The sequence below is a fragment of the Haliotis rubra genome, unplaced genomic scaffold (assembly GCF_003918875.1).
Source record: "Haliotis rubra isolate DU_JTF1 unplaced genomic scaffold, ASM391887v1 Scf294, whole genome shotgun sequence".
NCBI classification, from domain to species: Eukaryota; Metazoa; Mollusca; class Gastropoda; order Lepetellida; family Haliotidae; genus Haliotis; species Haliotis rubra.
In genome coordinates, this window is record NW_025766962.1 from 130069 (window position 1) to 191016 (window position 60948).

A 60948-nucleotide genomic window follows, 5' to 3' on the forward strand; every position below is an offset into this window, starting at 1 on the left:
CATGACAAGGTCATCCTCGTTCAAGACCGCATAGACACCATGCACTCTGTACTTCAACGCATCTTGGAGTTTGTCGAACCCATGGACGATTCCAGCAGCACCGCCTCCAGTGGGCCACCATCACCACCACCGACAATAAATGCCATGGTGTCTCCCCAGCGCATGCCAACGGCCCTTTTCAGGGCCACCCACCTCGCTCGAAAGAAAACCTGAGTGACAAAAGCTTTAACCACACACTTCTCTAGCCACGCCATCGTCCCCTCACCACCCTCCCTCCCCTCTCCCTCTCCCTCCCTCTCTGTCCCTCTCCGTCCCGTCCCGCCATCTTGAAAGGCGCCTACGCTCGCGAGATCCCGAGAGTCAACGAGATCCCGCGAGATCCCACCGGATGGGACGCCATCTTGAAACGCGTCCGCCATCTTGGCCCGGAGATGACGTCATCGTCATGCGCGCGCACACCGGACGTGACGTCATCGCGATGCATACGCATACCGGAACCGGAACCACCGGATACGGAACCCGAGTGACCTCCCCTGACCGGAAGTGACGCCATCTTGGGTCACGTGACCGGATGTGCCGCCATCTTGAAAAAGACCCCAGGGTGACATCGTACACTACTGACCCCTTCCCCCTCCCTGCTTCTCCCTAAACAGCATCTCCCGAGCAACCACACTACCACTGGGACTTTAGATTCACATGTATCGTTGATATGTTTTTTCGATATCAGTACAGTCACATTGAAAACTCTAGGAGTGGCCATTTCTCGGCTATATATATGTCACAGGGAATGTGTGAAACCAGGGATTTCACGTAATCCCTAAAGAAGTCAGGGATTTCATGTATTCCCTAAAATTGCCAGGGATTTCATGAAATTACTGAAATATTAGCTCAGGGATTTCATGAAATCCCTGTAAGCCTTTATTGAAATAGAGAACACCAAATACATGATGCGAGTACTGAGTATATGATGATAAAATTAATTTGTTTGGCCAAGATAGACTGTTATGATACAAGCTACTACACTTCAGTAGCCCTTTAAAACATTTACAACGCATCGATTTACATTGGTTAGGATCACAGTTACATTTCTGGAAACCCTGACTACCACAATTCGACTCGAAAATCACAGCTGTGTAGAGTGGAGTGAAGACGCTGAGGACAAACATGACATATGTGCTTTGAAAAATACCTTTTCCTTCCCAAACCCATATCCCAAAGCTCTTCTTCAACAGCGGGATGATGTATGTTCCAAGTTATTTCTATGAATGGCCTAGTCTGTTTAAACTTAAATGCTTATTTTCAATAAAGAAAACAAAATTGTTGAAAAACCTCGCTAATTTTTACATGCTATATCACAGGAAAATGTTCAGCCATTCTGTACGGAATTATGAGAGACACTTGTACCACAATATACAGAGTATAATATATGAATATTAAAAATGCAATAATAAGGGTACAAATTACATTATGAAGATATATACAAATTTGCAGTACGCTTTTTAAAAATATTAAGGCAGGCTTTGGCGGATAAAAACGATACACCTGGACAAGCTAGCCAGATTTTAAAAAGTTGCAATCGCTCATCAGCAATAAAACATGACGTCATACTCATCTTCAATAAAATCTTTACTTTAAAAGCAAATTCTGTCAGTTTCGATTCGAAGCGGCGCTACCACACATCTAAACCAAACTAGTGCTTTTCTCATAGAGCGAGACATATACTGAGTCAAAAAAGAACACTTCAAAAAATGTAAATCTTTCGACTGTAGAAAAACGTTAGCAAAACCCACTCAAACCCATCCATTCCTCGTGCAAATGATGTTAGTGCCAAATCAGGTTTTGCACGTGCAGTCGATCACGTGATCTTCGCATCGAAGTTTTCTTCATATGCACGTGTTTGCATTGGCCTCAAGAATTGAAAAAACACTTTTAAACCACAGTTCTAACGGTACTTGAAATGCCACGATTGTCAAATGTGCAACGTGAACGTGCCGTTGGCATGTTGCAAGCGGGAAGATCAGTTATTGACGTCGCAAGAGCAATGGGATGCAGCCGTCGTACTGTGTATGACTTGCGAGGTCGTCTACAACAAACTGGCACCACTTCTGATCGCCCAAGGTCGGGTCGTCCACGTGTGACGTCACGAGCAGAAGACCGTCAAATCGTCCTACGTCACCTACGTGACAGATTTCTGCCGGCTACACGAACCAGGGCTGAGATGTTTAGAGGTCGACTGTCCTCACAGACCATTCGAAATCGGTTGTGGGCTGCCAATCTCCATTCTCGACCTCCATATCGTGGGCCAATATTGACGCCGTTTCATCAACGTCAACGTCTGCTGTGGGCCCAACGTCACCTCCGATGGACCCAGAGAGACTGGAATCGAGTCGTCTTTAGCGATGAATCCAGGTTTACCCTCAGATTCGCGGACGGCAGGCATAGAGTCTGGAGACGACGTCGTGAACGGTATGCCCGGTTGTGTACAGGAAGTCGACAGATTCGGGAGCGGGAGTTGCATGGTGTGGGGTGCTTTCTTTGGGAACAACCGTTCCCGACTTCTGGTCATCCGTGGAAACCTCACAGCTGCCGCTTACCGCGACCAGGTGCTCACCCCTGAACTCGTTCCTTTCATGGCGGCTCATGGCCCAGGTCTACAGTTCCAGCATGATAATGCTCGGCCGCATACCGCGATGTTGACACGAAACTTCCTTCAAAACGCTGGAATCAACGTCATGGACTGGCCTTCGAGGTCCCCTGACCTTAATCCAATAGAGCACGTTTGGGATGCACTAGGGAGAAGGCTTCGTGGTCTTAGGAACCAACCTCAGAATTTGCAGGAACTTGGCGCTGCCTTGCAAGAGCACTGGCGCAGAATCCCCAACCACGTGTTCACAAGCATCAGGCAGTCGATGAGGAGACGGTGTTTGGCAGTGGTGAATGCGCGGGGCGGCCATACACGATATTGAACTGAGAAATTTTGCATTGTTATTCTTGTGACTTGACATTCTGTATACCCATGTTTTGGAACGGCGGTGTAGCCTAATGGAAGTGATTATGGCACTGTCAGTGTATCGAGTACATCACACAGATCTCAGCAATGAAATAATAACAATTTAACCATCTTACCATCTCTTGTTCTTTTATAGTGCCCTGAAGAAAGAATGTGAAGTTTCTTTTCTGACTCAATATATTACAATTAACATAAAAATCACTGCAAAAATCCAACTACAGTACGTGTGTAACGTACTACCTCCCCTACCAGTTAAACTACCAACTTGTAAAAGGTCCTGTTTCCATTTATAGACGAAATCGCTAAAAACAACCTCTGTAACTTTTAAAACTACCAAAGGAATATTGATACACAACGTTGATATCCTTATATCAACACCCAACGACAAAGTATTAATCTCAGTTTTAACCATGCTCTTAAATTCTCCGAGAGGCATATATATGCACTGGTAACTGTCTCGCCTACCCAAATCCCAGGACGAATGCACGAGGAACATTACATGCTTATTCCCTTCAGATGATAGTGTTAACGGAATTATCCAGACTGGGTGTACACATTTTGGCGTGTTCTTGCATAGTTATGAACAAATATATTTGAATACCAATGCTGACAGCAAGTTTTCTTGCATGTTTGTTTTGTTGACAAATATTCAGTTTAGGTAAATTTTCTGGTTACTATTTCTCAGAGTGTAAAGTTGTTTAGCCGTGTCTAAAAAGATAAAGGTAGGTGCCTCTACTCACAATATTGTACATGTTAACATTCTTTATATCAGACCGCCTCCGTGGTGTAGTGGTTAGAGCGTCCGCCCGGAGAGCGGAAGGTCGCTGGTTCGATCCCCGACCGCGTCATACCAAAAGACGTTAAAAGATGGTACTTGTTGGTCCCTGCCTGGCGCTCGGCATTAATGCGTACAACAAGGACTGGTTGGCTTGGAGTCAGTATAATGTGTTTGAGTGGGGTATTCATGCTTCACTGCGGCATGGTACCTCAGTGGGCTAGCACTATAAAACCAGCTTCAGTCTGGGCTAGTACAAGCAGCCGCACATACACATACACACGCATGCACGTCGTCATATGAGCGAAATATTATCAAGCACGACGTTAAACCCAATTTCACCTCACCTCACCGTTTTATCATTATTATTATATGGTATTTGTATAGCCTGTGTATTTGACAGTGCGATTCAATTCTCTTATATGCAGTATCGCTGCTTACTATGAAGGACCGAGTATGATTTAAGATAGAGTATGGTACCCCTGTCGTTTTTTGCCTAATGATTGGACAGATGCGCCCTTTTACATCGTGACATTTTCACATATTTTCACATTTTCTGCATTACATAATGATCACATCTAAAGGATGCGAAAAGTAGCATTACCGGTTGAGACGTGTGAATGCAATATTTAAAAAAGGTTACGTCATGAGCAGGATGGGAGAAGCAGCTTTACCAATTACTTGCAAAGTACACATACCCACATATGCATCACATTTTCATATCGTATTTCATCATGGCTGAAAAAGGTAAAATTTTAGATGGTAGGCGACCAGGTGCAGATTTGTGGCTGGATGGATATAGGTATCTTGGACTAACTGCCAACAAGAATCTTTCTGCCCGTATTGCTCAGTGATTGGTGACTTTGACGTGATTGACTTTCAAGAATAAACTGTCAAAATCGGGACTAAACCAAAATTACAAGAGTTAAGTTGAAACCTAGCTAAAACTTTGCTATGGAAAAACGCATCAATATGGACTACTGAGTGAATGCAAAAAACGTAAATATAAGGCAACCTATTGATTGACAGAGACCTTCAACACTACTTCTGAATACATTGATGAATTCTAATGTTGATTCCATAGGAAGTGTATTATGAGCACATGAAACTTGTATTAGGATATCCTATTTTTAACAAGCACCATAATACCAAGAAACACCATTATGCAACTTTTGTAAGTTCATTCAGCTGAATGAAAATCTGATGATTTAAAGATGTTAATGCTGTAGATGATAGTTACTGAAGTTATTACTACTATTATGTTTGATTCATTGTGTCACAAGTTACACTATAGAGGACACTATCTAAGGACTGTGATTGGAAATCCTGTTAACGATGCTTTCATGTCTTATGAAATATGGTAGGCATAATATTTCAAAGACTGGAATGTATATTTAATGTCGTTTAGGAGACTGCTTAGTGCACGTGCTTGAAAACCGCTTGATACAAACATTGATTACTAGATAGTTTCAAAAGCTATAGAAGTGTTGAAGAAATTAATAATTCAATAAATCATTTCCGCCGAGTAATTTGTCTTACTTGCAACCAATGGCCAACGTGCACGTGTCTGGTTTGCACATCATACAGCAGCTGGGATATCGGGGACTTCAACAAAGAGACTAGAATAAAGGAAACTCGAGCGAGCCAAACCTTTGTGAATTCCAGATTCATCAGTGTGCAAACTTTCAGTCCCACTGATCACAAGTCTGTGGAGGTGGAAACGCCTATATTTGTGTTCACGTTCCCCTGTGAATACATCTGGGCCGTTAGTATCAATTCATTATTAGCTCAATCCATAACATAAAGGATTTGACCTTGTTCACGTGTTGAAACGGGTTGTTCAATACGCTTATTTAAATGGCATTGTGTATTCATTCAATAAGCTTTTAGTTTCGGTTTTCCTCGGCACCTGTACACAGAAAATTACATTTCCGCCAAATATGAAACAAAGACGCCCGAGAATAATCTCGAAGATGAGACTGATTTCATCTGGCGTTTTATGAGTTTATTACTGGTACTCAGTGATGGCCCAAAGAGTTTGAGAATAGTTGAAGCATGTCCTGCTGCACTACCGGGAGCATCCACAGCCCACAATTAACTGCATAGAAAGTAGAAGGTGTGATGCCGCTCACCTTGACGGTACCAGCCACCGCGGCTTCCTCCGGACTCGGGCAGTAAGGGTTCGAATCCCGGATGGGAATGAACCAAACAAAAGTACTGGAATCTGTACTTTACTGAAAAAGTGGATAACATATATTACATAACGTTGCATGGATTATCAATGACTCAAAACCAAACACCTGCTCTATTTTAAGTTGATATTAATACATGTCGTCCTAATCAATAGCTGTTCTAAATCACATTTACGTATACAAAAAGTGCGAAAGGCGACTAGCAGCCCCAGACAAAGTCTAGCTGGGTAGGGTTAAATGGTCATTTCGTGACATTTGCAATCAAAGTGCAAGAATTTGATTGACGATAATGAACAATCGGACGATAATAAGTAATATCAAGCAGTTCGGTACGGAAATTGAAATTGAAATTGAAATTGAATTGAGTCTCAGTAGTATATATAATGATAGTCCGAGATCAAGTCCAACAAAAGCCTCTGCAAAGGCTTATTTCACAAATAAAGCTTTTGTCAGGCCCTTAGATCTCGCCACCATTGTATCTACTACTTTTGAACCCCCAGTTAACTTCCCGACCCCACGTGGCACTATTGTGCCGCTATGTCACGTTGACCTCGATGAAACAGTTTAATATGAATCGCCTATGATCTCTTTGGTGTTCGTAATAAAGCATTGCTGGGCTTTTCGTACCCCCTGTTCTATGTACTTTTTCTTCTCGTCTTCGCTGATAGCAGACTTACGAGACTTGGACCGGATTTCATTGTTTCATTTTACGGTACTTGTCGAGTTCAGAGAGGATTGAGCGAAACTCCTCCTCCGAGATCTTACTGTCAGTGAGTGCTGCTGAAGTACGCTCACTTACCGTGTTCAGCTTTGCTTCAGCCAGAACCCTGATCTCGTCGTGTTTCAATGCCTTACGATGCAGTCTGCGTGATGCAAACTTAAACACCAACCCTGCCACCCCTACCACCCCAGCTGTTATTTCGATGCCTAGCACTATAGGTGCAGCCACGATGGTAGCTAACAACCCAACACCTGCCGCCCCTAGTCCCATGCTGGTTGCCATAAGGGCAGTATCAGTCCCGTCCACGATATTGAAAGCTCTATGGTACTTCTTATATAGTGCTTTCCGCGTGTCCCGATCTTGTTCTAGTTGGCGTTTTACATCACATAACTGTCTCAAGCGGAACCTGTCTACGGTTTCCAAGGTCTTTGCTACTTCCTCTACGACTGGGTATAGCCCCATCCTGTGTGCATATTATATATCTTATGGGATATTTTCTAATTGTGTGATATTTAATCGTTCCTGAATGTATTTGAGACTTATAAGGTGCAGACTCTCAGGCAGGTAAATAGGTGAGAGGATAATAGGCCCCTCTACTCTCACACGAACCCCAGGGGGGTTACTAAGGGGACTATATAACCCAGTGAGGGGTTCGGTTGTCTGACGATACGGCAACGTTGGCCCCCGTGTATGGCGTCCCATTGTATTGTCACCCCCGATAAAAGTGGTAGTGCTGAACTATGAAAGGTTCCCCCGAAATGGACTTCTATGATGAGTGTGTAGGGCACGGTCATATATATAGGATTCAAATCGGGCATTGAGGGTGTAAAACTTTAATTCATTATTTTTGGGTGAAACTAACATGTTGCTCATTCCATCCGGGTTTAGCTGGACACTTACATCAGACTCCGGAGCGAAAACCACGAGAGAGGTACCGTTATTCCTAATTTCGGAGACATAGCCATCTTTTTTTAACGAGATATAAGGTGCGGTGAGGGTCATGTTGATAAACCATTTGGGCTCTCTAAAGTCTGGCAGAGGCTGCCGCACGTACACATCGCCTAGTAAGAGCAGGACGTACCAGGTGCCGGTCATGCCGGGCTGATCGAACCCCATTGTGCCTCCTAGACCCCCGAGTGTGATTTGGGTAGATGATCGACCATTGCTGCCCGCCTATACATGTTGTCTTTCAAGTGTAGGACGTATGAGGTGTCTTCCTCGCCAGGCTGATCGAATCCCTCCGTGTCCCCTAGATCGTTAAGTGTGGCGTTGGGACGATGATTGGACATTGATATATTACTATTACGAGATAGTTTCCAATTGTTTTTCTGATAATTTCTCAGGGGCGCACTTCACCCCCATGAAGTGTATGTTGTCTGGTAGGAAGATCTTGGTGAGTGATATCGTGTCTTCCACGGTCACGGTGACCCTCTGCAGACTGGTGTGGGAGTCGGCACCCACCCGCACGTAAACAGTGCAAACCTGATACTGGTGCCGTTTCACCCACCCGAGTTTGACCCCCTTCACGATTTCGACTTCATCCTGCGATGGTTCCCCTAGGTAGACTTTGATGACCAGAGTGGAGTTCGCCGGTAGACTCTCCAGGATGTTGACCACGCCTTCGAATTCAGACACCAACTGCAATGTCACGTTTTGCATCCCGGGCTTGCTAGATAGTATGTGGGCTGCCATACTGGCGGCTGGGCTGATGACAACGCTACGTCTCTGAGCCGGGACGTAAGCTACGAGCAGGGTTCCGTTGTTCACGACTTTGTTTAGGTAGTTGTCTTTGTTCTTCATGAACACATAGGGGGGAGCCGAGCCTAATGTTGAGAAACCAGTCGACTTTAGCGGGCAACAACACCCACTTGTCATCGTCGGTGAAGACGAGCATATACTCCTTGTTTCGGGCGACGGTGGTGCTCTCAACATCTTCTCTGTCGAACAGTTTGCCTCCGAACGATGGGTATACCATCCATTTATCATCACCGGTGCAGACTAGGGTGTACCGAGTGTTGACGGTCGCTCCTAAGGTATCTACTATATCACCTAGGGTTCCACTGGAGGGGACTTCAACGAGTTTGTAAATGTTGTTTTTCAGTTGCAAGGCGTACAATTTACCATCTACTCCGTGGTCGTCGAATCCGCGTGTGTCCCCGAGGTCGGAGATCCCCGCATTGATGCATTTTTTCAACCTCATCCCGGGGCCTTGTGCGCTAGTCATTTTATGTGCAGCGTTATGCTGAGGTATCCTATATTTACAGGGTTATGATCTATATCTAACACCGATATTATCAGCTCCGGGATGTTGCCCCGGGTTGACCTCTTATACTGCCGCGGTGAAAACGACTCGATTCTGCCGTCGTTGTATTTCTCCGTTTTCACCGGTACGGCTCTCAGTATCGTGGAAGGGTGGCCCCCTTGAATGTTGTCCGTTGTGCTCAGCTGGCCGAGATGAATGCACAGCTCTTGGTACGGTACTATGTTGGGTAACTTCGTGCCTGTGACGGTAGTTGTTGGTTTTATCTCGTCAGGTGACATACCGAGTGTCCTCACCAATGGTCGACCGAGCCTCAAGAAGTTTCTTCCGTTGTTGATTAACACCACTGTGCCATTTGAGTCATTCATCTTGAGTTCGGCTCCCAGGGGCTTGAAGACCTCATCGCTTATCGAGCACACGCTGTAGTAGCCGTAAGTTATCTGGTTGCGGGCGCCACTGACGAACAGCTTGTTGTTGTTGACGTTGATGTTAGTCCATCGCGGTAGGTAGGTGATATCGCAGAGTGCGACTTCGAGTTGACCCGACGTGTTATCGATCACATGCATCAGCTGAACGGCCTCGCCGCTCGTTATTCCTGGAAGTGTTATGTACATGTTAGAGTATATATACTCATTATATAATACTTTTAAAATGTACTCCCTGGGAGTGTTTTACCCTAAACTGGACATAGATTTCCCACACAAGATCGCGGTTGCTGCTGGGATGTATTTCGACGCCCAGTTATAGATGTGTTCGACCGGTATAAGCTTTCAGTGACAAACGTCAAGGCAGTCCACGCTTGGTTCAACAACCCGATGCAGTTCTGGCAGAATCAACTCAACTTTGCTGTGTGGTGCGCTACAACGGGGTGTGGTGTGACATTGACAGACACTCGGCGTGGACCGCTGAGTCAGTCTGTGTTCACGTTCCTGGTGTACTACCAGATCAGACGTTTCCTCAAAGAGATCAGAGCTCCACTCCAACAGGAGAAGGCGTGGGACGCAGTAAACAACCAGTACGATAGACGGGCCTACGAACGTATTTGCAACGAATTCGAACTAAACCCGAAGACGGATTGCCGTTTGCCGGGGCCGAACCATGGGTTGGGTATCCCCATCACTCACAATATGCCTATCGTGGATGCCAGCGAGAAGATGAAAGAATGGGGGTACAAGTCGTATCATCACCTCACAACAAACGAGTGGGATGACCGTTACATGGTTTTCGACAACAGCAAGGATTACCGAGTCTGGAGGTTCGAGCAGGGAGCAGCGGATGACTGGAAAAAGTTCATGTTGGACACGTCGAGAGGGTTCACTCGTGCTGATGTAATCAGATTGAACGACTCGATTCGAACGTACGTGTGGGCGCTGTTGGGTGCGCAGACGCAAACGCGTTCCAGTATTATCGGTAAGGGGACTGCTTACGACGCGCAGAAGCAGTTCGTTGTTAACGTTGAGGATGCTATCAATGCTCCAGCTGATCTACCGAGTGCCATCAAACGCTACCAAGACGTGTTGGAATACGCCAGGTCGAAAGTCGACTACGTCTTAGACGTGGGACTGTACATGGCTCCGAGCGATATGCAACTGAGAGTAAAAAAATTGGTGGACTACAACAACGAAATAGTCATAGCCACGGCAGACCAAAAGTTGGGCATCAACCCCGATGTTAACACCCCCCAAGTCCCGCCACCCACGACCGGTGAAACGGGTATAGTGGCGCCACCCCCAGAGCCTAGGGTTCAACCAACACCCCCACAGCCACAATCCAATCAGCAGCACATCGATCGTAAAACAGCCCTGGTGGTTGGTGGGGTCGCGGCCGGGTTGGGACTCATTTGGCTAAAAATTCCTTAGCCGCTACGTACACCAGACCTGCAACAGCGACGATGGCTGCCCACAGGTTTTGACCGAGCTACGTGGCAGTTTTAGCCAGAGCGCTCAGCAGCCACGAGACGATGCTACCCAGGATGCCGGGCAGGGCTTCAGCGGCCTTACCAGCCAGTTTAGCCAGGGCCTCCCCGAGGGATTTCAGGTGTTTTTTTATCCAGTCTTTGGCGCCACCACTTGGGGGTGTGGGTGTTGGTGTACCACTGCCGCCAGCATGCGTCAATGACACCACCACGGTTGATACGATGAAGCCAAATGCAGTCAGAATGCTGGCGATGGTGATCCCTTGCTCCCGGAAGAGGATTCGGATCCTGTCAGCTGGTGTCCTGGTAGAGGACTCGATCAATGGTTTCCCGCACACGACTGATCTGGGATCGAAGCTTGTCTCGGAAGGAGGACGCCGTTTCCAGCCGAGTCCTCCTTTCCTCTTCCAAATTACGTATTCGTTCCTCGATGGTGGCTTTCAGAGACTCGTCCGCCGTTTCACCGAGTTTGGTCTTTTCACGGGCGATGTGGTCATCTATCGCGTCCAGTTTGGCCGTGTTGTTCACGAGATGTCCGCGAATGGTTTGCAAGGCCTTGTCAAGCCCCCGAAGTTCCCGAACGGTAAATTCGAACCCGGGTCAGGGTTTGTTATGGTAGGTGGCCAACAGCTTTTCAATGCTATCAGCCATGTCTTGATCCGATGTGGCGCCCCTGGCGTCTTGCAGATCTTGAACGACCTCCGGGGGAAGCTTAGGCCGTGCGCCACCCTAATCTATGAAGCCTAGTTCATCGCGGATAAAGTCACCGCCATGGCGACTGCCGAGGGTTGATAAGGCAAGCGGTACTCTCGTCCGCTTATTCACAAGATTGATCTCCGGGTGACCCCTGAGTCGCAGCGTGCCCTTGTCATCGACAAAAAACTTGGAATAGTCTCGTCCCCACTACTCGACATAATTTTTATCCCCTTTTAAGCCATCGTAAAACCCATTGACGGTTTGTTTGATTAGTTCAGTGCTCAAGGGGTACGAGGTCTCCTGCTCGTCGAACGCCTGGGCACTATCATCCCACATATCATCCATAGGGATGTACTCATGACCGCCTTCAGCCATTATTTAATATTAAACTTTTATATTTTATCTATATAACAATGTATGGTAGGAAACTAGATCCTTTCAGAAGATCAAGAGAGCCTCTAGGCGTCAGAGCCGTGCGCCAGTCGGTGACCATCACCAACAATCCCAGCAAGATAGACCAGAACCAAACGCTGCTGGTTCGATTCCCAAACCTGGGTGAGAATGACCTCATCGTACCAGGCACGGTTCGGCTGACGTTCAACCTCACGTTGACCTCCGACAACGACAAACGCGAGCTTGTGCGGAACGTAGGCTGAGCCATCATCAACAAAACCACCATCAAGATCAGCGGTAACGAGGTGCTGAGCATCGACGACGGCGACGTGTTTCACTGCTACGGGGACCTCTGGAAAAGCCAGGGAGAACGCGTCAATGACGTGTACCAGGGCATCAGCAAATCGACCCGGTTGCGCATGGGATATGGCTTCGCGCAAGGCCAGTTAGACAAGATCACAAACGGTGAAAAGGCCATCACCCAAGCGTACGGGAACAGGTTCTGCGTGACGCTCGACTTCGAGTTGCTCACGGAACACGCGCTGTTTTACCAGGCTGCGCTGGGTGATAGGCTTGAATACGAGCTCACGTTTAACGACTACAGCAAAGTCGTGCGTACGCCGAACAGTGATGAAGCCAGTTACACCGTCGACAACATCTCTCTGGAGTTCGACATGGTCACTAGCCAAGAACTGGCCAGGCAGGTTCGAACCTAGTACTCGGGGAAGGTGGCCATCCTGTACGACCGCATACTGAGGCGTAGATCAATCCTGCGGGATAAGAGCGACACTGTGTGGAATATCAACCTAAACGTGCCGGCGCGATCGGTGAAAGGTATCCTGGTCGTCCCCGTGGAGGATTACGAGCCGTTCCAAAGGGACACCGAGAAGTTTTTCAACCCCGAGATTGAAAAGGTGGAAGTGACCATCGAGGGCGTGCCCAACCAGCTGTTCAGTCATGGTATGAGGGCATACCAGCAATGGGATGAGATAAAAAAAGCTACCGGCTATCAAACAACACCACATAACCAAAGACCTGGACCTATCCTCCGTGCAGATCAGTGAATACCTGATCACCAAGTACGCGCTGTGGTTGGACATGCGATCGACAGATGACGATAAACTGCACGGTAGCGGTTGCCGCATCGACAATGGCAGCAAGGGGATAACAATCCAGATCACCAAGAAGGCTCAGCCCGCAGGCAAGTTGAAATTATATCTGTATGTTATTATGGACGCGCAACTTAATATAGAGAATGGGAGATTCGTGCAAGCCATCTACTGATGGCAGTAGGCCACTACCTGCTGGCGGCATTGATTTGCCCCGCGACCCACACTGCGCCATAGTGTGAGGACAGACGGGCTGTGGGAAGACCGTTTTCGTGTTGGATATGTTGGAGGGGTACTATCGGGATGTGTTCAATAACATCGTTATCATGTGCCCTACTCTGCACATGAATAGAACGTACACGGAAAGACCTTGGGTGATGACGGACCCGGACGTACACAGAGTCGACCCGGGAACACGTCTGCAGGACTGGTTGAAGGCTTATCACAACAAATTTAAAGGAGAGTCGACGCTCTTCACACTGGACGACTGCAACGCTAATCGTGAGATAACAAAAAAGAGAGACATGCTATCGTACCTGGCCTTCTCCGGCCGGCACGCTAAAGCACAGCGTCTGGGTGCTAACGAAGAAGTTCAACTGGGTGTTGAAAGACCTCAGGGAGCAGACGCGATGGGTGGCCTTATTCCACTGCAAGGACAGGGATTCGTTTGAGGAGTGTTTGAGAGAGAACGATGTGATGAGTAAACATGATAGGGAACGGGTGAAGAAACAGCTCGCTGAAACTAAGCATGCTAAGCTAGTGCTCAAGACCGACCAACCCGTGGCCTATAGGGTGTTTTAGCTTAGCAATGCTTAGCAAATGCTTAGCAAAGCTAAGTAAAGCTTAGCAAATGCTTAGCGTTTAGCACTTATCAGTTATAGTTATAGTTACGGTTGTTTTTGAAGTTCTCGTCGTGTGCTACTTAACTTTCATTTCGCTGTGTTTCACCTGCATCGGGTATTATATTATTAAAACTAAAACTTGCTTATTACATTATAAGATGGAATGTGATGAATTGCTAGAACAACTGTTGGTGCCACAGTAGCTACAGGTGAGTGACGACAAGTGAGAGAGACTGGTGGTGTTGGCAGTCGGTGGTAAAGCCAAACATTACTTTGGGGACCACACTCCCGATAAAATTCACAAAATGTCAACCGAAGAAATCGATAAGCTGTACGCTAGATACGAGGCTAGACTCGGGGCCGAGATGACAAAGACTATAGGATCGGCTATGACCCAGATATACACTGGTATAGTGTCGTACTTCCTTCCGATTCCCCAGGAACGCCGACTTTACCTGTGGGAGGACCTTGAGAAAGACCCTTTTATTGAACACGCCTTGAGCTCTATCAGCTGCATGCTGTACCACAAATACGGTATGTTTTTAGCCCGGTGACGGCGGCGATTATCTCAGCAAAGCATTGCCAATTTAAGGAGGGAAAAAAAATAATAATAGTATACAAGATGGATGCTGCCCAAGAAATGACACAGGAGGTGACACCTCCGGAGGAGACCCCCACGTTGGGGGAACCCCAAACCCCTTCAGAGGAAACCCCCACGTTGGGGGAACCCCAACCCCCTACAGTCACCAGGCAGAAGAACCCTAAGAGAGTAGCTGCCGGTAAAAAAAGGTGGTCTTACCAACATAAAAGTAACACGTGGAGCCAGGCTCCACTCCTGTTGATTGCAGGCGCAACTGCTGTCGTGGCTATCTCATGGTTATATAACAAACAACCCCACAGGGAGCCCCGGGAGGAACCCCCACAATTAGAGGTCAACCCACATATCATGTTATTAATATATATTTTTTTTATATAATATACATAATGTCTGAGGGGAAAACGTTTGTCAACGACGCATACCACGCCACCGTGGTCGCCAGTCTAGCTGTAGGGTACGCTAGGTTGACCAAAATGATGCTTAAACAACCGACTATCACGCTAGATTTCAACCTGCAAGATATGGGTATGCTCATAATGAACCTGGGTATGGCGATGGCCACCAAGGACATCCTAGTAAAACAAGGGATCCTACCGGAAAATATTTTGAAGTAAATGTAACTATATATAGGATGGCTACGATCGCCATGATGGTCGGCGGGGCGTTAGTAAACGCCCTGGCATTTTCCGGGAGTAATTTCCTCTTCTTGAAACTACGGAAGTCACACGCAGCTGAGATACGGGCTGAACGGAAACGGCACGACATAGCCGTTGAACGATTACAAGCAGCGCAATCTGAGTACGCGAAGAGACGTGTCCAGAGGATCGATTACATCAATGAACAACTCAGGCGTGAGAACCATGCCATTAAAACATTCCACGATGTTGACGACGCAGCGAGAGAATACTACCTACTAACAGGTAAACAGCTAGAACCACTCCATAAGCCCACACTCGCTCAGTACTACACACCATCCCCGGGGCAAATGGACCGGGAATTGATCTTTATCGCGCTGGGTCTAGCAGCGACTGCGTTGGTTGCAAAACAATTATACTAATTACTCACATGGGTATACCAAAGATGAGACCTGCTCCGTACCGATGCCAATATATACTTATGGGGAAGACAGAGGCCTGCGGTAGGAGATGCAGGACTGAGGGGTACTGTTGTTTGCACATGGGAAGCACTAACTACACGTGTTCTGTGTGTGGTATCGGGGTGAAAGGGCACTACTGCCTATGTAAAGCTCACGGAGCAAACGTAGTCAGGCATCATCTTATCTACGAGATGAAAAAGGACTACAGAAAAGAACGTAGGCGCCTCCTCAGGATAGCAGTGTAGTGCCCCAATTAGAGAGCAGATACGAGAATACCTAGAAAGCTACACACACATGCGGTCCGGGTGGGTCGTGGATAAAATCAATAATGTTTATCTAGACATAGCTAACTACGTGCCGTTCAGAGGCGGGTCGTACCTAGACTTGCCCCCCTACTACAAAGCAAAACAGGCCATGGTCAACGTCAAGAATAGAGGAGAGGTTAGCTATCAGGTCAGCCTTGTTTCCAGCTGACACTAATTCGAACAGGCCTTCCAGCTATCCCCAAGATGATGGGCTCAACTGGGATGGTATAGATGAACCCACCCCCATATCTCAGATCACTAAAGTAGAAAAACAGAATAATATAGCCATAAACATCTTAGGGCACAAACGTAACACAACAATAGTGCACAGGGTCAGCCCAGTGTTGGATCGCCGCGTTATCAATATATTCATGATCCAGCGAGGTGATAAGTATCACTACACGTGGATAAAACACCTTAGCAGGCTGTTGCACGACCAGTCGAAACACGTTGGGAAAAAACACTTTTGCATACGATGCCTACACGGTTTCACACGAGCTGATTTATTAGAATCCCACCGGGAGGATTGCCAAGGTGTGGGGCAGACGGCCATACGAGTCGACATGCCTAAGGAAGGTGACAATATCCAAAAATTCGACAACCACAAGAACCAAATGTCTGTGCCGTATGTCATCTATGCCGACTTTGAAGCCTTGGTCAAACCTGTTGAGGCTGCCGGGGTACCCCAGGCACACAGAAAACACAGGAGCATGAGGCCTGTGGGTTTGGATACGTGGTCGTCAGATGTGATGGGAAAACGAAAGCTCCGGTAGTGTATAGGGGTCCCGACGTGGCTGAAAAGTTTCTAAAGTGTTTGCAGGAGGAAGAGAAAAGTATTAGGAATGCACACTGTATACAGTCGCTCCCATGCGTATGACCCAAGCCGACAGGCTAGCTCACGCCTGCAGCACTCTATGCCACGTGTGTGACTCACCACTGAATGGTGATTCGGTGAGAGATCACTGCCACGTCACCGGTAAGTATAGAGGCGCCGCTCACAGCGTGTGTAACCTCAAGCTTAGAATCACCCCCAAGACAATAAACATCCCCGTGGTCTTCCACAACTTGAGAGGGTACGACTCTCATTTGATCATGCAGGCCATCGCGAAAGTCGACGGCAACCTGACATGCATCCCCAACAACATGGAGAGATACATCTCCTTCAGCTTGAATGGTCTGAGGTTCATCGACTCGGTTCAGTTCCTCCTGTCATCACTCGACAGTCTGGTCAAGGCCAACGATACCTTCCCCATCACTGATCGATATACCGACGCCGAGACTCGACCCCTGCTGATGAGGAAGGGTGTGTACCCCTACGAGTACATGGATGGCTGGGCCAAGTTCGCCGAGACCCGACTACCCCCCATCAGAGAATTTTACAGCAACCTGACCGACTCGACAATATCCCAAGACGATTACTCGCACGCGATTAACGTATGGAATAAACTGGGCTGTAAGAATCTGGGTGACTATCACGACCTGTACTTGAGGACAGATGTACTGCTGCTAGCCGACGTGTTTGAGACGTTTAGGCGGACGTGTTTCAAGCAGTATCAACTCGACCCGCATGGTACTACACCAGCCCAGGTCTGTCGTGGGATGCATTGTTGAAAAAGACTGGAATTAAGTTGGAATTGCTCACCGATTACGACATGCACCTATTCATTGAGAAAGGCTTGCGAGGTGGGATTTCCATGGCAACCAAACGATACGCGAAAGCAAATAATCAATACGTGAAGGGCTACGACCCGAGCAAGCCAACCAATCATATTCTCTACCTCGACGCCAACAACCTGTACGGCTGGGCCATGAGCCAGTATCTACCCACAGGGGGGTTCGAATGGGCATCGCACGAGATCGATGTTATGAGCATCGCGGACGATTCGAACAAAGGCTATATCCTCGAGGTGGACTTGGAATGCCCCAAGACATTGCACACATCGCACAACAGCTAGCCCCTAGCCCCCGAACGTATGAGGGTTAACCCAGACTGGATGTCTGAGTACCAACATAACTTGCTAGGTGGGCGGGTGGCAGACGTTGAAAAACTAGTGCCCAACTTAATGAATAAGACCAAGTACATCGTTCACTATCGCAACCTACAGCTGTACCTGTCGTTGGGTATGAGGCTGACCAAAATACACAGGGTGCTCGTGTTCAACCAGAGCCCCTGGATGGAGCCTTACATCAGAATGAACACGGACCTGCGAAAGCTGGCCACCAGTGACTTTGAGAAAAACCTCTACAAGCTCATGAACAACTCGGTGTTCGGTAAGACTATGGAGAACCTGAGGAAACGCGTGACCGTGAAGCTGGTTCGGTCGAATGAGGAAGACAAGCTCAGGAGACTGATAGCCAGCCCGGCATTCAACCGGAGCAAGATATTCACCGACGACCTGGTTGCCCTACACATGAAGAAAAGCCACATCAAATTCAACCGGCCTGTTTACGTGGGGATGAGCATCCTCGATTTATCCAAACACCTGATGTACGACTTTTACTACAACGAACTGAAAAAACAGTACGGCGACAGGTGTGAAGTGCTGTACACTGACACGGATTCCCTGCTGATGGAGATTCGAACCGAGGACGTGTACGAGGACATGAAAAAACGCCTCGATTTGTATGACACCAGCGACTACCCCAAGGACCATGCCATACACAGCACGGTAAATAAAAAGGTCCTAGGTAAGATGAAGGACGAGTGTGCTGGCACGCCCATAGCCGAGTACATAGGCTTGAGACCCAAGATGTACTCCATCCTGAAGGCCGACAATGGTGAGATCCGGAAGGCGAAGGGTGTTAAGAAGTACGTGGTGAAACAACACATCAAACACGCCAGATTCAAGGAAGCCCTGTTCAAGACCCGTACCTTTAGACATAAAATGAACACGCTTAGAAGTGATGGGCATAGGATATACGGACTGACTATAAACAAGACGTCCCTGTCGCCGATGGACACTAAGCGTTGGATAGCTATTGATGGGATAAACACGTACGCGTACGGGCATGAGAAAATTGAACCAAGAACATAGGTGTATATATATCGGGATGTCACGGAACCAGAGAAAGTTTGAGGCTATTTACTACAGCCCGCGTGGGTACTGGAAAGGAGTTAGCGCCGTACATAAGCTGGCTAAAATGGCGCGAGTACCCCCAAACGAGGCCAAAGCGTGGCTTGAAAAACAAGCCCTGTGGCAGATCTATTTACCGGCACCACGCTACGTGCCTAGAAGGAAGTTCGGTATTAACATACCCAATAGCGTTCACCAGGCCGACCTCCTATTCCTACCCCACGACAAGAGGTACAAGTATGCCCTAACCGTCGTGGACGTGGCCAGTCGCTACAAGGAAGCCGAACCCTTAACCGCGAAAGACTCGGCCCAGGTAGCCCGCGGATTCGAACGCATGTACAAACGCAGTCCGCTGACGTGGCCCACAGAGCTGCAAGTCGACCCCGGGCGGGAGTTCATGGGTGCCGTGTCACACCTGCTAGACAAACACGATACCAAGGTCAGGCGTGGTGCTGCCGGGGCTCATCGCAGCCAAGCCATAGTTGAGAGATTCAATAGGACTTTGGCAGAGCGCTTATTCGGGCATCAGTATGCGAGAGAGATGACCAACCCGGGGAAACGATCGACTGAATGGGTAGCGCGGCTACCTCAGGTGGTGTCAGCCATCAACCACGAAATCACCCGTCTCACCGGCAAGAAACCAGCCGACGCTATCAAACTAAAATCAATAGTGGCAGAGTCGGCTGCGCCATTGCGTGGGAAGGAGAAACATATACCCGATAGGGCCCTAGTGAGGTACCTCTACCAGCCGGGGGAACACGAGGGTGATAGTCGTAAGCGAGCCACCGATCCTATATGGTCAGTCAAAACTTACAACATAGATAAAGTGGACATCAAAGCCGACGAGCCGAACTTGTACTACTTGAGAGATGGGCCAGGGAGAGGGTTTGTTAGAGAAGAATTATTAGTCATACCGTACGGCACAATGTTGCCACCCAAGCAAAATATTTAACACTTACTGTTGAGTAATCCTAATAGTATCCTGTATCACGTTAAACTGTTTCCTCGAGGTCAACACGACATGTCACATGATCAGGAAAGTGCTGGTTCGCTATCTCAGGATAGACCTGTTAAACCGAGATTATTCAGCTAAGTCCCCAGTAGCTCAATCGGTTGAGTGGTGCGGCCCATTATGTATAGTTTGCGCGAGCTATACATGTGGGTTCGTATCCCGCCGTTGCCTCAGTGGAGATTCCTTGCAACTTTGTGTGATGTGAGGTGTTTCAGTAAGGAATCAAGATCATATCAGTTGGGTCGCTGAAAAGGACTCAGCTGAGTGGGGCACTCTCATTGCGAGAGAAAGGCAGCCGACGCAATTCTCCTTGGGAGAAGTGCAACATCATCTTTCGATTTCACCCTTCGGGAATTGTGGCTGCCGGGGACATTTTACTACTTTTTTAGAACCTTTCTATCTTTCTATAGGTATATTCGAGGTCATAGCGGCACAATAGTGCAACGTGGGGTCGGGAAGTTAACTGGGGGTTCAAAAGTAGTAGATACAATGGTGGCGAGATCTAAGGGCCTGACAAAAGCTTTATTTGTGAAATAAGCCTTTGCAGAGGCTTTTGTTGGACTTGATCTCGGACTATCATTATATATACTACTGTCTCGTATTTTTAATAAAATGCATAATGATTAATCACATTATATATATTGAACACTGATGCCATATACTAATTTCATAAAGAATGTAAGTGGTACGTTTTGTACTCGTTGGGTTAGGGTCGATATGCTTCAACCCAAAAACAAACATTGACTAGTCTTTGAGTGTCATGGTCATTTTTCGACCTGTAGATCATGATACGCTCACCTCTTTACGAGCGCCTGGCATCATCACTCTTTGACAGAGATTCATATACATATACTTAGTCGAAATTATACAATTAATTTGCTTCTGGTGGAGACTTGCGGTGGAGAGGGTTTCATATTTTAAGTTTAGATCGGAAATCTAGCTATCTTCAGCTAAGTTTTCAACATGGGTTGAAGGTTTCCTCCTGGAGGTGTTGGCTGGCTGGAAACATAATCTGGCCTCAAGAAAGAGACAATCTGTCACTGTCGAACGTCACATGTGAAGTGTATGTATGATCACCGCCTTCTGAAATCACAATGTGTTCACCGCCTATTCAAATTCTTAGGTTATGCCTATTGTCAAACCTTGTCAGCTACGCTTTTCTCAAGAATAACGGTTAGGTCCATTTTGAAAAGCAACGTGTCGATGACGAAGATGAACGACAACGTATATAGTCTTCAGCAGGAGAGGGAAGTGTAGGTCCAACATTTCTCGACGATTTTGGTTTGAGGACGGTACACAGATGCCCGTAACGATATATGTTGCTCTGGTGTCTTGAGATGACGAGCAACTGCAGCCATTGGGCTTTAAGACATCCTATGGCAATGTTAAGATTGGCATCTTCCAGTCTCGGCATGTTCCCACTCCATATGAGTCGACACACATATAACCAAATGATGACAACCGTTTGACCTGTATATTGTCTCTGCACATGTCACAAGTTGCGCGTGCATTGGGCTTCTATTTCTCTTTCCATGACAGTTTGTCTTTTCGATCAGTGTAAAACTTTGATTACTTTTCCAGTCAGTCATGCTATCCGTCACACAGACACACTCCCTTCCTCACCTTTTCTATTCATTATTCCTGCAATGCTATTTCACCGTTTCAAGTATACTTTTAAAAGGTAATATGAACTGTTTAGGTGGAACCTTCATGACTTTGTGACTTCAAAAGAGCCGGTGAAGAAACCTAAACAGAGGGTGCTTCCTGGCTCTGTGTGGGTACCACCAGAGAGGCTACAGTCCCTTGGAGACACTGGGGGCAGTTGGACATCCTTGTGGACAGACTTCATCTCAAGCACGGGGCTGCACGGCATCAGCCATCTTGGAGACGATAATGCTCTCAAATACAGGTTGAGGCTGTGAGTGTTTGTAGGTCGTCTTCATAAAATAACGTTCTTTGCTATTTTGTACTTTTCTAAATACGAAAGTGAGAGGAAACAGGTCACGGTCTGACATTAATTAATGGTCATTCTGATTCTACAACAGTTTATTTGTTCTGTGCAATTAATAACAATACAAGTCAATACTGCACATTGGGGGCTCTAGTTTTTCAACATCATATCAAATATATGTACACGTTTCAATGGCGGTATAAAAACCCGTCTATTTGTTTTGCAGGCCAATATGGATCTTTGCAATTTGCACAACGGCTGTTTTACTCATTTACGTGCTCGTCACCGCCATCACCGAGTTCTACACCTTCCCGACGATGACCAGCTATTCGGTAGAAGTCAAGAAATCACTGCCCTTTCCGACTGTTACCATTTGTAACTTCAGCCCTGTTAACATTACGTTACTAAAACAGGAACTGCCTGATCCCGACGGATTCTTTCTCTCCTTGAGCCCTTTATTTGATCCTTCAAAATCCACATTTAAGTCTGCTGAGATTGGAGACATAAATTGGACCTCGCATTCTTTTTATAACAGAGAAATGAGCAGAGAGTGGTTTGAAGGTATTGCAATGAAAGGCATGTTTGACCGGTGCTGGTTTGACGGTGAACCTCAGCCGTGCGAGCAAATCTTCACTCCCATCCACACCAATCTTGGCCTCTGTTACCAGTTCAATAGCAATCGGTCTAATCCCCTACACACATCCTTAACGGGAAGTGTCATGAACTTCGCAACTCTGATCTACGTGGATCAGGACAACTACATGTTTGCTCAGGATCCTGCAGCAGGGGTACAGGTGAGTTCACTTCATATTTATGTTGTCGAAGAGGCAAACCTCCCATAAACTCCGCAATATAAGCTGTCATAAGAGGCGTCCTACATGACAAATAGTCAGATTACATGGTAATTAACGTATAATAGTACCACAACCAGTGGATCTACTCTGATCCAAATCAAATTATCAAATACGTACAATGCAAGTGACGTCATTGTGATTGTATAGTTGATATTTGGTGTCGCGGCATACACGTGTTAGGAATCGCCTAAATTTAGATTTGCCGTTGCATGACATTTTCTGGGTTAGGTCTGAAGAATGATTCAGTCAATCTGTTCACAAGAAGCATGAGTGAGTAGTCGATGATCAATAGCAATCTCGGAGCATTGTTTAACACAAAAATCTTCCCTTTAGTTAAGAAACATGCAGCGAAAATAACTCGGCGACTTATCATTGTCGGATGGAGATATTGTACAGTACAAAGTAGAATACTTGTAACCTGCACAAATCGATTTTAGGAAATTAATCAAATTGTGACTGTGTATTTACGTAATTTTCATTGAATCATCATAGTGACGTCACACAAGGAGACTACAATAGAATGTTGTTAATAAATAGTTGCTACGCCAACTTTACCTTTTGTCAAAACAAATTATGTGAAAACGTAATGCATTTAAGGTGACAAATGAAGGTAGGTCTTTCATTATAAGACTCCTATTGGCGATAGATATTACACAGCTCATATAATGAACGCGACACTATACAATATTACCATAGTTTCTGACCCCGACACCCTGTTCCATTCCTTCCAACAGGTCTCTTTACCACTGATGTTATAACGGAAACAGCATGGAAATAAGCTGCAAAAATATTACCGAAATACAATTGAATGCGTCGTTGAAGAAGCCATTTCTCAGGCATATTTTGTGAAGGCATCGGTTTGGTCATACTTTGTTATCTTCAACTTATCTCGTGCATTCTGTTACACTGAGTACAGGTCAAGATTCATGAACAACACATTCATCCTGATGATGAGAAGTCGGAGGTCATTGCAGGCGTCGGGACATCCAACTACATCCAGCTGACCAGGGCCGAGGTAGGTCAAGGACGTCAACATCCAGGGTAGCATGGTGATGTATCATCCCAGACTGGCTTCATCCCAGACTGGCTTCATCGCAGACTGGCTTCCACGGGAATATCAGAGACATGGTCGTTACACAAACATACCTATTAACGAGATACGTGTGTGGAAGATAAATTATCTGTCTGTCTGTCTCGTCATTTGGGTTAGGTCTCCCAGATGAATATCGCTGCTCTGAAAGGTTATAACCCCTTCGGTTTGAAAGACAAGCACGAATCCTTCCAAACATGCCGTCAGTTCCTGTCTATGCGTTCAATGTTTATTCTTCATTTCTTTCTGGCTATATTTTTCAGTATATTCCTTCTCTGCCACTATAGAGACTATCTACTATAGCAAAAACAAGCAGACTAAATACCAGCAGTGGTCTACCACATGTTAGCATGTTCACACAAAAATATGCAAAATACGCCATTACAATACGTCACGATTTAATTCTTGGAGATTTGACAACATTAAACATACAGTTATCATTAATGTATGCTACAATGCTAGGACGAAAAAAATCTAATTTCCTCGAAGGTTGTAAATGAATGAAAGTATGTTTATAAGTATTATGACACAAAATTCAACTCATTTTGAATGAAATCGGTTATTTAAGAGCGTTAGTAAAATATTATCGCAATCGAATGTTTAAGTTTGCTCTTGATTCCTGTTTTGGAGGTTGTGAAAGTATGTTTAAAAGAAAAAAGACGCAAAAAGTAGATTTATTCGGAAAGGTTTTTGCCACATTAATCTTTTACTTCCATTGCCTGACAGTGACGTGTGTCTAATTGTTTAATAGTACACGTGGTAAAACAGACATGTCCTTACTTGTCAGGATTCATTGCAGTTCAGACAGCAATACATAACGTGCCACATTCTGCTTGTCACACCTTTTTCTCGAGGTTCTGCGCTTTCACAAATATAATTTATGACAAGCAGTCTGTAAAACCAGTGGTTAGGAGCATTATGTGCTGTTTTGCCATGTTCCCCGTACTTATCTCGTTCAAACAGTACAAGTTCTTGCCGAGGCCGTATACTGCGTTTGGAGACCGCCCTTGCCTTGACCTTACTGCCCGTGACACACACGTGAACTACTCCTCCTACGATGAATGTACCCGGATGTGTTTGGTGCAGAGAGTCTTCAGCAAGTGCCAATGCTACAGCGTCGCGGACACAGGTAGATACAGGAAGTATATGTTTACAGTAACAGTGTAACCTACAGCGTACATGTACACGTGGAGGGATCATATGTCATGGGGGAAGAGGATCCCTTGGTGATTTGTTTAACAAAACATCCAGTGGTTCCCCGCTAGTTCATATGCATTGTTTGTACACATTGTCCCATGTCAACCATATTAAATATCAAGCTGTTATGATGTCGATACGTCGGATTGAGTCTGATATCCACAAATTATTGGACCATCCCGCCAAACCCTGATCCCTGAATGTGCTTACGTCAAAGCACACCGAATCGGTGATCACACTTCTAGCCAGCATGTCCAGTGAACAATGCCATAGTAAAATCAGAACATGCATTTTTGGAACAACATCACATGGGAGGCAGAATGTTAAATGGTCGACTCATTTTAGTATGAACCGTCGTGGTATATTGGTATGATCAATATGTAATTCTTGCTTCAGAAAAGGGTAGACGTTGCACCCCAAAAGAGATGGTCATCTGTTATAAGGACGAGGAAAGTAAGTAAATGGAGCTTCTAGCTGACGAAATAGCCCCTTTGTGATATTGTGTTACCTGTAATCACTGAACTGCTGTGTGAACCAATAAAATCTCCGAAGTGACTGAGAATGGAATATTGTTTGTTGCAATGAAAACTAGACGTGAAACCTTCCGAAAATGTCAGAGTATTTTTGAACTATGTTACTTTAAATTATTAGAGTGCATGGGTGTAAGATCCTGATAGAAGATCTTAACAACATTAATACTGATACTGATGAACACACAATGAATACCACCTTCAGAAAGTGGTCACATGTTCTAAATGTTACGTGAAAATGAATCATGTAATAAAAAACTAAATGATGAAACTATGAACCTTTCAGGAAAATTGATACAAACACTTGACATTCTCGCGAACTGCGACTGCTACACGCCCTGCGAGTTCAACCGACATAAGACTGAGGTATCCACAGCAGTCGTCCCCGCCCTCAACTGGATCCCGCAGTTTTGGACGCCACACTTGAAGTTTCCACGGCCAACTTCTGCATTATCTCCGGAGGTTCAACAGCTATTATTACTAAAAATGAGGTACGTACATTCTTCATCACTGGCTGGAACCAATGTGACTGATGCCAAGCCCATGTCAGCTTTCTGTTGCAATTAATTAATCCCATTTATCATAATTCGTTAACTATGGATACAGCTATATAAATGGCGAACCTGTAAGTTATGACGTCATGATGATTTATGTGACGTGATTGGTGGCCTCGCAGTTGGTACTGTAATCAGTCTATGTAATCAGTCTATGTAATCAGTCTATGTAATCACTCCATGTAATCATACTGTGTCTATCAGTGGCCACAACAAATGTTGTCACACAAACGTATCTCACAAATGTGTCTTTATAACTAGGAACACGTGATTGTCCTTTGTGCTGGGACGCCGGGGACTTTGCGAGCTGAATGGGCTTGTATTCGGTTTAATACAAGTAACATCTCAGATTTGTTAAATTTGCTGTTGGCCTTCGAAGCTCCACTCCAAACTTTATGGTGTATGGTGAGTTTGGACGAGAACCGATCTACATCAAATTATACAAACGAGTTATTTCTTTTTGGCATAAAGTAGCAACAAATAACCAATACTGTAAACTCTCCTCACTGATGTATAATTTTATCTCTGTTAATAACTTTGGTTGTCAACTCCGATGGATATCTTTGTTACAAGAATACTTAATACCTGCGGTTTATCAGAGGTTTTCTCAAACCCCCAGAATGTCAACACGTCATGGCTGGTCCTAAAAGTTGAAGCTACTCTAAAAGATCAGTTTTTACAACATTGGCGTAGCTCCATAGAAACTAGTTCTAAAGATCAATTTCATAAATGTTTTAAAGATAAACTATGTTTTGAAAACTACTTATACTTATCCAGGGATATATATTTTCCTATATTAAAACTAAGAACTTGCAACAATAACCTACCAATTGAAACCGGCCGATGGCATTCTATTCAAAAAGAGGAAAGAATATGTAAGCTGTGTAACGCTAACGTTGTTGGGGATGAGTTTCACTATCTCTTTAGATGTGAAACCCTTCTCCAACAGCGAAATACCTATCTCGCGACATATATGTGTGATCTCCAAAAACATTCAATGTTAAAGAAATTATTATGTAATAAAACTACTAAACATCTAAAGAACTTAAAGTCATTTCTGAATGTATTGTATAAATCGCTTAATGAGTAATATTCAAATGATCATGTCCAGCCACTTGCCATGTATATATTTGTTTACCTATGTATTTATATATTCTCATGTACCACCGTTGGTTGGTTGAGAAATAAACTTGTCTGTCTGTCTGTCTGTCTGTCTGTCTGTCTGTCTGTCATCCCAAATGGTTAAAATGGTGATCAAAATTGTTTCTGAACTTTACCTTTCGCATTTGGACAAGGTGGCATGCGTCGCTAAACATGATGATGTTTATTATAGTGAACAAGTATTGTTTGAAGTATATTATAGGTTGTTCACTGGTCACGAGGGGGACATGGGTTGATATACCCTCTATGTTTGTTTATGTTCCCTGAGCCCGAAGGTACATCAACCCATGGGGCCAGAGGGACCAGTATTTATCTTACCGAACACCTCGAAGTTAATTTTGAACTGTTTGAAGCATAATAAGGAGTACCGGAGTTAGGCAACAGCCCAAACACTACTAACACGAAGTACCAAACGAATCTCCACAGTTCGGCATTTCCAGGGGCTGTAATAGAAAATGTTACTCGTTTGTAAGCGGGGTACATTGATTGGCTCAGCCAATCAGAAAACGACATGTATGTGTTAGGTAAGATAAAGAAACATATACATATACATGTATCAATGTATATGTATATGTATGCATGTGTGCGCGTGTGTGTGTGTAAATATATTTATTACACGCCTGTTGAAGATATCACTGTTTAATAAATCTACAACGTTATTACACATTGTGTAATAAAATTGTGTACTGCCGGAATTACTTGCACTCGGTTACATCATGAAAGTAAACAAACACCAAATGTGGGCCTCAGATGGACATTTTAGAAGTTGAGGTGCTGAAGATTGATGATAACTTTATGGATATACAACTTCTTTATTCTGTTAAAGGCGATGTTTCGACATAGATTCTAATCTCGTTGGCACATGTTAATCCTTATCTAATTTGGCGTGTAAACATCACTTATTTCTGACCTGACGGTGAGCCAGTGGTTACGGTGGGAGACCTTGTGGATATTACGTTGTCGTTATGCCACACACCAGTCTGCAAATATAAACCTGAACGACAGAGACTTACCACTCTCGTGTATCCACCAAAGGCATAAAGGGGCTATAAAGGCACAATATAGGAGACAGTCATTTAAAGGGATGACTGGAAATCAGTGAAGACACACGATGATTTCAAGAAATGTAGTACATGTGAAAATCTTTTTCAGAGAAAATTTTGTGGAAGTGAGAGTCTTCTTTAACAACTTGATCGTGGAGAAGTTTGAACAGCTGCCGCAGTACTCGTTTCCAGATGTTATGGGTAAGAGCATATGTGACTGTTTCAGCAGTTAACTCGTTTCCAGATGTTATGGGTAAGAGCATATGTGAATATTTCAACAGTTAACTCGTTTCCAGATGTTATGGGTAAGAGCATATGTGAATGTTTCAGCAGTTAACTCGTTTCCAGATGTTATGGGTAAGAGCATATGTGAATGTTTCAACAGTTAACTCGTTTCCAGATGTTATGGGTAAGAGCATATGTGAATATTTCAACAGTTAACTCGTTTCCAGATGTTATGGGTAAGAGCATATGTGAATGTTTCAGCAGTTAACTCGTTTCCAGATGTTATGGGTAAGAGCATATGTGAATGTTTCAACAGTTAACTCGTTTCCAGATGTTATGGGTAAGAGCATATGTGACTGTTTCAGCAGTTAACTCGTTTCCAGATGTTATGGGTAAGAGAATATGTGAATGTTTCAACAGTTAACTCGTTTCCAGATGTTATGGGTAAGAGCATATGTGAATGTTTCAACAGTTAACTCGTTTCCAGATGTTATGGGTAAGAGCATATGTGCATGTTTCAACAGTTAACTCGTTTCCAGATGTTAAATGTAAGGGCATATATTGAAGTTTTCATTATTATTATTGGCAGCTGTGTTAACGCTGTGTCTTGCCTGTGACCAATCAAAAACCGCGTGTTTTGACTGAATGAACAACATTTGAGGCAGCCACACTTGGAACACGGCTATTGGATGCCCAGACTCTTGGACTTGGTTGATTTCGTGTAATACTCTGACATGGCTCATTAAAATAAAATGTTGTCGGTCAACAGGGCCCTGTTCCTCAAAGCGATCGTAGCGCTAAGGTGATCGTAACTCCAATACTTTAACATAGACTTACGACTTACGTAGCGCTACAATTGCTTTCACCACTTCATCACTGTCCGTCTAAGTCGCCTGTTCATCTCAGCTTACTATTTTATCGAGAACATGGCATATATGCAATGATTTTACTGGGGCATTTGTATTCAACCCATGGCTATCCCTTTATAGTGGAAATAATACTTGTCCTTCTGTTAATGCAGCCAACATTGGAGGGCAGATGGGTCTGTTTCTTGGCGCCAGTATCCTCACGCTGACAGAGTTTGGGGAGTTTCTAATACTCGTTATTATCAACTGCCGCAAGAGGAAACGCCTTCACGATCGGGTCTTCTCGCTCAAGGGAAACGGAGATGTACAACAATATGATGGGAAACTAAACATAAAATAATCACAGGCAATTTCAAGCTCGCGTGAGCTCAACCCTATCTGGTCATGATGAACAGGAACAGGGTGTCCCATAAGGCAGTAGTTTGTCTGTCACTTTATATGGTATAAAGATTAACAGTTTATGAAAAATATGGAAGTGATTCAATTGATGAATCACTTTTTGTGGATGATTTTGATTTTGTGGCAAAAACATGAATGCTGTTGAAAGGCAAATGATCAACAGATCATTGAAAGATGGATTAAATTTTACAAAATCTAAAACTAATTGCATCCACATTTTCCAACCATATAAACCACAAAAAGACCCAGACCTAAGTTTAGATGGCAGCCTTATTAAAGTTGTAAAGGAAGCCAAGTTCCTGGGCTCTATTTGCGATCACTATTTCACCTTTTGGACTCATATAACATACGTACAGAATACATACTGAAGGCAGTGGGTGTATTTAGGAGTTATTTCAAACTTCAAATTCAAAACTCTCCTCAAATCCATAAATCAGTGAACCGTCCTAGACTTGATTACGGGTCCCTCCATTTATGGTGAAATTGTAAACGTAAGTTAAAAATATTAGATTCTTTTTACCATCAGGGCCTGAGGCTTTGCCTTGGAGCCTTTAGAACTTCTTCCAAAATGTGGACGCTGATTAACCGGGCCTTAAATGATCCTCACTGTATATTTCCAGACTACTAAATCAACAGGGATGGTGTAAAACAGCTAGGGCCATGCAGATAGCAAAAGTCCCCATGGCCCCCAGTATGGTGATCTACCTTCAGTTGCCGGCGATCTATAGCCCGTTTTTTATTGTATTGTTCTGTATAGAAATCAAGTTTTAGTGATATATGATACTTTTAAACTCTGTCTATGTACTACATGTACTAGTTGATCGACTGACAGGTTATTTTAATTTATTTATAACTTGTTATAATCACGATATATCTGAAATAGTGTCAATGTGACTCTAAATCTGAACTCACTCACTCACTTCAGCTGTATTTGGAAGATTTACTGTTAGAATGATTCACATATATATCACACATAACGGTTTGTTACAGAGACTCAAGCCATTAAAGTATAGTTCATAAAGTCGGAATTCAAAGAGTATGCAACAAAATGGAATTTATGACCAGGCATGCCATCTTTAATCACAAAGTGGAGGTATTCTGTAGACAGTGAGATTGTTTACATGTTTGCAGGTCACGTTTGAAGTCTTAATTTAGCACCTTCAATAAAAATCAGATAGAATATTCCAATAAAAACAACAAAACCCTTCCACATTCATGGCTGACGATTCCGACCATATGAATATGAACCTATGAATCACTATCAAACCGTGATAATACCAGGGGGTGTCTGACACAGACAAAGGCTAGCCAGCAAGGAACAGGCTTACTCGGCACTATTTTCCAAAATATATTTTACCATGACCGTCTGGATGTCCAGATCCAATTCTACCAGGCATCCATTCGACTGAGGAGGCTGCCTGTTACATCCATGAAGCTATATAGAAGTGTTATATTCATTCATTCATTCGATCATGTTTTGTGTGAACCTTATTAATTGTTTCAGAGGTAGATGTGTATGATTGAGGTGCTTAACATTTTAGCCACTTTGATTAGCTGCAAAATGCTTTAGCATCTAAAATATGTACAAAATAGATCTTGCTAAGCCAGTTACACAAAAGAAGAATGTGCAGAAGGGTTGCTACTTATTGTAATTTTCCAAGTTGAGCGAAGGTCCGAAATGATTTATTGTGTTTTATATTATGGTCAAACGTTTATATTCATGTAGATCTTCTTTTGCTTTTCAGTATACTTGCAATGTGATTCTGTGTTACCTTTGTGCAAACATTACGGTCATACCATTTGATATTGTTGGCAGGATGGGTCTGGGAATATCTAAACAAGTAATTAGTTATAACAGTGTATCATGAATACAGAATGGTTCGCCGTACACGCTTGATGGCTTGAAATACATATTCTAAAAAAGATAAATTCCCCGGCTTGGCACAAAATATGAAATGGTTGGTCTCTTATATTATTACAACTACCGTCTTTGTTTTGACGTTGCCATGCACAGTTACACTTAACGACGATCTGTTGCGAAAAGGAAGGTAAAGCTATGTGGCCGACTTTGGCTAACGGCAATGGTATGGTACTTGTTCGACTGTATTGTATCATACTGAAAATACTTTGACAGAGAAATAAAACAATATTTATGCAATAATGTTCGTGAAGTACTATCAACATTAAATGGAATCGCTCCATGGTTGCGAAGTTAAAGTTAAAACTATTGGCGAATACCTGATGTTGTTGTGTCGTCTACATGGAGTATGAATGACGTGTACATCTGCTACATCATTAATGTGCGCCAGGAGTGTTTGCTTTGTTTGTTTGTTTGTTGTTTAACGCCGCTCTTAGCAACATTCCAGCTATATGGCGGCGGTCTGTAGGTAATCTGTAGGTAGTCTACCATGAATCAAGAAAATACTAGATTCTGATTGGTTGTTCAGAAAAATCAGACGGCATCAATTGTGGATTGACGCTCATCTGATTGTAAGGCCGCTTCACCGCGCATTGACAAATCTTATTGTGAGAACTACTTCCGTTTGACCACAATGATGGCGGATCATAACAACAACTCCATGGATTTTGACGCTGACTTTCGAATATTCCACATAGGCAATTGGAATTTTTGGATTAAAAATGCGTTTGATTTCATTGCGCTTCACTGCGCACGTATAGAACACTGCCGCACTACTTCAGCTTGACCACCAACATGACTAATATCAACACAACAGACGTGATGGAAATGCTGATAAAACATTTATTTAAACTCGAAAAATACAATTATATGATCCCCTCCACCCCCACAATTATGAGGGAACCTCACTATCATATTACCTTCTATTATAAAATATTCAAACTCAATTACAATACACAGCCCCAAACATAAACAAAACAATATCTAACATATAAATCAGAAAGCCTTGTAAAAATACATCCCTATCTATACAAAATATGCAGCAAAACATTAGTAAACATTTACCTACCTGGTAAATGGTATATTTAATTCCGTTTAGAATGGGAAATTTGCAAGATAGATCTAACGGTCTGGCGAAACACCACATTTATGCCACTCATAGTCATACTCCATCATATCCCGTTGCATCGTTCACAAAATAATTCTGCTCTCTGCCAGCTTCCCCGCAAGGTTGTCACTGTTATGTTCATCTACTTTGAAAACGCTTGGACACAGTCCAGTCCCAAACGATGAAAACAAAGTTCCAAGGAATCACAAGTTAGTCGCATGTACACTAAGCAGCAGCACTGTCACTCTTTTGTCGCATGCCGGGGTGGAGGCAGTACGTGAAATCATGATCGGCCGGTCATAAAAATCAACAGTCTTTGATGAGTTACAGGTCGTAGGTTGATCAGGAAAGGATCTATTCTTCGATTCTGCAGGGTTCAGATTCGACAGTCAGTCAAGTATTGTCCACTGTCACTTCAAATTTCAACCTTTCGCAAAATGTAAACACTGGCTCGTCCGCCATTTCAAACTGTTGCGTAACTGTCTACTTCGAAGAAAATAAGTAGGTCAGACGATTCCATTATAGTGTGGCCAGGGGGGTACAGTTTCACGGCACACAAACAATAGGCTGGTTTTAGTCGTGTGGAGTTGGGATGAAAAAACCCCAAGATCTCGGGTATTACATAATTGCATTGAATAAACAGTAGTTTGATTTCTTTGGACAGAATATTGTTATGTTGTAATGTTAAAAAAATACGAACGGCACCTACCGCTCCCTTCACAGACGAGTTCAATTCGCCCCTCGTCCCATGCCGGATTACGCAGTGTCTTCCGCAGAGCGAGGAAGTTCGATTTTAAATGGTCATGAAATTTAGTCGCCATCAGAATGGAGATAATCTCCTAAACATCACATATCCACATGTATATAACTCTTCTAACAGTGATGGTGCATGTTGTTATCCTACTTTGCGGATTCACAATGTGGACTATAATCTCGACTGGTTGACGTGTGCCCAGCAATGCCCAAGAATTGCCTGAATAACAATTTAGTCGCCATCAATTCAGTAAAGCATGTCGCTCTGATTTTAAAAACACACTAGGTTCGCTTATCTCCTGGAACAACCAAGTCAGCGAGCCTGATCATCCGATCACGTTAGTCGCCTCTTACGATACGCATGGGTTGTTGAAGATCCAAATCTAACCCGGATTCTCACGGTATTTGTAAGCAATAATAATATAACAATTGATAAAAGCAGTTACTGTATTTATAGCAAAGTCGTGTAGTTGATAGAAGCCAGGGGGTCAGAAGAAGAGTGCAGCAAGATATGTCGTCAATGACTACCAGAGCAAGACACCAAGCTGTGTCATCCAAATGTTAAGGGAACTACTCTGGGACAGCCTCCAACACTGACGATATATATACAGATGTATGCTACACAAGATCCAGCAAGACCATGTCGGTATCAACATTTGGCTCAAGAACCTTTTCATATGCAGCAGCTTCTCTGTGGAACTCTCTCCCTATCCAGTTAAAATCATTTCCTTCCCTAAGTACATTCAAAACACGACTAAAGACTCATCTATTTCTCCGCTACAAGTGACTTCCAATCATCCGTACCTGCCAGCTGTATATAGGTTTATCTTGAGCTCAGGAAGCGCTTTTGAGCATATCCCTGTGACGTGGAAAGGCGCTATATAAATGGCCTATTATTATTATTATTTATTATTAACAAAGACCTGTACCTGAGACGAAATGAACAGGTTATACCAAGAAAGATCAACACACACAGTTCTTTCCAAGAACTATCAGGGAATGGAACCTGTACAGCTGACAGAGGCAGAGACCATCACCAAGTTTCAGTCTGGCCTCACAAGTGCCAGCAAGGAGCTGGTCCACCCATGATCTCTAACACACCTGTACATAGTTTTAACCCAACTGCCTCTTGACTGACTATTTTAACTTGTTTTCAAACTTACGATAGGCAGTTGCGTCATCGCAAGCGCACACTCATCGCAGAACCAATTACGTTCTGTGAAGAACCCGGTTCTTACCTTGGAAGAAGCAGATGTGTTCAGAGATGGTTCATTTCATGTCGGATGTGTCCGTTGAAGCCTGATGATCTTCAAGTCTAAGAATGTCTCCGACATACGTGTCTCCAGTGAGTATGTAGTGTTCTTTGTTTCTAAACGACCGAAGGCAATAGGATATGTTTACTCTGAATGACCACTGATATGGCCACTTGTGCTTCTTCATATCCTCAAGCCACCCATATCTATTATTGAGATGCACTGTATCTCTCAGAGCCTATCTTTGGCAATCTGTCAGACTGAGTACTTTGTATCCACCTTAGTAGATTTTGAAGGTTTGATGTTTGATTCTGTTTGTGTGGAAGATGGTGTTTCTCTTTGTCCTTGGATCTGGAGTTAAGTTTGAACTTACCGTGTTAAGTACTGCTCCCAAAAAAGGATTTGGGATGTTCAGATGTCACCCAAGTCCGCTCTGTCTGTCAGAGTATTTATGCAGTCACCTTTTTTACTGCAGAAGCATATGCTGGACGTGCGGGTTTCTTGTTTTCTTTCATCAGAATAACTGATTCTCTTCTCACAATACGCTTTCTGTAGTGGCCTCATATTTACCATTTATGCTCATCTGTAGCAAGTGAACTTGTTCTCAGATGAAGGTTACCAATGGACGAACGTCAGACAGTTGAAACAACGGGTAGGGCGTGGGATACAAGAGGCATAGTAATACCAAGAGGCATATTTATGATATTTGCTTCGGCTGGTCTCAGTGTCACCTTGACTTGTAAGTTCAGTTACAGTTGATTCGTCAGCTGGGTCTCTATCGCGATAAGGCTTTGAAGAAATTAAGGGTCTTGTGTGTCGAACAGGCCATTAGAATGCCATCCAATATGGCTGATGCCATTAGAATAAATAACTTGGGATTTCATGGCGCATTCAACAAAAAGACCACAAGACTGTACCTTTGTGACATATTTTTACTCAACCGCTTTATCGTACAGCAACTTTTCCAATAGAAATGGGAAATCATTATGATATCAAGAGTTGCCGTTTTGGTTTTGAATTGTGCTTACCAACGTCTTGGGCCCAGAAAACCTGTTTCAAGCTGCCTCCCACGGAGCGCCAACCTAGGCGATGTCATCCGTAAGAGGCATTCCAGCAAACGGAAACCAAATGATTACAGGAATGTTATACTCGAGTCGATCTAGAACATCAACCAGATCGGTTGAGGATGGAATTCTGATGGTTGAGGGCACTGGTTAATGGAATAGCGCATTTTAGCTTGTAAAACTCCACATCGACTCTTGCTGTAGAATGGGTTCTATCGGTTCTATCAATCTACAGTCATGCCAAGACCTGTACAGCTATGTAGTATGACGCAAAATTCATTAATAATTATTACATGAATGTGGAACATTCCTGGAGTTGCGCCCCCTTGCCCGCTTGGAGCGCTGCGGTAGTTACGGTCCAACAGTAGCTATTTCTCTGATACTGGCCTGTTTATCGGCCAAGTCTAAACTAAATCGACATTTAACCTACTTTTTAATCTGTGATTCTTATATTACGAATTACGGAAGCTGGAAGTTGCCCCAACTGAAAACTGTGCTCAAAGCACGAAGAACTAGCATGTCTGGACGAAAAATAATGCTAACAGAACGGTACTGCAGTTATTGTAATATTGCCGTTTCTCGGAATTTCTTACTGAGCAGTTGCTTTGTAAATTCGTCAAACCATTTACTCCCCATTATGTCACATTACACAGAGAATTAATGGCGTCGTAGTAGTTGTTAGAACATATGTTCAGTGTACACTGAAATTAGCCTTAAACAAATAACGTTAGCACTGACCTGATTACGCTTCAGTTTTCGTTCACGTAAACAACCTATTGTCATACCTTATAACGCTTCGGGATGCAATGGAAAGAGGAAATGCTATGGCAACGTATCGTTTTCGAGAGGATTTGAAACATAAATAATTTTCTATCGAATTAACGACTCGCTGACAGTGTGTTCAACAAAATATACTGCACCCATTCACAAGATAAATAAGTACACAACTTCCTGTTTATAGTTTCTACATATTCAGGGACCGTTCATAGTTAATGGGGTGGGTGGTGGTGATAATTTTTATGAAGAAAACATGTGAATGACCTCCCTACAATTCATGTACAAAGTGACAGCCCCTTTGCATATGTCATATTCAAAATCAATTAAACCCACCCCCGATCCCATAATTTTAAGCAAATTTGCTGACCCCCCTAGTACAATGTGTACAAAATTGATGAACCCTACTTTCCAGAACAAAATAGGTGACCTGTCTTAAAATCATCATCATCTCACACCCCACATTCCCCACAAAAATACTATGAACGGTCACTTAGGCCATTATTCAATCCAAAAAATGTACAGTAAATTGGCATATTGCATGCATAATATATTTCTAAGTATCGTTTGGGACCCCACCCCAATCTTTACCATTTTAAAAGGCTGTCCCTTCTCTACACAAATAACCAGTACCTAAATGTCAGATCACATTTTGAAAACACAAGAATATTGTTTGAAATTGTGTTTCAGGTGTTGTCAAATAATGTAACTTGGCATGAGTGAAATTCTGAAATATATATACACACATTGAACCATTACTGGAGGTGTGAACTATCGGATGCCAGAAGCAAGGGGGTATCGGTTTCATTGTCCTTTAAGGTCGGAGCCTTTTAGATTTGAAAATAAAATATTTCACATTTGCTTTTCCAGCATGTGTGAAGGGTGTGCAAATTACATCAAGGCTCATCACACTTATAATGGGGTCACAGTGTCAGTGAACACAGTGTGCATTTGAAATATTGAAAAAAGGAATAATTTAGCTTTTGAATGGTAGTCTTAATGGTACAATTGAGATTCTACAATACTTAGCATTATTCTCATGTGTCAATTATCATCAGCCAAAAAGCAACAAAGTCTGGGTTGTCATTTCAGTTTTTATGATTGAACATATTATATTCTGCTTGTATGGACATTCATAAATATAGACATAAATACTTTGAAAAACCTTGATTAACGCTTACACCAGAAGCATGTTGATGTTTTCCACACTGACAATCATACTATCAATATTGCTGTACAGATAATTTAGGTGACATGCATATGGACCCCAAATGGAAGTACAACAGTGAATAGTTTGACAGTACTGTGTAAATGAAAATTGCTGCAGCACTACTCATAATAGTTAGTACTGGAAGCACTGCATGTTTGTCTCTCTGTGTTGATATACAGGTACTTTCACATTTGGCCTCTGCCCAGTCTGGAGAGAAAATGTTTGGCTCAATATTCTTGCCATCATGGGTGGCTGTTTCCTCCCCAGGAACCTCACTGATGTTACATTCAACATCACAAGTATCCACCAGCATTAAGTGGGTCAGTTGATACAGTCCAGGGAAAGAACTGGTCATCCAGCATCTGTTTTTCTCTCTTGCCTCAGAGGTGTTCATCCTGGAAAACATCAGTGGAGCATTACTATCCAAACTGATACAGGGTAATATTATCTTATGACTGCCAGTTATGAGAAAATGTATCATTATCAGATTTAAGTTACTGTTGTGGAGAAAGACATCTCACATGATGAACATATTCATTGGGATAAGTCAAAGGTAGAAAACATTATTCTTAACAAATGTTTCAACTATGGAGAAGCATAATTTAAGTATACAGACATTGTTTTCCTTCTTTATTGGGTGGCATTTAGAAGTTGGTGTGATGAACAACGAGGAGAGTTCTATGGATATACAACTTTTTAATATAATAATGAGCGACATTTTGGTGTACCTACTAACACCGTTATCAAGCGAGTAACTTTCCTCGTTAACTATTTTTCTGTAGGGAGAAATGTCTGATACAAAGAAGTGCAGGGATTGGGAAAGGCAGGGACCATGGGTCATTTTGCATATTAGAATAAAAAATGGCCCATTAAAATTTGTAAGTTTACTATTGATACAAGGGCATTGGCCCATTCTAAATTTAGAAAATGGCTAATAATGCTGAAAATGGCCCACTGTCAAAGTTCTCTATCCCAATCCCTGAAGTGTGTTCAACAAGTACACCAGACATTATTCAGACAAATTCATACAAAAGGAAACAAACATCAACCTGTATCATGTGTACTCTGGAATCACCTGGGCCTCTTCTTTGTGGACAACAGGCACCTGTAGGGAGATGCATTAAAGGGAAAAAGTCAATTGTGTATTAGCATTCTTGGAAAACTTTAATTCAACAATGAAGGGAGCAAAGGTGTTGTAGTCAAGTATATAATGATGCTTTTTAAAAAGAAACAAATGAAAGTTAACCCACAGGTTCACATGAAAATTTACTTGTGAAATGCCAATTACCTTCAAACATTGAAAATAACAAATTTGGGTCTGTTCCAATTTACTCGCCTACTCTACCTACTTGTCATCAGGAGAAATAAGCACATGAGGAAATATCACATACATTAGAATTTTAAGTATCAAACTGGCAACTGTATTTAAGATGCATGACCAGGTGCTGTCATTTTGATGTGCTGTATGAGAGAAGACAAACAGGTAAAATCAACAGGCAATATCAAGTGATGAATGCTTTGCTAAAATATAATTGAAACATAGTTCAAAATAGATTCAATAGATTAACCTGAAATTAGAATCCAATAGCTGTGTTTAAGTACGGTGGAAAATTTTGAATCAATGTTAACAATAAATAAAGGCTAACTACTACAGGCACTGTTTAAATTATAGCTAATCTTCACTGTGGTGCCGATTTCACAAGATAACATCATTGGCACTCTCCAGATGGTGACGCTTGGCGGCACCCTTTGTAAAGCGAAAAGATTGTGTACTGTAAGTTTTGATGATTACTACAGTGAGAGGCCCCTAATTTCGCGTGAAAAGTTTTGTACAGCGTGTGTCCCTCTTGAAGCAACATATTCTTTTTCCCTGGATGACAGTGAATTGATGCAAAACCCCTGCTCGTAATTTCGGTTGTCATGCACGTTAACTAAATTTGGCAAGGAGAATAACAATAACAAACGTTTTCTTCAAACTTTAAAAAGTACAAAATACGTGGTACTTCCCATAATTAGTTACAGTAATAAAAACGCTCTGTCATAAGTGGAAAAGGCACACAAAACTGAGAGTGAGACCAGCGAGAGCCGACGGCTACCTCGTCATGCTTTTGTTTAATTCGTCGCTACTTCGAATAACAGTCAACCACCATTTCAGCAAGTTTTGACCTCTCGGACACGTCGAACCACCTCTACTGCAGCAACCCGAGGCACAGCAGAACGTCTCAGGCATAGTAATTGCTGCGCATTTGAAATCGACCGTGCTGCAAACTTTGAACGCCATGATTATATCGGAAGTACACTTAGGACCGTGGTGATTGGCGCCATCTTTTGGCGAAGCGGTAAAGGGAGATAACTGAGGAATGTTCCCCATTGTAAGACATGGCCAAATCTTGTGTAGGTTGGATTTTCAAACGCATAGTTTCATTTTGCGTCAAGTGGCTGGTGACTGTAGTGCAGACAGGCATCTATTGTCTACAAAGTGTCTGGTGGCATGGAGTGTGTGACTCTCATTTATGTGAGATGAATTACTGTAAAGATATGTTTATGAATTATGAATTTCTAATATCATATTTATTATTTTTTATGTGAATTATTAAACAATATTTGGACTTAGATTTCTGGAGGATTTCATTTTAAACAACAATATATAATGATGGTTCAAACACATATTTACATCATGGTACAAGAAGCATAATTCATTTCTTGATATATGAATTACAGGCTAAAACCGACTGAAGGAATTTGAATCGTCAGCCCACGATAACCTGGACGTGATCATACCGATCCCTTAAAGTATCGACCGATTTCCCTGACAATCTGCCTTTGCAAAACCATTGAACGCATGATCAATAATCGATTATTTTGGTGCAAAGTCAAATTATATTATCATTGATATCTACTTAACTTCCACAAAGGTTTCCTTTTCTTAAATGATGCATGACTTGTGGGCCAAACTGGACCCAATTCATATATTTCATATGAATGTTATAAATGATTAATTATTTTTTCCTTGCTTTGCATGTGCGTCGTTGACGAGAGTTATATCTTCCATTTTAAATTCCTTTACATGGCTATGAATGTAGATCTTCGTCTTCATCAATGTTCTATGAACCTACAGTTGCAACGCTGCATCTATACACAATATTTATCGTTGTGATCAACTGGGAAAACTTCTGATTATTCAGTTGGTAGGGCGCAGGACAATTTCCGAGCAGGAACACTATCAGCTGTCTGAACAACGTACGAACACACAGTGAAACTTTCATTTATCTCTTATATTAATTGTCCCTTTTATCCAAAGGCCGTCTTTACACATGCACATTGATGAAAGGCCCGTGTATTGTCAAAGGTATTAATAATTTTGTTAATGGTTTCATAAGATCAAAAATCGATTGAAAGTGGAAATTGTGTTCGTGGGCAAATTTCATATCATCAGTAGATACATGAATGATGTATGACACTGTAGTTTCATGACGGGAATATAATGTGAAATAGGATTAATGCGTTCTAGTTTGTTTCACAATCGATGACAAGCTAGGCGACATTGGTGAAATATTGACGACGAATTACAGAGACTCTTTGGTTTAAAACCGCCCAGCTGCCTTACAACGGGCACAGGTGGTCCCGCTGTCGATCGGTCTACACATACAGAGAGACTGGAACTGGAAACATGTAAGGATACTCTAATTTTTATTATTCAAAGTTGGTTTACTATATTCAGTTAAAGATTATTGTACAGTCTAGCAGAAAGTTTTTCGTGACGGTGTATGGTCACTTTACTCAAAAGTACAATCGTGTTCTAATTTGCTTGATGCATTATAATTGTTCTACCATTCTGAATTTTTACTTTCATGAATTTCAATTTGATAATAAAAAAGTTATTATACAAACTATCATTGAAATATAGAAATAGTTCTCTATTTGTTACGAGGGAGGAGTGCAGAGAGAGGAAGAGCCAGGTGTGCTATTGATTCATTTACCTGTGCTGAGCATTTCTCGCACACCAGGCTGTTCCTCTCTCTGCACTCCTCAACCGTAACAGATAGTGAACTTTTGTTCATATAAAACGCTTCAACTACTGACGTGTCAGAAATTATCACAAGGGATTAAAAGGAACATTATTTTTAGTATGAAGTTCCTAGCCCCTTTCCCTGTGCAGTGCTCCGCCCCTTTGTGCTAAAGGGACCCTTGATCGCGGATTCGAACCCAGGTTCACGTCGATTATGTTTGACATCATGTGACGGGGTTTGGGGGGTTGGCGGGTAGTTAAGGTGGAATACTTCTTAAACCAGACTCGCTCACTCACTCACACACTGTATCTGACCCGTGGCACTTGGCTTAAAAGCATGTCGCGGTAACTGCGGAGTTCACAGTTTGAGCAAACACAACCTTATAGCCTAAAATAGTCTATTTGACGAGGCTACTGCGGGTATATTGAAAGACAGATTTCAAACCGATAGAACGACTTAAGATGACATCACTACATGAAGAGAGCAAGGGAAGTTTTATCTTCATTGATTCTGTTGTCTCTGATGTTATGTATGTTAGTTGTTCAGGAGAGCGCATGTTTAAAACGCATTGATGAAAGTAAAACAAGGTCAAAACATAAACAGCGCCTGAACTGCACAATCTGTACATAAATGCCATTTTGAAATACTAGTACATGCAATTTTACTCAATATATCGGCCGTACCTTAAAATCAGAACTGAAATGTAACATATGGTACAACCGCCATGTTTCTGATTCACTCATCAAATGATGGACAGGCAGGGAGTGACATGAAGATACAAGACGCTGAGCCAATATCAGTATCGATTACCTGTCGATACACTGGGGATGAAGCGCACAATCGTATTGAAAATTATATGAATGGATTACTGAAACTCATTGGCACAAGAGGGTTTCGCTGTAAAGCTTGACTTTCACGTACATTGTATTTTCCTGGACACACCTTTTGAAACCATATTGTGTTGTTAGGCTGACGTCAACTCTATGGTTTACACTGACTATCAACAACACATGCGACAATACTTTGCATTTCCTACGTAGAATTCGAATGCCTTCATACATTTTTAAAACGTTTGAGGAAACAAAGATCACTCCGAACTTTCTTAGGAAACTTTACAATGAACAATAACATGATTAAATTTGCATTTCTATTAGGAACTCTCGACTTCCGTCAGGCTGTTGATAACCATAAACATGAGAGTCAGCATGAGTGTGGTGGCGATTAGGTGCCTGACTCTGGAGGTGTGGGTTCGAATCCCAACAAAGATAGTAGACTCGGTACTTTACTGAGTAAGTGCAATCCCAAATATAACACATGATATGATTGTGTGCACTTGGCTTTAATGCAGTCTTAGTTTAAGCATCTCAATTTATGAATATCAGAACACAAGTAGGTCTCATATGACGAGGAAAATGTTAAAGTATTATAATTATTGTCACTGAAGTGGCAATGCAAGACAACCGTCTTCGAAATATATCTGAAGTCCTCTATAGTCCTTAATACTGTGCCACACAAACACGACAGCAGATATAATCACCATACATTCTAAGGAAAGCTGTTAACATTAATGAAAGCTAACAAACAAGGGGAGCAAACATGCCGAAGTTCATCTCCCACAGACTAGCAGTCAAGACAGAGCCAAATACGCATCACGAGACAATTTATGTACATGGTTAAAAATACAAATGAGTTCTACAACAAGAATGTCATCATAGTTTGTACCACGATGGCAGAGGATTTCCATGATAGTTTAATATTCGTGGATTCGAATCTCTTCAGATTTAGTTTTCTTAATTGGTTGGAACAAACATTTGTGGCTTCAGCTTCACTGGTCAAGACGTCCCTGAATAGGTGGTGCCGCATTTAGAGAGGATTATCAAGTTTCAAACGTTGGCGACCGCCTCCGTGGTGTAGTGATTAGAGCGTCCGCCCGGAGAGCGGAAGGTCGCGGGTTCGGTCCCCGGCCGCGTCATACCAAAAGACGTTAATATATGGTAATTGTTGGCCCCTGTCTGGCGCTTGGCATTAATGGGTACAACAAGGACTGGTCGGCTCGGAGTCAGTATAATGTGTGTGAGTGGGGTATTCATGATTAACTGCGGACTTTTTCTCCGTATTCCAAATAATTTGGCCATAAAATACATTAGACAGCTTCAAAACGTAGATAGCAGCTCCGCGGCTCTACGCAATAGTATTCTCAACAGATTGGTGTTCATATGTCAGCTGGCTGGGAATGAGATGCGACGCATGATGCCTGTGATACAATCTGCTTCCACCGCGTATCATCCACTATTTGGTGAACTAAGCCATATTTCGAAATGGGTTACTGCTTATAATATAAGTTATAATATAAGTTGGTTGGTTGTTTAACGCTGCACTAGCAATAGTCTGTAAATAATCGTGTCTGGACCAAACGATCCAGTGATCAACAGCAAGGGCATTGATGGGACACGATGACATGTGTCAGTCAAGTCAGTGAACCTGACCACTCGAACCCGTTAGTCGCCTCTTACGACAAGCATGGGTTGCTGAAGACCAATTCTAACACGGATCTTCACGCGTCTGCTGCATAAGAAGAGACCAAATGTAAAATGAGAGTTAATTGGATGCAGGCAAGAAACCCTCTCGGGATAGTCGCACTATAGTTGAACTTATGGTCATGTTTCGTTACATTGTAATTCTCGCACATGAGTCATGCTTGTTGATATTGATATAAGCGGTGTGCACACATTTTAGGTCGGGCTCCAATTCACCAGTGACTTCAAAAGCCATCCGAAGAAAGCCACCTGGAAGGATGCCTGCTTGGTCTATCTGGGTACCACAGGAAAGGATACATCAAACTTCACGTTTCCGATCCATTTGGTTGGACTTTGTCAAGAGTACAGGTCTACACGGCATCAACCATCTTCAAGGAGACGACGCACTGAAGTATAAAGTGAGAATGTAAGTTGTCTTTTATCACGTATTTTTCAGGATATATATTTCAAACACCGTAAGTTGAATCTGAAGAAAGGGAAGAGATGCGATGTTCTATTCTTGACGGTATTGATACACTTAGTTTATGTTGTATTATCTGGTGTCTGGGATCAACAACATTTTCCGTTTGCAGGAACCACCGTTGTGCGTCTGTCAGACTATAGCTTGAATTAACCTGCTTTGGCAAACTAACACCACACTGTCATTCAGATGATATTTGTAGAGAATAATCATGTGCAATTTTCATACCATTATATCTGAACCCAGCAGCTAGGACCCCGTATAACATATATACCCCGTATACCATATATACCCCGTAACACCTATGTACCCCGTATATCATATATACCCTGTATACCATATATACCCTGTGTACCATATGTACCTTGTATACCATATATACCCTGTATACCCAGTATACCATATATACCCTGTATACTATACATACCTATATACCATATATACCATGTATACCCTATGTACCCCGTATATCATATATACCGTGTACCATATATACCCTGTATACCATATGTACCTTGTAAACCATATATACCTATATACCATATATACCCTGTATACCATATGCACCTTGTATACCATATGTACCCTGTATACCATATGTACCTTGTATACCATATGTACCCTGTATACCATATATACCCTGTATATCATATGTACCTTGTATACCATATATACCCTGTATACCCCGTATACCATATATACCCCGTATACCATATATACCCTGTATACCATATGTACCTTGTATACCATATATACCCTGTATACCATATATACCCTGTATACCATATATACCCTGTATACCATAAATACCCTGTATACCATATATACATGTATACATATATACCCCGTATATCATATATACCCTGTATACCATATATACCCTGTATACCATATGTACCCTGTATTCCATATGTACCCTGTATACCATATATACCCTGTAGTGAGGTGAGGTTAAATTGGGTTTTACGTCGTGCTTGAGAATATTTCGCTCATATGACGACGTGCATGCTTGTGTATGTGTATGTGCGGCTGCTTGTACTAGCCCAGACTGAAGCTGGTTTTATAGTGCTAGCCCACTGAGATACCATACCGAAGTGAAGCATGAATATCCCACTCAGACACATTATACTGACTCTGAGCCGACCAGTCCTTGTAGTACCCATTAATGCCGAGCGCCAGGCAGGGATCAACAATTACCATATTTTAACGTCTTTTGATATGACGTGGTCGGGAATCGAACCCGCGACCTTCCACTCTCCGGGCGGACGCTCTAACCACTACACCACGGAGGCGGTTTATATGCCCTGTAGGGATAAGTAGTTCAATGTCAAAACATTGAAGGATCTTTTTTATAATGTTAGTTATCATTTAATAGTTGAATTTTTAAAAGAATTAGACTTGTTAACTGATCTGTAAATAGCTAAATATTTTATTATTGGTAGTTTAGATTAGAAACTGAGATTGTTAGTTGCTGTACTCTCAAGGGGGGTTGAAGTAGCGTACAAATATTGTCCTCCTGAGAGGGTACGTAAGCCCCAAAACTTTCAAAGTAAAATATAAATTATCACATTTTAATCTTAGTATTTTTGTTATTTTAACTGTTGGCTAAATTTTCCTACAATAGCCAGCGGCTGAAGGGATGGTGTAAATCCAGCTAGGATCCATGCAGGTAGCAAAAGTAATATAAGTCCCCATGGTTCCTAGTATGGTGATCTACCTTCAGTTGTTGGCGATCTATAGCCCATTTTTACATTGTATTGTCCAAAAATAGTTTTGTACTTTTACAGATATCTGCTAGCTAGTTTTAACTCAATCTGTGATAACCTAGTGGTTTTACTGTCCTTTGCTGACAGGGTTTTATTTATTATATGTATGTATTATGAATTTAGAACTAGTTTTAGTCACGATATGGCTGAAATATTGCCGATGTGACTTTAAATCTTAACTCACTCACTCACTCACTATATGCCCTGTAACCATATATACCCTGTATACCATATATACTCTGTATACCATGTATACCCTGCATACCATATGTACCCCGTATACTATATGTACCCGGTATACCATATATAGCCTGTATACCGTATGTACCCCGTGTACTATATGTACCCGGTATACCATATATACCCTGTATACCATATACAGTGACGAGCAGAAAAAATGCGACTTTTCACAGACGTAGTTTCAAAATTTATTTACTGATAAATTCAGTTATATATTTCATACATCCACTCTGGATACTGAAGTTTACATTAATGCAAGTCAATAGTCTGTTAGTCCACCGATTCTCTCGATGCACTGCTGAATACGGCGACCCATGCTGTCAATCAAATTGCCTGTGTTGTCCTGGGGTAGGTTCACCCATATTTGACTGATGAGATTAGACCACTCAACGACACTCTTCGGTTCCAACTTTTCTAATTTGTCCTTCATAATATACCACACATTTTTAATTGGGTTCAGGTCTGGTGATGCCGCTGGAAATGTCTGTAAGGTCACGTTACTCGTTTCAAACCAGTTACAGGCACCCGTGAAGAGCCACCTCCTCTTAGTGGGTGCTGGGTAAGGCTAAGCGCTCTTCAACCCCCCGTTGTGGACCCGGGGGTATATTTGGCCAACCAACCCGTTTGCCGTGGGTTGCGCCCCTGTGTCGGTGGAGGACGGGAGTCTGGTGGTTGAGGGCACTGGTTCCAGGAACAGTGTTCCTCTGCCCAGCACACCACTTCGCCCCTTACTTCACCTAGACGGGTGGAAGAACTGGCCCGGTTCTATCAATCGGCTGGTTACGCCAAGCCCTGTGCTACGTCTATGTACTATTGCACAAACGTTTTGAGAATTATGCATTTATATATTTAGTCTTTGGAATTTTTGGAACTGGGAATTTCATTTACACAATTTCATGTATGTTTTTGCCTAGAGTCGTATGCCCAGAAGGCGGTGGCTCATGGGCCAATCTGGTGGAATCATGAATCTTTAAATTTTTTAAGTCGGAGATCCGCTTGTTTTAGCATTGTCCTTGTGATACTCCGTGGTGGGTGGGGAGCTCGGATGATGAAATCTCTACACTAACCATGGCTTATGAAATCCCCACCAAAAATACAAAACGTCCTCTTGAAAATGATCCTGATGATGATGACCTTAAACCGTCCAAATCAATTGACTTTTGGCCACGCTTTCTTGTGATTGAAACTCTCGACAAAACACCATTAACGTTTAACCCTTTCGCGGTTTCCAATGGTATTCAAGGTATCGCCGGCGAAGTTAAGAATATCAAACGGTTACGTTCAGGTGCGTTACTGGTTGAGTGCGGGAAACGGCAGCAATCAGCCAATCTGTTGAGCACTGAATCGTTTGTCGGCATTCCGGTCGCTGTCTGTGCTCACAAGACTTTAAACACAAGCAAAGGTATCATCAGAGATCGTGATCGATTGTTTTCTGACATGTCAGAACTTGACATCGTGACTGAAATGAAAGATCCAGGTGTATTCTATGTAAAACGCTTTTCAATCCGTAAAAACAATGAAACTGTTCAGACCAATACTTTTCTGTTTTCTTTTTCGTCACCAACTGCTCCCAAATCACTGAAAGCAGGTTATTTGCAATATCAAAGTTGACGCCTACATTCCTAATCCGCGGAGATGCTTAAATGCCAGAAGTATGGACATGGTGTAAATACTTGCACATTGTCCGTTGTGTGTGCTCACTGTGGTGAGAAGACACACACAACTGAAGATTGTACAAGTACCTTGAAAAAATGCACTAACTGTTCAGGAGAACATTCATCTTTCACAAAAGAGTGTCCGATTTGGAAACAACATATGCAGATCAACAAGATCAAATTCACCCAGAACACTCACTTTACACGTTGCATTTACATTATGCTCTTTGTATATCTCACCGTCTTCAGTCATTCAGAAGACTGATCTTCAAACTCTCTATGACCAACTACCAAAACCCTGTATTATTATGGGGGACTTAAATGGCCACAACCCACTTTGGGGTGGTACAACTACTAATGCTAAAGGTAAACTGTTAGAAGAGTTCTGTTCAGATAATGATTTATATATACAATGATGGTTCCAACACCTATTTACATCCTGGCACTGGAAGTTATTCGGCGCTTGATTTATCAATCACGGATTCAAATCTACTGAATGAATTTGAATGGTCAGTTCACGATGACCTCTGCGGAAGTGACCATTTTCCTACAATTCTTACATCCGTTAACCCATCTGATATTACCCCATCTTCAAGATGGAATTTTAAGAAGGCTAACTGGCCTTTCTATCAAGCTCTGTGTTGTAACAGACTTAAACCTGAACATTTTATAGAAAGCCCTGATCCTATAAAGGCTTTCTCTGATGAACTAATTAACATTGCTGATGAGTGTATCCCCAAATCCTCTGCAATTCCACACATACGAAAACCATGGTTCAACAATGAGTGCAAACAAGCTAGGAAGGCACGGAAGAAAGCTGAAAATTATTTCCGTCGCCATCCTATGGTCCATAATTTGAATACATTTAAAATTTTAAATGCTAAGGCACGGCGTACCTTCAAGCAAAATAAACGTCAATCCTTGAGAACTTATGTATCAAAAATAAATTCACGAACGCCGATATCAAAAGTATGGAATATGATCCAGAAAATAAAAGGTAAGGGTTCTAAATCTAGCATTCAGCATCTTAAAGATGGAGACGAATTATTAACTAGTAAATCTGATATTGCAAATAAACTTGGAGAAACTTTGGCCAAACACTCATCCTCGTCGAATTATTTACCTGAATTCCAAAATTATAAAAAACAACAGGAAAAGAAAACTATTAATTTCATTTCAGATAATGGGGAAGATTACAATGAACTGTTTTCTATTCATGAGCTTCATACTGCTCTTGATCAAGCTCATGATACGGCTACAGGTGCTGATAACATACATTATCAGCTCCTGAAACACTTACCGGAATCATGCTCAGAAACTCTTTTAAACATTTTTGATGATATTTGGACTTCTGGACAATTTCCTTCTTCGTGGCGCGATGCTATTATTGTCCCCATCCCTAAACCTGGACGTGATCATACTGATCCTTCGAATTATCGACCAATCTCATTAACTAGCTGCGTTTGCAAGACCATGAAGCGCATGATAAATAATCGACTTGTGTGGTACCTGGAAACTAATAACCTCATAACAGACATTCAATGTGGTTTCCGTAAAAACAGAAGTACTATCGATCATTTAGTGCGTTTAGAATCTTTTATTAAAAATGCCATTATTAAAAAACAACATGCAGTGTCGATCTTTTTCGATTTAGAAAAAGCATATGACACAACATGGAAACATGGTATTTTAAGAGATTTACACGATTTTGGATAGAGAGGCCGTTTGCCTCTTTTTATATCACAGTTTTTAACGGACAGGCAATTTCAAGTTCGCGTGGGTTTTACCCTGTCTGATTGTTACAATCAGGATCAGGGTGTCCCACAAGGCAGTATTTTGTCTGTCACACTCTTTAGTATTAAAATAAATAGTCTTTCAAAGGTTTCAAGTGATTCAATCGATGGATCTCTTTTCGTGGATGATTTTAATATTTCTTGCCGTGGTAAAAACATGCGAACTATTGAGAGACAATTACAAATTTGTCTAAACAAAATTCATAAATGGTGTCTTGAAAACGGGTTTAAATTTTCGAAATCCAAAACAAATTGTCTACATTTTTGTAGGAAATACAAACCCCATAAAGATCCTGAATTATCATTAAATGGCACACCCATCAAAGTTGTCAAGGAAGCTAAATTCCTTGGTCTCATCTTTGATTCGCATTTAACCTTTTTGCCACATATCAAACATCTAAAAGCCAAATGCCTGAAGGCACTCGACCTGTTGAAAGTCGTTTACAGTTCAAAGTGGGGAGGGGACCAAACCACCCTCCTTCATTTGTATAGATCACTGGTCCGCTCGAAACTTGATTACGGCTCTATCGTATATGGTGGGGCCTGTAAAAGCAACCTCAAACTACTTGATTCTATCCATCACCAGGGTGTAAGACTTTGTCTTGGGTCTTTCAGAACCTCTCCCATTGACAGTCCCTACGTTGAGGCCGATGAACCATCTTTAAAACTTCGCCGTATCAAATTGTCCCTACAATATATCACAAAGTTATATTCTTATAAATCCAATCCTGCTCACACTTGCGTTTTTAATCCTCTTTATGAGGATTTGTATAATAAAAAACCTTCACTTGTTCCACCTCTTGGGATACGAATCCAACAATATATTTCTGCTGCTGGCATTGAGTTGGAGAATATATCTCCTTCCCGTCTTCTTTCTTCTCCTCCTTGGCAATTAGTGAGGCCACAAGTTAACCTAACACTGACAAAGTTTAAAACATCCGAAACTAACGAATTACAGTATAAACAAGAATATAATCCATTAAAGAATAATTATAATACATACAAATCCTTATTTACAGATGGGTCCAAGGATGGTGGCGCAGTGGCATGTGTCACTGTCATTGGATCCAGAATAATATCTTCTAGAATACCGGATAACAGCTCTATATTTACAGCAGAAGCAAACGCCATCTTAACAGCTCTTAAATATATTCAAAGACATCCCAAACGTAAACAATATATAATATTTTCTGACTCTCTTTCTTGCCTTCAGGCTATTAAAAATCTCTCTTGCAAACATCCACTTTTAATTGAAATAATCGACTTATATAATGATCTTGCTACTGGCCAATGCGACATCGTCTTCTGTTGGTTACCCAGCCACGTTGGCATTTCTGGGAACACAATGGCTGATCTTGCTGCCAAGGCAGCACTCAACAAATCTGTGACACCACTTCTTATTCCATATTCTGATTATAAAGCTGGCATTAGAACTTACATCCGTGATCTGATGCAGAAGAAGTGGGACACCCAAGTAGGTATCAATAAATTACATGCAATAAAACCCTATATCGGTTACACCTACTTGGGTTGTCAGTCCAGATTTGAAGAGGTCATTATGCGACGATGTCGCATTGGCCATACCAGATATACTCATGAATATTTATTGAAAGGCGAAGATCCTCCGTTTTGTATCCCTTGTGATGAAAGGATCACAGTCAAGCATGTCTTGCTTGACTGCATTGAATATTCCATCACAAGGGATATCTATTTCAAATCCAAAACTCTGAAGGATCTTTTTAATAATGTCAGTTCTCATTTAATTATTGCATTTTTTTAAGAATTAGATTTGTTGAGTGATTTGTAAATAGATATATATTTTATTATTGGTAGTTTAGATTAGCAACTGAGATTGTTAGTGGCTGTATCCTCAAAGGGGGTTGAAGTATTGTAAAATTATTGTCCTCCTGAGAGGATACGTAAGTCCCAAAACATTTAGTCAATCTAAGTGTACCTGCTTTTTAATCGTAGAATAAGTGTGTTTTTAATTTATGGCTAGATTTCTCTTCTGTCGCCAATGGCTGAAGGGATGGTGTAAATCCAACTAGGGTCCATGCAGGTAGCAAAAGTAATGTAAGTCCCCATGGTTCCTAGTATGGTGATCTACCTTCAGTTTTTGGCGATCTATAGCCCTTTTTTATATTGTATTGTCTTCGTAAATAAAATAGTTTTACATGTTCATGCTAGTTTTAGACTCCATCTGTGATACTCTAGTTATTTTACAGTCCTTCGCTGACTGATTCTTTAGCAACTTTAATTTATTATTTATATAAAACATTTCTCGTCACTATATGGCTGAAATATTGCCGATGTGACGTTAAATATTAACTCACTCACTCACTCAAATGTTCTCGTCACGATATGGCTGAAATATTGCCGATGTGACGTTAAATTATAACTCACTCACTCACTCACCCAGAACATCAGTTTTTCTAATGCCAAAAAACTTGTAAAGAGCTCTGAACTTACAGAAAGTTATGCTTCAATAGCCAAAACATCAACTGAATCAAGCCGTAAAGTATATACATCATCCACAAGCTGTCAAACAAACTTCACTTGGGTCAAAGGCGACAATCCACAGCTTTTGTATCCCGCTATATCATCCCAAACTACGGAATCACTTCCTAGTACGTCCGAAAAGCAGTCAGAGTCATCTTCTGATCATAAGTCATCCTCTCAGTCAAGTTCACAGTCTCAATCTTCATCTGATACTCAAGAAATTGTTAAAAGAAAAACTAAACCGAAGCAAAAACAAAGTGGCAGAGCCCCAAAAGGGTTGGAAAATAAAATTCAGCTATACAACAAATATGGATCTCTTGAGGCCATGGACGTATCTGAAAACGTCCATAGCTTGTCGCCCCCCCAAAAAAGTGCGGGGAAGATCCCCAATAAATCCCCCCAAAAGATAATGTCTTTTAATAATATTGTACAGCGGAACTGCAGAGGGCTAAAGAATAATTTCAATGATTTGCAGCTATTAGTCCAGGACTTCACACCATCAGCCATTTGTCTCCAGGAGACATATTCAAAACAGACGGATACATTTGATTTACGCCATTTCAGTGCATACCATTCCTTTTCACCTCCAGGTGATCGGGCAACTGGAGGATCTTCGATCCTTATCAAACAAAATGTTATCCATAGCCCTGTTATACTTAGCCCAGGCGGTTGACGTACGACTGACGTTACATGTTGCGTTCACATTATGCTCTTTGTACATCTCACCGTCTTCAAATCTTCAGAAGACTGACCTTCAAAATTTATATGACCAACTCCCGAAACCTTGTATCAGTATGGGAGATTTAAATGGCCACAACCCGCTCTGGGGTGGTACAACTACTAATGTTTAAGGTAAACCATTAGAAGACTTTTGTTCAGATAATGATTTATGCATATATAATGACGGCTCTAGCACATATTTACATCCTGGCACAGGAACTTATTCAGCACTTGATTTATCGATTACTGACTCAGACCTATTGAATGAATTTGAGAGGTCAGTCCACGACGACCTATGTGGATGTGACCATTTCCCAACAATACTAAAACCCGCGAATCCATCTGATGTTCCTCCATCATCAAGATGGAACTTTAAGAAGGCTAACTGGCCTTTATATGAAACTTTCTGTGCTGACAAACTCAAACCTGAACTTTTTCATGATCTTACTGATGCCATAAAATGTTTTACAGATGAGCTCAAACACATAGCTGACAAGTGTATCCCCATAATCCTCTGCAATTCCTCGTGTACGTAATCCATGGTTTAACGATGAACGCAAACAGGCTCGCAAGGCATGGAAGAAAGCTGAAGATTATTTCCGTTGACATCCTATGGTCCACAATTTAAACAAATTTTAAATTTTAAACGCCAAAGCACGGCGTGCTTTTAAACAAAGTAAACGCCATTCTTGGCGAAACTATGTATCAAACATCAATTCGCGCACGCCGATATCAAAGGTATGGAACATGATCCAGAAAATAAAAGGTAAGGGCTCTAAATCTAGCATTAAGCATCTCAAAGATGGAGATGAATTATTAACTGATAAATATGACATAGCAAATAAACTTGGAGAAACTTTGGCCAAACATTCTTCCTCATCTAACTATGTACCTGAATTCCAGAAATATCAAAGACAGCAAGAAAAGAAATCTATTATTTCAATTCAGACAATGGGGAAGACTACAATGAAACCTTTTCGATACATGAGCTTCATACTGCTCTTGACCAAGCTCACGATACTGCTTCAGGAGCTGATGGTATACATTATCAACTCCTGAAACACTTACCTGAAATCATGTTTAGAGACGCTCTTACGTATTTTTGATGACATTTGGACATCTGGACAATTTCCTTCGTCGTGGCATGATGCTATAATTGTGCCCTTGCCTAAACCTGGCCTGATCATACTGATCCTTCCAATTGCAAGACCATGGAATGCATGATAAATAATCGACTTGTTTGGTACTTGGAGTGAGTGAATAAGTTATTATTTAACGTCACATCGGCAATATTTCAGCCATATCGTGACGAGAACACTTGACATTGAAATAGAATATATAGAGAGATTATAAAACCTGCCGACAAAGGACAGTAAAGCAACTAGAGTATCACAGATATATATGTAAAACTAGTAATTGAATCTAAAACATTTTAACTATAGGGGACAACACAATATAAAAATGGGCTATAGATCGCTAACAACTGAAGGTAGATCACCATACTAGGGACCATGGGGACTTACAATACATTTGCTTCCTGCATCGGCGCTAGCTGGATTTACATCATCCCCTCAGCTGTTAGCAATTGAGATATATCTAGCCATACATTTAAATTACACATATTCTACGATTAAAAAACGGAAAGTTGAAATTTACTTTTAATGTTTTGGGACTTACGTACCCTCTCAGGAGGATAATAATTTTACAGTACTTTAACCCCCCTCGAGGATACAGCCACTAACAATCTGTGTTACTAATTCAAACTTCCAATCATAAAATATTTAGCTATTTACAAATCTGTTAACAAATTTAATTCTTTTAAAAAAGCAATAATTAAATGAGGACTTATATTAGTAAAAAGATCCTTCATAGATCGGGATTTGAAATAGATATTCCTTGTGATGGAGTACTCAACACAGTCAAGCAAGACATGCTTGACCGTGATTCGTTCATCACAAGGGATACAAAACGGAGGATCTTCACCTTTTAATAGGTACACATGCGTATATCTTGTGTGGCCAATACGACATCGTCGTATGATGACCTCTTCAAATCTGGACTGACAACCCAAGTAGGTGTAACCGATATAGGGTTTTATTTCATGTAATTTATTGATACCTATTTGGGTGTCCACCTTCTTTTGCATCAGATCACGGATATAAGATCTTATAGCAGCTTTGTAATCAGAGTATGGGATAAGAAGTGATGTCACAGATTTGTTGAGTGCTGCCTTAGCAGCAATATCAGCCATTGTGTTCCCAGAAATGCCAACGTGGCTGGGTAACCAACAAAAGACAATGTCGCATTGGCCAGTAGCAAGTTCATTGTACAATTCAATAATTTCTAATAAAAGTGGATGTTTGCAAGAAAGATTTTTAATAGCCTGAAGACACGAAAGAGAATCTGAAAAGATGATATATTGTTTATATTTACGGTGTTTATTGATATATTTAAGAGCTGTTAGTATTGCGTTTGCTTCTGCTGTGAAAATTGAACTGTCATTGGGTAATCTGGAAGATATTGTTTTGGACCCAATGACAGTGGCACAAGCCACCGCGCCACCATCCTTGGACCCATCTGTAAATAAGGATTTATATGTATTGTGTGTTTTTTTTATTGATTATATTCTTGTTTATATTGTAATTTATTAGTTACAGATTTCTTAAACTTTGTCAGAGTTAGGTCAACTTCAGGCCTCACCAGTGCCAAGGAGAAGGAGAAAGAAGACGGGAAGGAGCTATATTTTCCAACTCAATGCCGGCAGCAGAAATGAAGGGCTTAATTATGTGCCCAAGAGGCGGAACAAAAGAAGGTTTTTTGTTGTATAAATCCTCATAGAGGGGATTGAAAACACAATTAAATGCAGGGTTAGACTCGCTAGAATATATTGTATTGTAAAGATAATTTTATACGACGTTGTGTAAGAGAAGGCTCATCTGCTTCAACATATAGACTATCAATAGGAGAGGTTCTAAAGGACCAAAGACAAAGTCTTAGGCCTTGGTGGAGGACAGAATCAAGTAGTTTTAGGTTGCTTTTGCAGGCTCCACCATATACGATGGAGCCATAATCAAGCTTGGAGCGGACCAGTGACCTATAGAGGTGGGGGAGGGTAGTTTGGTCCCCTTCCCACTTTGAATTAGAAACGGCTTTCAATAAATCAAGTGCCTTCAGGCATTTAGTTTTTAGGGATTTAATATGCGGAAGAAAGGTTAAATTGGAGTCGAAAATCAGACCCAAAAACTTGGCCTCTTTTACAACCTTGATGGGAATGTCATTTAAAAACAGTTCTTGGTCTTTATGTGGTTTATATTTACGGCAGACATGTATGCAAGTAGTGTTTTATTTAGAAAATTTAAAGCCGTTTTCAAGACACCATTTATTTATTTTGTTTAAACACAACTGTAGTTGCCGTTCAATGGTATGCATATTCTTACCGCGATAAGAAATGTTAAAATCATCCACAAAAATTGATCCGTCGATTGAATCATTTAAAACCTTGGATAAACTGTTGATCTTAATACTAAACTATGTTACAGACAAAATACTGCCTTGTGGGACACCCTGATCCTGGTTATAATGGTCAGACAGGGTAGAACCCACTCGGACTTGAAATTGCCTGTCTTTTAAAAAACTTTGATATAAAAAGAGGTAAACGGCCCCTTAAACCAAAATCATGTAAATCCTTTAAAATGCCATGCTTCAAGGTGGTATCGTATGCTTTCTCGAGATCAAAGAATATCGATAAGGCATGTTGTTTATTTATGATTGCATTTTTAACAAAGGATTCTAAACGTACCAAATGATCAATGGTACTTCGATTTTTCCTGAAACCACATTGAATATTTGTAATAAGGTTATTGGTTTCAAGATACCAAGTTAATCTATTATTCACCATACGTTCCATGGTTTTACAGACACAGCTTGTTAGAGATATCGGTCTGTAATTAGACGGATCTGTATGATCCTTGCCAGGTTTTGGTATTGGGACTACAATGGCATTACGCCATGAAGGAGGAAATTCTCCAGACGTCCATATTTGGTCAAATATATCTAAAAGTGTCATCAGACATGGTTCAGGTAAGTGTTTCAGTAGCTGGTAGTGTATATTGTCATCACCTGCTGCAGTGTCATGAGCTTGCGCAAGAGCAGTATGTGGCTCATGTAATGAAAACACTTCATTATAATCTTCACCGTTATGTGATTCGAAATTAAGTTTTGTCTTTTCCTGTTGTTTCTGATATCTCTGAAACTCAGGGACATAATTTGCCAATGATGAATTTTGGCAAGAGTTTCGCCAATTTTATTTGCAATGCCAGATTTATCAGTTATCAAGTTACCACCATCTTTAAGATGTGAGCAGTATGTAGCTCATGTAATGAAAACACTTCATTATAATCTTCACCGTTATGTGATTTGAAATTAAGTTTTGTCTTTTCCTGTTGTTTCTGATATCTCTGAAACTCAGGGACATAATTTGCCGATGATGAATTTTTGGCAAGGGTTTCGCCAATTTTATTTGCAGATTTATCAGTTATCAAGTTATCACCATCTTTAAGATGGTGTACAGCTGATTTTGAACCTTTGCCTTTTATTCGCTGAACCATGTTCCAAACCTTAGACATTGGCGTGCGTGAATTAATTTTAAAGACACAATTTCTCCCAGATTGTCGTTTGTTTTGTTTAAAGGTACGACGCGCCTTCGCATTAAGTATTTTAGATTTATTTAAGTTATGGACAGTTGGATGATGGCGGAAATAACGCTCGGCCTTTTTCCTCGCTTTTCTGGCTTGTCTACAATCAGCATTAAACCATGTTTTTTTTACATCTGGAGTCGTAGAGGACTTTGGTATACACTCATCAGCTATTTCATTTAAAACGTCAGAAAAAGTTTGAATGGGATCAGTTTTATCACTGAAAAAATCTGGTCGCAGTTTCGATTGACAATTATATTGAAATGAAGACCAGTTAGCCTTCGAAAAGGTCCATCTTGTGTACGATGGAGAATCAGATGGAGTTATTTCTGAAAGGATAGTTGGGAAGTGGTCACTTCCACAAAGGTCATTATGAACAGACCAATCAAATTCATTGAGGAGGTTAGAATCTGCAACCGATAAATCCAAAGAAGAATAAGTGCCAGTTGCAGGATGCAGATAGGTGTTCGAATCATCATTAAAGATGCACAGGTCATTATTGGAAATGAAGTCTTCAATTATTTTACGTTTAGTATTAATGTTAGTACTGCCCCAGAGTGGATTGTGACCGTTTAGCTCACCCATGATAACACATGGCTTCGGGAGTTGATCATAGAGTGATTGAAGCTCAGTCAGCTGAAGTGTCGATGAAGGCGGAATATACAGATAGCATAAGGTAAATGCTACACCCAGAGTAAGTCGCACTGCAACAGCTTGGAGATTAGTGTTCAGTGTAACAGGGCTGTGAATAACATCATGTCGTATAAGGATAGTAGAACCTCCAGTGGCTCTATCACCTGGAGGGGAAAAAGAATGATAGGCTTTAAACAGACGTAAGTTAAAATGATCTGTCTGTTTCAGATACGTCTCTTGCAGACAGAAAGCTGATGGTGTTAAATCTTGGACAATTAGCTGTATTTCATTAAAATTTGTCCGTAGTCCTCTACCGTTCCACTGCACGATATGTTTTGAAAAACCTATCTTTTAGGTGGACTGATAGGGGATCTACCCCGCACCTTTTTGGAGGGCGACAAACTGTGTGCCCTTGGTTGGACGTTTTCGGAGACATCCATGTCCTACAGGGACCCATATTTGTTATATAATTTAATTCTATCGTCTGACCCCTTTGGGGTTCTGCCACTTTGTTTCTTCGAAGAATCTGACGTCGGTTTGCCCTTGTTTTTAACGATTTGTTGAACGTTTGTCGTAGATTGAGACCTTTGAGTTGACTGAGAAGATGGTTCTTGAGAAAAAGGGGACGACTGTGATTGAACTTGAGAGTGATTTTGAGAGACTGAAATTGAGTCAGACGTTTGTGTTGCCTGTTCAGTGGTATAAATCTGAGGTGCTTCTGTGCTGACCCACGTGAGATCTGTTTGACAGTCTATAGATTTAGTTGTTACTGTGGGTGCTTGAGTAACAGTTGACCTAACAACAGATGCATATGAATCTGTACCTTCAGCAAACTGTAGAAGTTTCCTAGCCTCAGAGAAGCTGATGTTTCTGGAAACTTTGATCTTATTGATTTCCATCTGCTGTTTCCAGATGGGACAGTCTTTGGAATAGGATGAGTGGTTCCCTGAACAATTTGTACATCTTTTAATATCGCTGTTGCAGTCTTCAGTAGTATGAGTCTGTTCGCTGCAGTGTGCACATGTGGCAGGTCTTGTACAGGAATTGACACCATGGCCATACTTCTGACATTTGAAACATCTTAAGGGATTTGGAATAAAATGTCAACTTTGATATTGCAGTAGCCTGCTTTAATTGATTTGGGGGCAATTGGCGATGAAAAGGAAAAGAGGTAGGTGTTAGTCAGTTGAGTTTGAGAGTTTTTCCTGGTTGAGAATCGTTTAACGTATATAACACCTTGATCTCTCATTTCAAATGCTATGTCACTTTCAGTCATGTCTGTGAACAATTTATCTCTATCACGTATTATTCCTTTGCTGGTATTGAGAGTTCTGTGTTCCGTGACTGAAACTGGAACACCGACAAACGAAGTGATTGACATAAGGTTAACAGATTGTTGTTTCTTGCTACATTCTATCAATAAAGAGCCTGATCTCAATCTTTTGATGTTTTAACCTCGCCAGCTATGCCAGCTATACCCTTTGATATCGCAAATGGGTTCAGCTTAAGAGGTGTCTTGTCACTTGTCTCAACAACAAGAAAACGTGGCCAATATTCTGATTGTGTCAAATGTCTGGGTTCATCATCAGTATCAAGTGGACGTTTGGTCTTTTTGGAGGGGGTTTCGTATTCCATGTTGAGGTTATATTGATTCGTCATCCGAGCTCCCCACACACCATGGAGTATCACAAGGACAATGCTAAAAACAAGCGGATCTCCGACTTGCAGCACCAAGGATACCCGGATGATATACTCAAGTAGAATAATCAAAAAGTAACTATCCCACCAGATTGGCCCATGAGCCACCGCCTTCTGGGCATAAGACTCTAGGCAAAAACAGTCATGAAATTGTGGATTTGAAGTTCAAAAAATTCTAAAGACTTAAAAATTGTATCATATATATTCAACATTTTGTGCAAAGGTACATAATTTTACCACAGGGCTTGGTGTGACCAGCCGATTGATAGAACCGGGCCAGTTCTACCACCCGTCT

At 42.0% G+C, this 60948-nt stretch overlaps 1 long non-coding RNA gene across 1 annotated transcript; it reads left to right on the top strand.

Moving 5' to 3' along the window:
• The first annotated feature begins 40237 nt into the window (after positions 1 to 40237).
• On the top strand, positions 40238 to 48764 carry LOC124282181. The gene is made up of 3 exons (XR_006900082.1): positions 40238 to 40320; positions 48612 to 48613; positions 48754 to 48764. It is a non-coding gene; the product is annotated as an uncharacterized LOC124282181 (long non-coding RNA).
• The last annotated feature ends 12184 nt before the right edge of the window (positions 48765 to 60948 follow it).